General features: G+C 38.9%; 4 protein-coding genes across 24 annotated transcripts; 2 read left to right on the top strand and 2 right to left on the bottom strand.

Moving 5' to 3' along the window:
• Positions 1-7,263: 7,263 nt before the first annotated feature.
• Positions 7,264-23,855, bottom strand: LOC111253631 (aldehyde dehydrogenase 1A1-like). 7 transcript variants are annotated; one of them, XM_022813336.2, is made up of 17 exons: positions 22,176-22,357; positions 20,423-20,502; positions 20,048-20,134; positions 19,323-19,402; positions 18,939-19,017; positions 18,695-18,821; positions 18,479-18,540; positions 18,222-18,347; positions 18,004-18,096; positions 17,794-17,865; positions 17,431-17,575; positions 17,198-17,292; positions 16,870-17,023; positions 16,517-16,662; positions 16,301-16,398; positions 16,141-16,180; positions 7,264-9,632 (listed from the first exon to the last, which is right to left on the bottom strand). In XM_022813336.2, exons 2-17 carry the CDS (start codon positions 20,477-20,479, stop codon positions 9,594-9,596), a joined length of 1,500 nt encoding a protein of 499 aa, XP_022669071.1. In that variant the 5' UTR covers positions 20,480-20,502; positions 22,176-22,357; the 3' UTR covers positions 7,264-9,593. The 7 variants fall into 7 exon arrangements, with proteins under 7 accessions (XP_022669071.1, XP_086830167.1, XP_086830164.1 ...); XM_086974041.1 differs by lacking the exons at positions 7,264-9,632; positions 22,176-22,357 and adding exons at positions 13,468-14,775; positions 23,169-23,855; XM_086974038.1 differs by lacking the exon at positions 7,264-9,632 and adding an exon at positions 13,468-14,775 and having other exon boundaries at positions 22,309-22,387.
• A 1,326-nt stretch (positions 23,856-25,181) lies between these two features.
• LOC111254435 (uncharacterized) lies at positions 25,182-30,531 on the top strand. Of its 7 annotated transcripts, none has more exons than XM_086976069.1 (9): positions 25,216-25,251; positions 25,557-25,661; positions 26,408-26,675; positions 27,267-27,458; positions 27,833-28,025; positions 28,137-28,473; positions 28,679-28,852; positions 29,004-29,236; positions 29,555-30,531. In XM_086976069.1, the coding sequence occupies exons 3-9, from the start codon at positions 26,435-26,437 to the stop codon at positions 29,751-29,753; spliced, it is 1,569 nt and encodes a 522-aa protein (XP_086832195.1). In that variant the 5' UTR covers positions 25,216-25,251; positions 25,557-25,661; positions 26,408-26,434; the 3' UTR covers positions 29,754-30,531. The 7 variants fall into 7 exon arrangements, with proteins under 7 accessions (XP_086832197.1, XP_086832195.1, XP_022671020.1 ...); XM_022815285.2 differs by having other exon boundaries at positions 25,240-25,380; positions 25,561-25,661; XM_022815284.2 differs by having other exon boundaries at positions 25,240-25,380.
• A 261-nt stretch (positions 30,532-30,792) lies between these two features.
• On the bottom strand, positions 30,793-40,143 carry ast (single-strand DNA endonuclease protein asteroid). 7 transcript variants are annotated; one of them, XM_086976067.1, is made up of 15 exons: positions 40,048-40,143; positions 38,377-38,483; positions 38,030-38,119; positions 37,491-37,626; positions 37,205-37,288; positions 36,558-36,744; positions 36,024-36,139; positions 35,554-35,699; positions 35,219-35,322; positions 34,478-34,614; positions 34,075-34,195; positions 33,065-33,210; positions 32,645-32,779; positions 32,244-32,402; positions 30,793-31,598 (listed from the first exon to the last, which is right to left on the bottom strand). In XM_086976067.1, exons 2-15 carry the CDS (start codon positions 38,466-38,468, stop codon positions 31,425-31,427), a joined length of 1,827 nt encoding a protein of 608 aa, XP_086832193.1. In that variant the 5' UTR covers positions 38,469-38,483; positions 40,048-40,143; the 3' UTR covers positions 30,793-31,424. The 7 variants fall into 7 exon arrangements, with proteins under 7 accessions (XP_086832193.1, XP_086832190.1, XP_022671015.1 ...); XM_086976064.1 differs by having other exon boundaries at positions 40,012-40,057; XM_022815280.2 differs by lacking the exon at positions 40,048-40,143 and adding an exon at positions 39,618-40,041.
• Positions 40,144-42,833: 2,690 nt separating this feature from the next.
• LOC111254710 (uncharacterized) lies at positions 42,834-49,687 on the top strand. 3 transcript variants are annotated; one of them, XM_086976062.1, is made up of 4 exons: positions 42,834-43,568; positions 43,698-43,794; positions 44,332-44,488; positions 45,740-49,687. In XM_086976062.1, the coding sequence occupies exons 3-4, from the start codon at positions 44,381-44,383 to the stop codon at positions 47,606-47,608; spliced, it is 1,977 nt and encodes a 658-aa protein (XP_086832188.1). In that variant the 5' UTR covers positions 42,834-43,568; positions 43,698-43,794; positions 44,332-44,380; the 3' UTR covers positions 47,609-49,687. The 3 variants fall into 3 exon arrangements, with proteins under 3 accessions (XP_086832188.1, XP_086832187.1, XP_022671566.1); XM_086976061.1 differs by having other exon boundaries at positions 43,993-44,488; XM_022815831.2 differs by having other exon boundaries at positions 42,834-44,138.
• The last annotated feature ends 3,739 nt before the right edge of the window (positions 49,688-53,426 follow it).

Below are 53,426 nucleotides of genomic sequence, written 5' to 3'. Positions count from 1 at the left end.
CCTCTGTTTGTTTTGTTACTCCTGATATTGCTCACAATGTGAGTTAAGTCCTTATTCTGTTTAACAAGAGACGTGGCCGAACCTTTCCTGATTCTGGTTTCGACGGTAGCACAGCTTTTGTAACCTCCGTTGATATTTCATAAACTTTACGACCTCATCCCTCGTTTGCAATTGATTCACTGCTTATTGGCTCTTTTCTACTCAGTTGGTTAACATCTTATGGGCATTGTTGGGTCGAATGGACGACGGCCACTTTATGTCTATATATATATATATATATATATAGTTACAGTTGTTTAAATTAATACACTAAGGGTTTGAGCGAACTCGATTAAGTGCAGCTCATACGTAACGGAAGGAGTAACTTAAGGAAAATAATAATGATGTTATTGCTTACCTTAACTTTACCTACCCAAACTTGAATAAAATGTATAACTATTATTGCCGGAATTAATTTCATATTGCCCGCACTTTCGTGGCTTTTTTAGGTGGCTGCAGTACCTCCATATGCTTCATCAAAATCCGCGTTCTTATATCATGCAAACTCTAGTCGTCTTCAGAGGCAAAACAATGATCTTCAGAGTTTAGATTTCATTGTATAGGCTTACATCCGTCAAGTTCGACGCTGCACCAATCAGCCAAGTTAGCGACGAAGGAAATACTGGCCGGCCGGCGGGCCGGCCGGCCAGGTGTACGATGTCTTCGGCAAAATTCTATGACGCCGGACCTTTAGGGTCCATGTCGTCTTTGCTGGAGATCTGTTTCTCTGTCACAGCGTTCTCTCGGTCAACAGTAAAGAACAGGCTGGGCGATCAACCAAACGGTCACATAAATACCCTATCGACGATAGATACACGCTATATGCGAATCCTTTATTATGAATAAAAGGGGTAGTACATAATTTGCAGTTATTAATTTACATGTACCTTAATCGAACAAGTAATCAACGAGAAGGCTCATACCAGGGCCATGCATGCATTAGGAAAATTTATATATGTCTATACAAAGGCTGCAGTATGTACCTGCCTACAACATGCAAGCTCACTCATGAGTGAATCGAGTACTATTAACTTATCATATTTGACGATGTAGCGATGAGCGGTGGTCAAGTAAATACCTAACGATAACTAATACGATAAACGATAAATAATAACTAATATTTAACTCTTAGATAACTATATACCTTTACATTTTGCTGATTAGACATGATGTTTGTTATCTTTTATTTTTTGCTTGCGTTAAACCTGAGTGTTTATTAGAAGGAATAAAATGTGTACTGGTCAGCTCATAGTGAAGTTAGAAGTTAAACCAACCTACTGGTTTCCGGAATTTCAATTAATTTCAATTCAAAATCAAAAGCAATCAAACTCGCGCCAAAATACGCAACGGCATCTATAAAGTGAAACGGAAATAGATTACTTTTGTCATTACCCAAAGTAATAACTAATTCAATTTAAGTTCCAAAACACCAACAATAGATGTGCGCAGTACAATCTAATGCAGTTTCTTGAAGAAATCGAAGGAAGATGTTCTTTCAAGGCGAGATCTTTCGTGTAAGAACACAATACATACGGCCAATTGAAGTCTTAAATCTCTCAACCTATAAGCAGATAATGCATAGATAGGCCGAACATATTTAATTTATACAAACGACTATGGAAATTTCGTAAAGTGGCTGTTTTAAAACGGTTTCGACTTCAATCCACTATGAGTAACTTTTTTTCACCAAGATAACGTATGGTATCTTGTGTTTAACTACGCTGCCGCTATATTTTCAAAGGATATTTTCGACCGATTTTTAGGTTTTTTTTTTTATAGACGGACACCTGTTGTTTGCAATTACAGTATGTGTACACAGTTATATTAGACGTCTGTTATTTTGTTTATTAAATTTCTATCAAACATTAGGGCAGGAAAGTGACGATCATTTGAGCAAAGGTGGCCTGCAGTCCTCTGCATGACCCTGTAATCCTGAATAAAGTTGGCTAAAAATAATAATTCGAATAAGGTCTGGTCGACTAAAGAAAGGTTTTTTGAAAATGGGCTTCCTACTCCAGCTTCTTCAGTTTTGGTGATCTGATTCTCACAAATAATTCAGTTTTTCTCTTTTTTTTCCTCATCTTTTTCGACTTCTCGTTAAGGGTAGCCATTATCGGCTTTTTCATGGAGGCTCATTTGACCTTAACTCGAAGGGATAGATTCGTACGAATTCTCTACGATTGGAACTTGTATCGGTAGATTGAGCGAATATCCGATTTCCTAGACTTCAGCAGAATAGCTATATAATTAGCTTAAACGAGGCTACAATAACCCGATCAATTCAAGCAACACGATAGAAGCTATACGACAAAAAAAATAGGTCGCAAATATTACACGAGTGCTCGGATGACCCATATTTTAAGTTTCGAGACGTATTTCTCGAATCTTTTTTTTATTGATCAACCCAATCTCGAAACAGCTATATATTAGGTTTAATTACTAGAGATCTAATTACTTACTGTGTACATATATATACACTGTCTTTATTATTGATATTATTTTAACGCTTATGTATTTTATCACTTATGTACAAAGAGACGTCCTTTAATAAATATACCTATTTTATGGGTTATGGGTCACATAATAGACAGTTTTAGTTTGCAATTATCAACAATCAGATTCGAACTGAACGTGCGGGTCCTGCTCTAAATAACTTGATGCATGCGCCACATTTTCTGCGACGAACTACGCTCGGCACCGAAGTCATTAATTAATGTTGTGTGTCATTTACCGTTATAGATACCACCCTAGAACACAGCTATCTTCTTGTAGTTGAAGCTCGTGCTTTTTTTTGTTAGCAGTAAAAATAGTAGGCAACAAACTCGCCACTCGACGATAATTAGTTGTGCTATCAACTGAGGTAATGTCACTTCTAAATGAAGCTCCCACAATTGCGCATAGCAGAGATAAGTTTCGAGTGATTCCAATCCTTTGGCTACGTAAGTTTGTTAATTCAAAATTACGCGGCTTCAAGTGCCACCATACAGCACGGCGAAATTTGGTGGCTTACACTGAACAGTAAGTATCCAAGTTCTACACTGTCAGGAGCAGAAGTAGACACTTCTTGGAGCTGTTGCATAACCCTGAAAACGGGTCATTAACTACCAAATGCCGATAATCTGTCGGCGATTACTCCTGTCATTTGTGATTTTGGCTATGAATGTTATGAGTAAATTATTCTATTTAGATTTGTGTTTATTAATTCACTTAGGAGTAGTTAGAAGAAAAGTAGTCCGCTTGTATCACGAAATCACGCTGTAGGATTGGCAAGTTAAGGATATTCCGGCATGTACACACCTAAATTAGAGTCATGATGTCCGCCATATATGAAATGTTTGTATAGTTTAAGTGGTTTCCACGAGGCTTTTTCAAAATTGGATCATTACGTTTACCTTTTTACCATTTACATAGCTAATCGATAAAGCGAACCGGAGCTCTGTTTCTGCTCGCCTGTTACCTAACAGATTTTGTCCGACATTTTAATCTCAGCTGGCGGAAAAATTAGATATTAGTAGCTAAATTTTTAATATGTTAACTAGCTGTCCTCATTGCATGGCTATAGCAATTTAACAAGTAAAATAACAAAACAGGTACAGCTACTGTAGTTTACCTATCTTGTTGACCTAAGAACCTCCGTCTTGTCTTGCCGTCAACTTACCTCTTGTTGCTCCCACTGAATTAGCTATTAATCTATCATCGCCTTACACCTCATCATAACACCACTCGTACGAAAACCTGGGATAATTTTCTATCTTTAAAGAACGAAGTACTTCGAGGCAGAAACGTCTCGCACTAACCATTTCCTAATTTTACAAATAACACTTATTTAATAATGGCACTTCACTACACCCTTCCTAACTAAACTACAATTATGCGGGTTTATCAACATGCTAGACGCCAGCATCGTAAAATTACAGAAATTGTTATAATAATTGTTATAATAATAAGATTATTTCATTCAAAACACTTTTTAGACGTTTCTAACATCTAAAAAAATAATATGCGATAATAAGTGAATTATGCGACATTTAGGACTCAATTTTAAGAAAATGAGGGGAGGTGATATCAAACGGTCCATATGTGTGTCTATATTCATTAAACTCACTTCTTCAAGAAGATCTAACTCCAATAAATGCCTTTATCAACAGAAAACGACAATGTAGGTATGTCTGAAAAGTAAGGAATAGTGCAACATGAGTACGTGCATCTTCGGTACGGTCGAAAGCTTTTTTTCGAATTGTAAAAGCTAGTTGCTCCATTTTTCGCTAGTTTTAAACATAAATGTCAAGGAATCACAGTATAAATAGTCTTAGTAGAAACAACGAAATTTGACTCACATGTTTATGTGAGTTTTTTAATCGCTACACCCTAAAAACGGCGACCAATGTGACACACTCGGGCACAATATCGATATATAACTGTTACCATCAAAGCTCTAATAACGATAGTTTTTTTATTTCATAACAGCTGGAGCAACTGAATCCCAAGGGTAGCACTGGATCATTTCTCTCATTACAAAGACCTTTTATAAAGGTTTTATAAACAGAATCGTGTGTCTGGTGCAATTACTCGACTTCTCGGGACTTTCGACATTTATTGAAAATGTAAAAATGTCGATTTGTTTAAATATAAGATATTGTGGATATAATGCAAAATAAAAATTCAAAAAAATCGATTTGACGATTACCGGATCGCCTATCCGATCTTGAGATATGGTAAGCTATTTGTAAGGCTCAGCGTTTTACTATAATAAACATAAGAACAAAGTGTTACATGTTTTTCCCGAAATACCGACGACTCTTGTCCTATACGATCAGTGATGCCTGATTCGTCAGCTGGCGATTAAACGAGCATATTAAAAACCACCCGGGATTACCATATATTTATTCAGGGCACACATCCACGCTAATTTAAGAACTAACAGAGAAAAAAGCAATCAGTACTATGTGCATTTATTAATTGGTATTTATGGCTTCTTGATATGTTGCAGTCTTCTACTTGAAACCGACAAGGATCGCAGAAAATTTCGACTACCTTAAAGATTTGTGGGTAATGTACTTTTATTTTCATTTTACAGGTAATTAGTTCGTTATGTTCTTATTTCAATGAGCGATTCATAATTTATAGATTATATGGCTTTCTTTTATTTTTCCAACAGAATCGCTACGGCCAAAATGTTTGTCGTTTCTGTCAATTAACTTAGCAGACGATGTTTTTGCATCGTTAGAGTTTCGAAGCTATGACCTACATGTATCGAACTGTATTTGGTTGAAATGGTCGGACAAGCATTAGGCGTGGACCCATTGGGCTTAGCATTGTCGTTGCTTTGCGCATAGCGACATCCAAAAATGACTTCCTATTAATAATAAATAATAAAATAAAAAGCCGGCAAAAGCAGCGCTGCGGAAAACGGAAACGCGTTCTGTGTCTCGGTTGTAGCTGATTCGGGGAGAAGTTAATTTACTCAAAAATACAATTATTCTACATAATCTACACATACATAGTAAATTTACATAACATAGTAAATAAGATGGTCCAACAATATATGGCAAAATTGATTAAAAAATCAAATACAATACTAGGCTTTTCTAATGGTCACTTCTTGGTCTCCTAACCTGACGAATAATTAAGGCATAAATTAGATGACTAACAATAGTGATATCGCAATAGTTTTCGAGCTTAAGTGGGGTACGTACCGATGACTTGGCCTACGCAGATGACTGAGGCAAATTTCAATTAAAAATACTGTCAGCGATGTAGGTATAGGCTCGGGATATGGTAATTTCTGAAATATGGAGCGGACCCTTTTCAATTTTCCAGCTAAGGGTCTTTCCAGAGGAAAGAAACATAAGGAAACCATATAAACGAAAATCAGTCAATTCAGATTACATACAGGACCCATGATGTTGTACACTGCTAATCACGTTATTGTATATCGAATCGGTGTGTTCTAATACTCCAACATTCTTTTTTTACCGTGCATCAACTGAGTTCAATTTGGCTTTCATTTCATATAGGTGAAGCCAGTTAATTCGTATTCACGGTACCTCAACGATCCGCTCGACCGATGTTCGTTGATCCATTCGTTTTCATTTCGTGATAATTTTGAATAAAGCCACGTGTGGACGTAATATAAAATTTTTCTATTTCGTCTACGTTACCACGAACCGAAGGCCGGAAAACTTTTATATTGGCGTTTTATAGACACCATTACCACGCGGCGTCAATACCAGTCTTCGGGTATTCGTGATCGTCGGTTATTGTTGATACATCGCTGGGAGCACCGCACAAACACTTCCGAGAAGACCACCTTCATACCGCTGTGACCTCAATTTGTTATACCATAGTTCTAAATCAACTGAATTCACCTACTTACCGATATCTTTATCGAACGCCAACCCTATCTAAAGTTGTTGCTTTGGCATTTCAAAGATCCTGTTATTTCGATCAGGCAGAAGGAAACCGGTGCTTGTTAAGGAGGCCTTATAATTTCGACTAAATAGCTGGTAGCGCTGTTCGATTAATGTTACTTTCGGTAGTCGTGGCGCTATGGCCACTCCAGGATCGAGTCAGTGCACCGCTCCATCGTACACCTATAGAAATATAGTTATAAATGCGCCTACAAATGAACACTCGCCCATTTGTTCAATCTACTTGACTTCTTAGATACACACCTATATCTTCTTCTCTTTCATTCGCATTCGTTTTTCGGCTTCGTTGTACTAAACCGTACCGGTTACTATAACAAAACCATCATCTGAACAGTAGAGTATCACCATACTCGCTGACAATGCTCCAGTTAGGCCAGGGTATATCTTCTACAAATAGAACAGTCGTTACTTACAGAACCATCGATACAATGTGGTGCAGTAGAGTCGCAGGCTATCCAATCGAGGACTTACTTCTTGAACAATACACCTGGCCGGAAGAAGCACTAAGTTGACGGTAAGCACAATCGAACAGCAGCTTTTTTTCTTGCTTCGATTCGCAAATGTATGTTTGTAGGTCACGAGTACCTCTAGGTGAAAATAAAATTAAAAGTGACAACGATGCGGCGCACTAGGACTCCGCACGCTTACATTTTCTAAACGATTTACAATTATGAAAATCGCATAATTATAAATCTATGAAAAAAACTAGCTGAGTTCTAAGGGTCTGCTTAACTTTTAACAGCCGCCTTGTATTAATTGTACCAAAGTTTTCAGATCCACGACAGATAAAACGTTTTTAGATTTCGGAGAACGCCGACTAAATCTAGGATTTATTGTGTCCTTTTGACTCCGTCTGCCCTAGATCAGATTAATGCAGAAAATAATATATACATTTAATTACATTACAATTAAGAGCTGACTAACTGCCAGAATATCAGAGTTTTTAGTGCGTACCTCTTACGGTAGGTTTCAGCTTACGACATTGTTGTTTTGAGTATTTTATAATCTATACTCTCTGATGTCTTTTAAGACGTACTGCTTTTTTGTTACACGCGTCATTTCTGCACTGGCACAAAAAAATGTATCCCAAGAAATCGGAATACTAGTATATGAAGACGACTGAAAGATCCATTTGAAGCTCACAGAAAATCCTTCGACATGTTATAGGTGACTGCTTCGTTCATTCGTTAGCGTGCGATGGCTATGCAATTTTGCAGTAAAAACATGTTAAGAAGTGGAGCTTCTAATGTTGGCTAGGTACAATGATATTGAGGCGCTATCGTACACCGTATCTACAGAACAACATGTCATCAATTCTTAGCATTTAAAATATTGCATTTTAACAAACGCTTTTGTCAACTAGTTCGCGCTGCTCGCATTGTTTTATAATAAAAAATAGAGATGTATAGCTTCAATTGTACAGAGCCACTTTCCTATCCCAACGACAAATCTGCGAAGTTTACAAATATAACAAGTCATAATTTCGAATTTACAGTCAATCATCTTCGTAGCAAATTTATTCTAGCTCGCGAAACCATTGAGTCAACCGAATGTATAAACAATGGATATGTGTGGAGAATGTGTAGGTAATTATCTGCATTCTTTGCTAATTAATCTATATTACACAATACGTTTTTCATGTGCCATACATTCTCGTTGGTATTAGTAAAGGTGTAAATCAATTGAATATATAATTCATACACTTACGTGCATAGTATAACCTAAACGACTTCTATTAGAGATGAAGGAAAATTGTTAGAGAGAACAAAGGGTTGTTTTCTCAATTGAATTTTTGTTCTCTGCATAATACTATTCTAATAAAACATCTCAGACGCTCATTTACATACACTAGCTAATGCTTATCGATGACTTATAGTCCTGTATGTCTGCCCCACCAGGCTGCGCCGACTACCAGCAGCAATGGTGTCACCGTTGAAATCAGCAGCCCGCTTAAATCGCGCTCAGTCGCACTATTCGTTCCTGCATTCTAGTACGTACGTTAGTCTATGTCAGCGTCACAGAGCTTCCATGTGATTTTACTACGCCACTATAACTACTATGTTTGATACGAGAAATAAACACGAGTGTTTACGCCCATTCAGAAAAAAGCTCTTATCCATTCGTCTTTTCTTTTTGTCCATCTATCTTTCCTGTGTTCTCTTCTTTAAGTCTACCGCTATGTCACAATGGTGGCTGGCGTTATCCTACTTCACATACGAATTTCATAGCCGCTTTGTATTGTGCTACTTTGCCCCTGCGTCCCGAATCGCCCCCGAGCATAGTCTGTCCTTCGTTTACCCGCCGGAACGATGCAGATCTAACGCAATCGTTGTCCGTCGAGGCAGCGGGGGGCAGCGACCCATCCGATGAGGCTATTCATCGATATCAACTTCGGCTATGAAATCGCTTCGCGTGGAGACATACATACAATGGCTGCCCTATAGGAACACAACAGAAAGCATATCGTGTGGACTAACCCCTCGATAAGGGGCTAGCAACTAGGGCTCCAAAGGACAAGTTATCGGCCTATTTTAGTCTCTGCCCCGGCCTACTTTGATCGGGGTTTGAGTGATCTGCGTTTTTCGCCTTGATACAAGTACTACTATAACTACGACTGTTGCTGATAGTTGTAATGTCACCGTAGATGTACAGTAACGGCAAGCTTTGGACAGCCGCTTCAGCCAGCCGCGGTATATCTATCCTGGATTCCACAGCCGTCGGTACGGTACGAACCGGTAGCCCAGGTGGGCTGGCGCCAGCCTGTCTGTGTTTGGCTAGAGTTAGGGCGATAGGCGGCGGCTGGCCAGCATGGGTCGAGAACGAAAAATCACTCGATTTACTCCTTACAGTTGCATTCGTCCCCGAAGAAGTTCCTTGGTCCGTAGAGATTGCCGAGGAGAGAAAGAAAGTAGGTAATGGGGCGTCTGTTGATGCGGCGAGCGAACGAAGGGGAGTAGAAAAATCACTTAGATCCGAAACAAATCTTCGCCAAGACAGAGATCAGCACAAAAATGCCTGAGAGCGCGCGGAATGATAATCATCTGGAGCAGAGTGGAGTCGACCCGCGTTGGAAGTATCTCGAGGTGCAACCGACTGGTACGATTTCTGCCGGCGGAAACGCCATCAATGAACGGGAATGAATCGTGAACTTTGCGGTTGTCGCTGACGACAAAGAAGTAAAATCAAAGTGGCAAAAACAACGTTAGTCAGATAAGAAGGAGAACTCTACTCCTAGGCTGAGACGTGCGGAGGATAAAGTCAGTTTGATTCATTGAAGTATATGTAACTATACTAACACTTTCCAGTGTACAAGCGAAGTTGGCTGGCTGGCTGGCTGCAAATTTCCAACGCGTTTGGCTAATGTCATCGACTTGTTTCATAAGCGTATGTGACGGCTTCTTATAGATTACTCGCAGAGAAAATAATTTTTTTGCCTATTCTCTATGATTCTAGTTAAAAAGATAAAGACACTTTCATCACTACATATCGAAAGAAAAAATAATATGTCCAGTTTCTGTAGCCTACGAGACCATAACTTGAATCTCTCTATTACGCTAGTCAGAATGCAACCGAAAGCAACGCTTGATTGATACGAACGCATGCTTCTCTCACATTTATTAAGGCAACGTGTAGCCATACACATTTGCTGAATACTACAGGCTGAATACCAATGATAATGCTAATAAAGAATAAATTAAAAACGAAAAATCTAGAAAGATGTTTCATTGCGAGCTTCGTAGATGCCTTTGCCTTCCGCATGCAATTTGAAAATTAACCCGTTAGTAGGCTTTTATGCAATAATTCGTAGAAAATTGCAGAGAAAACGGCATACGACAAAATCCATGTATCATTATTATTATTAACTCAACTTACAAATTTGATAGACAAGAACGTTAATTATGTAACTTAGCACAGGTGTATAAACAACTGCAGGTGGTACAGATCGGAATTTTTCTATCGGAGACCTCTAAAGGTTTCGCTGTTAGAGAACTAACTTATAATAGTAATAATATAATACTATCAGTAATATAATATAGATAAAATAAAGAGTATAAAATAAATAAGTAATAAATAAACTAAATTTAAATGAGTTGAATAGGACAAGAAATCGGAAATTTAATAAATATTGCCACTGATCAGAGATTTTTTTCAAGCAGCCCATAGCGAACGTTTCAGTAGTCTCTGCCTTTCCCACAGGCTTTCAATGGGTCATGCTCCTAGATCTCACTTTGAAAGCAATACAGTCAGTCCGCATGTGTATCGGACGTTGACGGCAGACATTTCTACAAATAAATTACCGTACTCAATTAAAAATCACAAAATTCCTTGTCATTTCCTTGACAAGAGAACTCTTTGCTTTCGTATAAAATCGCTACGGCTTTAAATATATCAACATTTGCATACGCAACGGCTATAATAGTTTTTCAATCATTTTGATTGATCTAATGTTATCTGCTTAGTCACGGTGATTGAGAAGGTCGCGCCCGGGGCACCGGCGTCAACATTATCGCCGATGTAAGGTGATTTCGTAGATGAGCTTGTACACTGCATGACAAAGCAATTCTGGGTGTGCATGTGGGAATTATGCAAATCAGTAGTACTAGAGTCACGACAATTGCGCTCTGCCTCTGTCTATCGAGGACAAATTTGATGCTGGTATGCAATTTCGAAAGTGAAATTAGGACTGAATAGCAACATAGTACGCTACTATACTTGCGTCAGTTCAATGTGGAATTACATACGTATAAGGCTACGTAATGAGAACGTTTTTTATAACTGCATTATCAACTTCATAAAATAAATCACGAATCGATCGCTAAAATGGCGGCACCCATGCAAAATTCCGGTGCTTGAGAAAATCAAATTTAGAAATAAAGCACCTGTCCTAACGAAACGATGAATTACCGGTACTAATGATACTGGTTAAAGTTGAAAGTTTTTCTATAACTTTCTGGCAGATACAATTTCGGAGAGTACGGTAATAGCGCGAGGAATACTCATATATTGCTCAATTCATTTTTGTTATGTCCGGAGGCCTAGGGCTATGTGCGGGAAGCTCTGCTCTTTTTTGTTTGCTGTTACCGATATGCCCATCGCACTGGCAGGATGCTAAAGCGAGCTTAGTCGTAAAGAGTAATCATGTCACATTTTCGGTTTATACAGTTCTTCAGATCGCAGAAGTCATAGAGCAGTCAATTTTTTAGTCAGGTTGCCTGTGATGTCACGAAAATCGAGGCAAATAGCGACCGTTCATCATAACAAACTAACTCTCGGGTATTCACAGCTTAAGACTGCCTTAGACAAAGGGATTGCCTTTACAGATAATTCAGAAAAACCTAGATGAGGTCTTTACACGATGCTAATCATTAGTCTTTAAAAAACATTTCCTAGGCCAGACAATAAAGTGGTTTCGTAATGGGTCCATATAATCGAATCAATTGATCCGGAGCTCTTACATTCGAGTCGGCACAACAGCAACATCTCAACAAGATCTATTGAATCAGTTTGCTATAACTATGATAAGCTATAATAACTAACCTGCTTACTCCTATTGCGGGAGTACTCAATACCCTCTGTATTACGCGTGTTAACGGTCGACGTCTCAAGTAGTTTTGGAGTAGTTACCGACAATCTAGCTAGAAATTGACTATTTCTCGAAATCAGCCACCAAATATTTGATTGTGCCCAAAGAAATCACGTTACGACCCGCAGCAACTAAAACGTTATTATAGTCCCGTGAAAATATTTTTAAATACATGGCACTAACGATAAGTTTACATATATATATAAAGTTGAAAAATCAAACGAGATCAATCAAAGTTCGTTCTTTATGATTACTAATGAGTATCAGCCAACTAATTTGAATAGACGTGAAGAAAAATGTATTTTTTTCTATGTACAGATGTCCCTGCTCCTTCAGTTACAACAGGTTCTCCCTTTCACAAAGTAATATTTGCCAAATGTTTTTTCGTTTCAGGTTGAAGCGATTAATTAATATTGGTCTCGTTGGGGTACATACTTCGTTTCAAGAATTGTTTTCGAATTGTTTTCTCGGCGATTTATTCTCAAGGTTCTACTCCGTAGACTTGCATAATTCACATTTAATATAGCAGCCAGCCAACTACTACTCCCAAAGCTTTACTATATCAAAAAAACTACGTCTTATAGCTAGATTTTTGCCACAAATTGTAACTAGATGCAAGTACCTTTTAGAAATTATTCAGGTTAAAGAACTCCCATTCGACAAGCTCTATACCATCAATAAAAAGAACTTCTACTGACCCATGAGTTCCTAAGCGTCCGTTTCTACCCTAAGGTCGTTGATATCAATTAGCTTACTCTGGCGTTTACGTGCTACAAATTGCGCAATGCATACATGAGCAATACAGTAAAAGGTATGTGCAACAATCGGCCAGCTTTTTGTCTCGACTGGCCACTGTTGTTCATCGGGGTTTCACAGCTGCTGGTCCGCCAAACAGGTGCCAAACGAAAGTTTCGTCGGGACGAAGGGAGGGGATTTGGTGGCTAGCTAGACAACTATGTCAGAATCTTTCTGGACTACTTTTTACCGCAAAGCATTACACCATACTCCCAGCCTAAACCACTTCAGCATTGTCCGATCGTCCGTTATCGTTTCAGGAGCTTACTGTCGTACAATACATCTATGCGCACTTGTATACTTACCACAATGCCACGGGCCACCGACGATAGACCACGATGACAATGCAGTAAGCTACGAACTACCGGTGTCCAAAACCTGCCCAAACGTTCCCAACTCACCTGTGACAATTGGTCTCCATGTAGAGCGATTACACTAGGATATACACCAACACCTAGGCTGCTGAAGCCTAATGCGTGACTCACTGCATTATATAGTATACACAATACACACAATAACACTTCGATTTCGAAATAAATGTATACAAAATACGCGCGAAGAACAACGGTTTTCATATATATACCTATATATACACATACACAACACTGCTAGTCAATATATAGCGATATGAAATCAAGTTCTCATGAGTTTTTATTTTGTTTTTGCCGTGATTAAATACCACGGCGGATCAACGACGAGGCGGATGCGAACTGTGCAGTGTTTGTTTCTTGTCAGTTCTGGCGACGACATAGACACTGCCTATGAGTACCTTGATAGTGCCTCTTGATGGTCAACAACTATAACACCAGGAGGAGAAAACTTGTGGCAGGAACTTCTGATGTTAATATTAATCTAATGCCATTAAACGAGAATATGAAGGAGTCGCTTTACGCCCGTTAACGATCTTAAAGCTGCTGCTGCTGTTGTCGTGATTGTTGTTGTTATCGTCGTCGTTCAAGTTCCGGGTTCTCTTAGCCGTCGTAACCTTCGGTAGCACTTAAGGGAGGGCCTCAGTCTGCGGGTCAAAGCAGGCCGTTCCCTGTCGGTGATGATCCGCCTACCTACTACTAACGAGGCTGTCGCCTTTCCATTGACTCTCCCCAATCCACTCAGTGACACACCCATTCACCCGTTCACCCACACATTCACATATATGAAAAGCTACGCCAACTGCCACTGCTAATAATAGTATCTTTAAGAGGAACACACGACTACTCGACACTAACGTGTTCCCTCTACCTTCACATGCATCTGTTCCGCTACAGAAAGTGATTACAGGAACGTATCAGCTTGTCTTTCTCCTTCTCTCGGTTAGTGTCAGCGTTAGTCCTAGCCTGTGTGTCGATCTGCATCAGCCCTTGTTGGTTGTTTTGCACATAAAAATCTCAATCCACAACTTTGTCTTTAAAAGCGATAGCTGCTCAAGTAGTCCTCTAAATACACAATGCACCAGCCACCCGCAAGGATCGACGCGGCGACGAGGACGGCGGTACCGAAGGCTGCAGTGATCTCAGCGCACTCGGTGCACCCGATAAGTCTGCTGGCCCAGTAGCAGTATCAGTATTCGTGCGAGTTCTGTATTGTAGACAGTTCTCATGCGTCGTGCACTACTAGACTCGTGCCGCCGTCGCTCCAGCAGCCTTCAATAGAACTTGCTCCGTCCCCATTCTCATGTCTCGAACCCCCTGCATTCTTTCTGTGGGTCGCCGTTTGTTCGGATGCTCCTTCTGCTTCAGGCCAACACTACTATCAGCAACAGTAACGATTGAGCAACATCGATTGAGACGAGACGATCAACAACGCGACCGCCGCGGCGCAGCGCTATCGGAGCAACACTCAGTGGCGAAGTTCTGAAGTGTTGCGGTGTGTGTCAGACGCCGCTACTTCCGCGTTCCACGCCTTTATATCAGCCTTCATAGCAGCCACCTAAATACACGGCAACATATAGGTGGGTAAAGCGTTGTTTCTCTTAACATACTCTAGCTCTTCATCAATCTCCCAGTCTGTCTCAGACATCACCACTTTCTCTCTTACCTAGATGCTATCATCATGCAGGGTAGACGGCCAGTCCAGGCTTAAGACTTGCAAGGACCTCTCGCGAAGTGGTGCCATCGACTGAGGGACCCAATTTTTTTGCAACTTTTTAGCCTTCTAGCCGCTGCCGCCTCCTCCGCTTCGCACTCCCCGTCCAACCGTACGACAGTTTTTTTCACTCAACTCTTATGTTTTTCGCCACTTTTTCCTACTGTTGCAATTTCTTAAACGGAACTGCAACCTGGTTGCATCTCTCCGTTGTTTATTTCTCGCGGGCTTCTGCTGCTTAAGGTCAAACGGTGTAGGGACAATAGTAGCTGACTATGTACGGCGGTACCAATCACTACTCACGGAAGTTAGTCGACCATTATAAGAAGAGAAATCAAATCATTTTGATCCCTTTCTTCCCAGCCACCATAGCCGTTGTTATTGTTATTACTGTCGTTATCGTCATCTGATTCGGGGTGGGGAAGATGGGAATACACATACTTCTGTCACTTCTATACCAGAAGCTATTTTAGATAAACGCGTGACAAGGGAACCAAAAAATAGATGCCTCAAACTACTTACTTGAAAATGACCCATTATGTCTCATATGGTAAACATATTGATACTTCAGTAACAGAAGCTCCTAATTTATCATTATTTTGAGACCTTCATATCGCTGCATAGAAGAAAGCCAACGCTGTGTAAAGCTGCTGGCCTTCAGTACGCAATAAGACGTACCGTAGGAACGGCGTACCGACGTAGGAACGGGACCTATTCGCTGTATAAGACGCCACAAATATCACATGGGTAAATGGACCGCAAAACAAGTATGGGAATGGAATGACTATATTGACTTACAGCGTAATAAGGAGTTCGTAACGATACGCCAAGCTCGACTTGATACCTACTCAGGATTATTATCTATCTATAATGAAAACGATATAATATGTAAATTATAAAATTATTATCAAGAAATTATTGAAATTTTCAGGTACGCTATATCTTCTGATGTTGGCCGAGGCTATCAGCCTCACGGTTTTTCCCTTACATCCGAAGAACAAACCACATCCAGGATCACGTCTAGTCCGTTACTTCAATTCTTTTGTGGGATTTTAATGGTTACCTAAAGATATAGAAAAAGCTTTTACATGTCAACAAACTTTCCTCTTTTACGAGATTCTACTCGAAAAAATTATCTACATTTGCTTAAAATAGCATTCTGTGTAACAGAAACGCATTCTAAGAAATTGCACAAAAACGAATACTCACCGTCTTCATTTCTAGATACTCGTATATACCGGCGTAACCTCTGCAAAAAAAATCTTCCTGTCAGAAACTAATTGACCAAATATTTCGATTTCAGCTAATTGACGAAGCATGTACGTGTACGCATACGATAAAGGTACAAAAATTATTAAGCCATGCTTACAATTCACGTCCGTGACCGCTTTGCTTAAAACCACCGAACGGTGTTTGAACCATGGTAGCATCATAGCAGTTAACCCAAACGGAACCAGCTTCGATACCCTAAAAATGAGACAAAATTCTCTATGAAAACGATATGGTGTTTGCGATTACGTTATAATATGTTGATTAGCTGCAATGCGAATAAAGTGAAGGAACGGTCTTAATTTAGTCGATATACCTGAGCAAAGGTGAGAGCACGATCAATGCTTTTGGTGATCACACCGGAACCTAACCCATATTGTGTATCGTTGCAGCGCCTCAAAACCTCTTCCATTGTCGAGAACTTCAGGATCTGCTGAACCGGTCCAAAGATCTCTTCGCGAGCTTAAATAATAAAAGTAGTGATGCAAGCAACGGCAAAAGTGAAATTCTGCGCTTTCTTCCATGTATTGCGATAGCTGCTCTTTCTCTTGCTTCGTTAATCGGTTACAAAATTTTTCGGGTGTCTCAAAGCCTAGTTGCGCTTTAGAGTTTAAGAGAATTAGAAACAAGAAAAATCAGCACTGACCCCAAAGCTCACTAGTTACTAACCAATGCGCATATGGTCTTCAACATCTGCGAATACTGTTGGCTGAATGAAAAAGCCTTTGCCAGGGAGACGAGCTCCTCCAGCGACGCAACGCGCGCCCTCCTGTTTGCCACTCTCGATTAGAGCCATGATCCTTTTAGTCTTCCGGATATCGATCTGCAAGATAAAGTTAATGACGCAAACCTCGGCCAACCCGCAGATCAGATAATACTGATGCTTAACATTTAGATATGTAGACGCTAAAATTTGTACATAGTGCATAATAAGCTTACATAATGCATAATGCTTAATAATACTACACTGGGAACAGGATTAGATGAATGACGATACCTGTGGGCCCTGAACTACGTCTTTGTCGAACGGAGAGCCAACTTTGCGTTTCTCTGCTAGTTCCTGAGCCTTCTTGACAAACGCATCGTAGATACCTGTAATCGTACATAATATGAACTTATCAGAATTGCCTTCTACCGAAAACTTTTCCGCCCATTAGTTTGAACATTCTGCCTAGATAGAGCCTAGACAACTATCTGTCATCTATCTCGTAGCTCATGTATGTAGCTGACCTTCCTGAACGAAGGTCCTTGTGCCTGCACAACAGCATTGCCCCATATTGGCAAACACAGCGGCGTGTGCAATGTTGGCGGCGTCTTCAACATCGGCATCATCAAAAATTACCAAAGGACTTTTCCCACCCAGCTCCAACGTTACCTGATGAAACCGAATAAAAACACTAAAATTTAGCATTGGTCGCTATGGATGAGTTGGATTAAACTATATAATTACCATTAAACCATAATTCAATAGTATATATATATACATACACAATGCGTTAGTGCAAGATTATATAGTGATGTTGCATTACACGATGTTCGTTCTTTTCATCCATTGTACCGTTGTGATCGCTAGCACTCGTATATGATACTCACTCTTTTTAAATTTGATTCTCCAGACGCCTTCTGAATCAGTCGCCCAACGACAGTAGAACCCGTAAAGGCAACCTAAGAATGATGCAATAAACATAAGTCTGTTGCACCGCGTATAAGTAAAAAAGTATGAACCGTCAAGGAAAAACAACCTCGTTGAGAAAATATAAGAAATATAAGAGTGCTCTGATGGCTATTGATGTATCGTTTTACCTTAGCGATGTCATTATGATGGGAAATTGCAGCACCAGCAGTAGGACCGAATCCGGGTACTATGTTGACGACTCCGGCAGGAAAACCGGCCTCCTATAAAATTATGTTTATTGTAAAAATGCTGTAAAATCGTAGACGTTTTATCGTTCCAGGATGAAATTACCCGGAATTTGAAATCAGATGAGAAAAGTAAATCTAAAGGATATCTAGTATAGTACCTTAATGAGGGCCCCTATATAAAGGGCGGTCAAGGGTGTCTGCTCAGCCGGCTTTAGGACACAACAATTTCCACTAGCGAGCGCCGGTGCCAGTTTCCAAGAAACCATCAGGACCGGGTAGTTCCACTGCAGTTCAGGAAATAGCAACACGTTATAAGCAAGACGCAGTGTACACTTGTTACTAACAAGTACACGTATGGAATGTATGACGAGTTTGCGCGAGACATTAAGTTAAGAGATGGGATTTTCGTACTTACTGGAATAATTTGGCCACAAACACCAATGGGCTCAAGACGAGTCATGCTCATAACAAGTCCATCTGCAACATCCAGAAATTTGTGTAGAGCATTTATCTGGTCTCTAAAGATTTAACGTAATTATTTGAATTCTTATGCACAAACCTAAATTTTAATTTATCCATGCCAAGATACTACACAATCACTTTAAAATAGGTCCAAAACCCCTTTTTTTACCTGCAGGGATTGTCTTTCCGTGAATCTTGTCACTCCAACCGGCATAGTATCTAAACGTGGCAATTGCGCAGTCCATATCGAAATCTGCCTCCGCATATGGCTTACCGTTATCGAGTACCTCCAAATTCTGAAAATGTAAGACAAATGCTCGGAATGGGTACCAAAATTTATTATTTCGAGTTCTTTAATAACACATTTCGTCAGGCCTTGTATAAACAAAAGGCCTGTATAATAAAATACTTACAGTCAAATAAACCTTATCACGAGCGATTAGGTCGGCAAGCTTGTTGAGGAGAACTCCGCGTTGCGATGCATCCATTGTTCTAATTCGCATAGTAAAGGCAAGAAAGTCATTAACAAGACGAGATCGCTTCATTGTACTACGTGAAGTGCTATTCTAATATTATTTTTGTTAGAATTAAAGGGAAATCATTGAATGTTGCTCCAGTCTGTGTTTGCTAAAAACACTTGGTAGCGCGATCAAAGTTACATATAAGCTAGCATAATGTCCATGTCAATCTTCTACATATCACATTGACCTACTGCAAATATTTTAGACACGAAAATACATCCTGGTGTTCGTTCATTCATTCATTCGACAAGTTGCAATTATTGAATTCGACTATACCTCCAGGGGCTACCGCGTTTGAATGCGGCCTTCGCAGCCGCAACGGCACGATCGACATCGGCGGCATCGGCCTCACTGACCTGCAATAAGCACCAAAGACACACGCAATCACCTGCCATGCTCATGCTATACCGACAATTTGTACTCACTGACCACGAAGAAAATACCCACGCTGTGTGCAGTACTTCTACATTCCTATACGGATATATAGTTTCGTCTGCAAATATCTGTAGCGTTTAGCAAGATAAATACCGCCCAAAGTTTTCGCTTATTTTTTTTTGTTTATTTATTCGATCTATCAAGATTTCTGATGTTTGCAAAAGAATGCTTTATTGCCCCCGGCGCGAAGAAACAAGTTTCTTCGTCCGATACGACTATATTCTACTTCAACCATGACACTGCAAAGGACACCGCCTGACGTAATAATGACAGGACACACAGGCGAGCACTTCTTCCACCAATACGATCCAACATAGTATTATTCTGACAGCTAATGATGTTCCACAAGGCCAGTCTAGAATTTAGAACCGCCCATAGTTGCAAAAATGCGCGCAAAAAATTTCTATTAAGGGTTACTTTTCTCACAACGAATTTTCCCAATAATCAAATCCAGAGAGCAAATAGAAGAAGAATCTAACAAATTATCACAGATATTTTGTAACAACATATGTGTACACAGTAAGTAGTGAAAGATGTATTTGGATCAAATTTGGTATGTATCCAACCTCGGTAATGAGCTCCTCGTTGGTCGGGTTAAAAGTACTAAACCTTTTCCCCGAAACAGAGTCGACAAATTCATTGTTGATGAACAACTGTAACCATTTGCAATATAAACATACATTTAATTAGAGAAATTTAATAAATGTAGAAGTTCTCTCAATATGTGTACGTTGCATGTAATCGACGGTTATCTGTATCTGACGTGAGCGCTCTTCATTATAATCATCGTGCACGCGTGGCACAGAAATTCGATTTTGATGAAATAAGGAACAAATGTACTACATATAAGCTTATCTATCGTTTGCGCTAAATATTGTGTATATTATTAGCACACGTCGAAATAAAGCTTAAATCAATGATATGTACCTTGTTCTACTAACCTGGGTATACTTAATGGTGGGCTTTACCATTGTAGACGATTCGTCGGTCCCGGTCATTGTAGATAATTCCTTAGTTCAATCTATAATATTTTTTGTAAAGTCGCGATTTAGAAAAATATTTACAATATCAAAACACTTCTCAAAAATGCCTTTCTGTTATTAATAATAGCGAAAGCGATAATCAGAGTCGGTAACGCACAAAATCCAGTCAGTGACCTGTCATGTCAGGCCATTTAAAAAAATCCTTAAAAAAGAAAATCCATCTGATACATCCAACTAGATGTATATATTCACGTATGCAATGTCGTACCATGACGTCTATATCTAAGTGTTCTTGTACATCCCGCCTCCTGATCCCCTGGCACTCACAGAGACAGTGAAAGAGCTCTCCTCCCGCACGACATCACGGCAGCTTTGTTTTAGTCGATAGCATGAGAATATCTATGATACTGCTATTTATTTTCTATTGTTTTATCTGTTTATTGATTTTATATAGGGCGAACAATTTAGAATCTAGCAAATTAATTCTACGTTTAGCTTGACATGTGTGGCAGGTTCTTATTCGATCAAACAATGACTTGGTGACAGCTAAAAAATGATAGAAATAGTACGTTATGTCTAGAGTTAAGGCTATGATTAATGGAGACTATAGTAATAGACTACGCTGCGAAGTGTAAATTTCACGGTAACTGTTAGAAGCGCCATATAAGTTCTCATCGTAACACCTCCATATTGGTCCTTCATAGGAGAAAACTTATGCGTCAAGCCAGATCAAAGATTGGATCTAACATAACACGAATGCATCTAAATGCAAAGACTTACATCTTAGACCAGAAAGCAATTCATTCAAAAAAGGGTCAATCTATTCCACCAACAGCTGGTAAACTGCAATTATGCTCGACTAAGCGTAATCGGTGACTAAATATAAACGGTTTTCATAAGGCAGACATTGAAGGCAGAATACATATTCCCACTCTTATTTTCTCGATTAGTAACGGTAAGTGTTCATCTATCCAATTTGGCAGTGCATTATTATAGTTCATACACTGTTATGTGAGCCATAAAAAACTCATCCAAAGTCAAGCACGTCAAGCCAAAATACGTCTATCAATAATCTGTATTTGTATATAGAACTCTGCAATCCTACGCGTCTCGGTGTTACCTAAACCTGTTTTCTCCAACCAGGCCAATGACGGCGTGTGTCAATCGTGCACTTTGGTGGACATAAAAAGTCGTCTATATCGCCGGAAAGCGCCATAAAACTACCACGTTAAGGTCACGCGAATAGTATGAAATACATTGAGCGATTCACACGATTGAAACACATTCGCGATCACTCGTGACCATTTCATGGTCACGAGTGATCGCGAAAATTCCCAAGCACATGTCACTTCTGTATCTCAGGTCATCTGCATACTCATCGTAAATGAGACTATAACTTCATATATAAAACAAGTTTGGCTAAACAGAATCTGCTCTCTAATAAATAACTAATGGTATTTACCAACCTACCGATCTGAATAAATTTTGAATTAAAAATGCTCCGGAATCAACTCTACTTACATGACATACTACAGTATATCATTTCGGTAAGTTAGTCATTACAGGGAAAAGAAAACGATACATTACTTCAAAACTACAGAGCGAAGAACTATTACCCGTGCCTGCTGTCACAAACGCATACACAATCGCGTTTGTCTGCCGGAATAGATTATAGATTGAAAGGTGCCTATCATTACCGGATACCGCTTACCGTCAAATGTGAACAGGGAAACGCCACGCAATCACTAACGCTAACTGACAGTAGAATATAGGACAGAAATCAACGATTGGCATCAAAAATCATCTCTAGAAGCCACAAGTAGTTGACTAATTCGTGTACGCACCACAGGCAATCGAACAGCACCAGCTCGTCTGCTGTAGTTGCTAAGTCATGAGATTGTTTTCATTCGATAATTTATATAACCAGAGAAAGGGACATTCACCCTCACCCAGATACAACAAGAGGGTCACCTTCGCAAAGATCACTCAGTTTAGGATCATAGTGAACATAAACAGCATAAAGAAATTGTAATCGACGCAGGTACTCTTTTGACTGTTAACTCTGTCCAGCCACGTAGAATTGGCAAATAATACAGAGACTTGATATTTAGTTTCATTAGCTAAATGGAAATCTTTCATTAATGTATAGGCTAAATTTATGAGGCAACTTTTCGCTCGGAGGCCGCGATCTATTAAAAAATGACAGGATTTGCTGTACTGTAACCCTATCCCTGCTGTAAGGTTAAAAATTATATCTGGGGTAATTTTAAGCTTCCATTAAAGTTCCGACTACTAACAACCCGCTGCGAAAAACAGAACAATACTCATTGTATTTTATTTACTATTCAGCGTTAAGTGCCTCTACTCTACACTTCTTCACATAAACCCTATGTAATAATGGCAGTGATCAGTGAATTTTTTTGACGTTTAAAATAGTAGGCACTACTCGTTATATATACTTATTTATATATATATAAGTAAGTATATATATAAGTAAGCAGACTGGCTTAGCTTTATCGTTGGTTGGCGAAAACGAGCACTTCACAGCCACTTGCTCTGTATTTATACACTTGCAGATATGTACTTATATATATTATTATATATTAATATTACAATATTTGATCTATTTAAACTTAACCACGCTGACCTAGCGAATGTTCTCAGTTGCAACTGGTGTACTTTACCAAGAAGCATAGGTACCTACCTCTGACGTCCCCTGAAGTACCTTACGCGGGTCCGTGCTTTTCTGCGCTTCGGTGATCGTAATGACACTTTGGTTGGCAATTTTTTCGAGTCAAAACGGTACAGGGTGCTTTATCTGAGCAAGAAGCCGCGAAATTGAATTTTTTTTGCACTACACTGATTACTAGCACCCATTAATTAATGGCTTGCCCATTGATGTGCCTTGAGGTTGACATTATAAAATTTTCGGTGGTAGAAATAATGAGCCGACAAGTACCTCAGACTGCACTAGGGTAGTCAATTCCGATTGTGCGCACATAATACGAAGTTAACACAGTTCACTTGGAAAGTTTTACCAGTAAGTGCCATGTTCCTATAGAATATAGTCTCTCAGCGCAGGGACTAACTCAGCATAGGTTATGTTCGGTGCGGCAAAAAAGTTAGCAAAAGGTGCTTTTTCTAATGCTATATAAGAATACACCAAAATTTTACAACCTGCTCATCTAACAGAGATTGCTAGGCATTAGTAAACTCACTGAGCGTCTTATCGCGACTGAAGAACTGTTGTGGTAAGCTGGCCTCCTCCGGAAAATGCTCGCACAATTTTTTCTTGTACGTTTGCCAGGTATTGATATCCCAGTCGAACACGGGCCACTCCTCCGTTTTCCTGAGCATTTTATACTCATTCCACTGCTTAAATATCCTCTTTTCGAATCCCACAAAACGGTGACTCCCAATTAACCAGCCGTTCGAACAACTCCTCCCGACTCTGATCATTTCGCCATATTGTTCACGCCGGTTTATAGGTGTCATGATGACAACGTGCATGGCTATGTATGGAAGGTCACAGTTTCATGTGGTTGTGATCCGATAAATTAGAGGCGATCGAAGGTGGAACATTAGGCTATTTTGGCTAGAGCGTCGGTTTTACGAAGCCACCTAATCTGCTACCAGCATCTCAGTTTGATTAAAATATCTTTATTGATTAACTAACAAAATTAGAAAATCCTTATGATTTATATATCTCAGCATTGACATATAGTTGGAGCTTTAAAAAAGATTATGGTGAAATATAGACATATAACCGTTTTTCTAGCTTTCGATAAATGGCTACGGTGAAATAGCCAGCCCTAAGTTACTTATTGTTTTTTTACATATTCGTTTTTCAATTCTTTCTTTAGAGCGAATCTCTACCCTTCATTAACGAATTGCCTCCACTTAATCAAGTTGGTAGTTATTAACCCAGAGCACAATGGAACCTTCCCTTAATGGTGGGACCCAATTCTGCTTGGATCCATGGCTATCAGCGCATGTTATCATTCCTAGCTTCATTCTTTACTAAGTCGAGTCTTCACTTAATGGTATTATGGACTCTTCTTTATTATACATACAAAGACTTCACTCGTACGCGTATTTGAAGCCAATCTTATCTTACATGGCATTTATGAAACGTTTGATTCCAAAATGATACCTATTGAAGGTCGTAAAATGTCGGCCATTTTTTCCCAAACCTGTTCCATATAAAAAAAAAAACTTATGTGTTTATTAGCAAACTGCGACAAAGTCACGAAAAAGCTGCTGCACAATTAACTATCTCATTGTGCGCTACTAAATGGCGCCGTCGGCATTTGATCTGAGAACTAATTGCAACTGTTTTGCTACTAACGTACAATAGAGAGCTTCCTAGACGGCATAAAACTGAGATGAACTTAGCTGGAACAAAACGTCTTCAAAGTTTATTTAAACATTTCTAGCCTCATAGCGTTAAACTGATGACAGTTAGGCTTAGACATTAGTTATGACATTAAGGCATTGTAGTTCCGTGGCTCTGCGTTTGTCCAGATGTTGTTTATTGCCATCCAGTATAAATGAGTGCCGTTCAATGAAATTTATGAAGGCGACGAACGCATTTCTAACTCATAAATAAAAGGGTAAACTAGTTCCATTGGTTCATCAGTAGTAGTTCGCCACCTGTATGTATGCAGCCTGCTTTAAGGACAGTGTTTCCGCGCCATCCGCAGCAGACGATTTGGCCACTTCGCGTAAAGGCGGTTGTTGGTAAACAATCACGAGCTCGACCTAGTTAAATGTTTGATTCGCCCAAGGTACACGTTATTCGAATATTGACAAAACTGCACGACTGCGTTTAGTGAACTTACGTAAAATACTTGACGGTTGGGCTATTGTTATGCTTACACACGAGAACGTGTGTTATAGCTGTCTGGTTAAAGTTGGTGAGCTATGATGGTTTTTTGATAGTACCCCAGAAAGCTTATTTACTTAATACACACACAGGGTCATTCGGTGAAAATGTACATTGGTGCAGTGTAGCTTGCCTGTGAAAATTTAAATGCCACTGAATTTTTGTCATACTGGTGTTGATAGAGTGCTTTAATGACTTTCGGGTTAGATAGCGGTTACAGGTAACAGTTTGACGGAGAATAGGCCGGAGAATGAAGTGTGTTCGGTGCGTGGCAAATACTCATATATTCGGTCAGTCACACACCTCTGTCGGGTAGGTTCCTGATAATCTACCGAGTCTTTCATCATACAGAGAACGGAAATTATCCAGAATTGATACTGTGAGAAGTTAAGCATGGCATTTCTTAGTGCATAGCATGGAAAAATGCAGAAGCCAATATCTGATGTAGAAAATCAATTGAATATGGAACGTAAAGAGGGAGGGGAAGGGGGGTGGGGTGAAAACTACTCTATTTTTTATTATTAGACGATAGTTTGGTCACAGGTTTAGCGGCAATACATAATATGCCATAAATGTTTGAGAAATTAGAAAACAAGTGAATTAAGTGAACTCATCTGTTGCTTAGTAATAGAATCTGGCTACTAAGTTCGCGGTCGCTCGTTATAATAAATTTTAGTATAGCTTGTATTGTCTTATTTGAGCGTATACTTCGTAGCGTTTTCTGCTACTCAATAAGGACGACATTTTTGTTTCTTACCTTGTTCGATGTGAGTTTAGGACAGAGAGATTCATAAAGATACGTAATTTTAACCAAATCTAGATCAATAGTTTTTTTGGGCCTAGCAAAGCCAAAAAGTTTATTACGCTTTTTACCATTTATGTAATGGCCGTGAATTTAGTCTTACCGTTATTATGATCTTGCCTTACGTATTCAAAACTCCGCATATTTTTATATGACAATAGAAAAGCGGTCTCATGCACTAATAATTATGAACAGCAATAATATTTCATATATGCGTTCTATTTCAATCTTATGTTTATTTGGTTGCTCGTCCCAGAGAACGAAGTCTTCGTGCTAGACTAAAATGAGGCCCGTTTTCTTGATGTGGGATCCTGGTCGAGCTTTCCTTCTGATTATCTCTGCCGTGAACATCTGCGTCGGGCAGCTATCAATTAAAAACTCTCTCTTAGCCGAACGAAAAGACTGGATAGAGCCGAGCAGTCGATTCGAGAACACAGCGATCGATGAGATTCGTACGGAGGAAGCAAGGCAACATGAACAAGCGGATGAACTCACGCCAGATAGGCATGCGATTCTTGACTCAGGTATTTTACATAAACTTCTGAATTCGCTATTTATTCCTTTAATGAGACGACAGAATGTTTAATAAAAAAGAGTGGACATATGAATTCGATCCAACTGCATCTGCTATAATTGTTGTCTATAGACTGTTCATGTGTTCGTCAGCCACGCCGAATTGCGTACCGTATCATGCTTTAATTTTTTTGTAGCACGTTATACACGCAAAATACGGGGCTCTTATGTTCTGCTTTCGGGAACACTTCTAATAGCATGCGGATTAAAATTCACTGGTCTTGTTACATATAGATACGTATAGATACCTCAGAGGTATTTCACTTATCATTGATTCATATAACGATTATTCCTCCGATAATGTAACGTAACACGTGTCTGTTTTAAAATATGAGTTAGCTTGCATATCATCTCCGTATGTATATGTGTATGTACTTACACGACGTCCGGCCGTGAACACACTTTGTTTCTTGCTGGGTGTAGTAGTCTAAGAACTGAACGCAAGATTCGAAACGTTAGTGCTAGACATTACGTAGTGCACCCACTCCTCCTAATTAAAATGTGATCCCAAATGTTATTTATTCGCGACCACTTAACTTCAGGAAGTAAAAAGTGCAGTAAGTTGTTGGGGACGTGCGAACAGTCGTTGTCAAAATGCGAGGCACAGCTGTTACGATATCAGATGCTGGCAGATGCAACAAATAACGGAAAGCTCTCCACTGATATGGTGTACCTTCGCAAATGGGTGAAGAATATAATGACACGCCTCGAGGGTGGCTACCTTGATCAAAAAGGTTAATGTTAGCAGGATTATTTTGAAATCAGGTGTTTGATCACATTGACCTCATTAGGCCAGTGCCAATGATAAGTTCTATCTACCAACTAAATATCTGTCGTAGAATTTTCCTTTGAATTGAATTATCAGTTAACGAAACTTCTAAAAACAAACTCTAAAAGTAAGCGTGTAATTAAATGCTGTTATTAAAATCGATTCCGAAGCCATCAGTACACTACAATATTTAGCAGTAGAACAAATCTGTGAAGTAAGTAGGAAATATTCAGAAAAAACTACCTGTAATAGTAGGAGTTTAAAACGTCACCTTACAACATTTAGCACATTCTAGTTCTTTAGCAACCTACTGAATGTTTCTCTTATCTGAATATATAGATACTCCCGGACGGTTGGAGCTCGCGTTTAGCACGGAGGATATTGAAGAGCTTCGCATATTGCTCAATAAACTGGACGCTCGATCTGCAAGTCGGATCAGTATAAAAATGAATGATATCGTGACCAATGCTGAGGTCTTCTTTGACTACCGGGAAAGACCATCGAAGGTTCAGCTGTTCTGGCTAAGTGTTATGTGCGTTGAAAGCTCTGTGCATAAGCATGCTTAAATGCTTGTTATATGAATTTTAGTGAATTGTAGATATGTCACCCCGGTGCTTATTTTCTAACATTTTTTGATTTCCAGTGGTCTCTTATCGGAAGTGAATCTTCTCGTTGTAATACGCGTTACAATTCTACTGCTTGGAGTCCTCTTTATTGTGATTATATTGATCTCGCGCTCTCGAGTCGTCACCTATGGTTACAGTTTGTTCTTCCTCTTCTGGTTATCCTACTTCTGGTACTGGCAGAACCTGCTAAGGCATTCCGAGGCTGACCTCTACCTACTGAATCAAAAAAGCCCTTGTGAGGACGGTAGGGCATGGTACAATCCGTCGAGGTATGTCAGCTCGGACTCAAAAGAGTGTCAGGAGTATATGCGTAGGCAATTTACGCCCGCCCACATGGAATATTCGCCCATAGAGGTAAATACCAGACTAGCCATTTTGATAATTATTATAATTTTTGCATAAAAATGTCGGGCTCTATTAAATGTATATATATAAAGCTGCTTCATATTCCAATGATGGTTATGCACAAGCAAACATACTTAGTATGTTAAGCGGTTCCTATCTTTAAATTTGGTATTAAAACGTTTCTTTGATGTTATATGCATGTTTGTTTTCATAGGTCTTGCTTCGTATGGTCTCTGAATACTCATCAAAGGCTATCTCGTTGGGCATTGCAAATCTGTTCTCAGGGCTGGGTGTGGCAATTAGAGAATTTGCCGATCAACAATCTTGGTTTAGCGTCGTGCCAGCCTTTATATTACTGTTTGGAGTACTTGTAATTTTAGCTTTTAAGGTAAATTACGTCCTAGCCGTTAACCACAATTATTGCAAAATAAGACTAAATGCAAAAATAGCACATTCACATACTAAAGATAGTAGTCCCTACATTGTTATCCTAAAATTCTAGCTAGCTGTTAATCTTCTTACTATGGTGTTTTATGTAGGCATCAGGGATGTCACTGTCTTTTTTTGGGTTACGGATGGAAGCCTCTGGAAAGAGAGGAACGCAGCATTTTGAGCCGATAGTAATGCAGCGAGGAAATTATATCCATGAGATGTCAGAACAATTCGATCTAGATGAAAGCAGAGGAGGTTTTCCGGAGTCGAGAATGCGTTCGCAATATGTGAAAGATTTACATGCAGCGCAGCTTTCGCGAAACACGTTACAACAGTACAGGTAGTACAAGTACATCGTGAAAACTACAGGAAACTATAAGCTTTATTCAAATATTGAACATATTGAGAAAAAAAAAAACTAATAACAAATCAAAAATGCGATTTAGAACACAAACCTTTTATTTAATGACGATAAAACTGTATGACTGTTTGTTGTTCAGATTTTGCAGTGCATTATTTGACCGAATTTTTGAATCTGTGTGGATTGGATACTTCTTGTGCTGGAATGCTTCGAATAGCTCTTGCATTGTATTTAGCGAAGCATCTCACTACAGAATATATCAATATGTTCTGATTGCTCTAATTTTTAATACATTAGGTTGTCTTCAATGCCTGCCACTTTGCGGCTTATTGAGATGCCACCGCCCTCAGATACCACTGTTCTTAAAAGAGCACGGCAGGACCGTGTACGTCCCTCTCAACGACTTCCAGTGAACAGAGCTAGAAGTGATTGCAGTCCTAGCAAACACGACGATGAAGACCAATACGATACAGCGAACGATGATAACGATTCTTGAGGATACCCACTGTCGTTTGTATAATTTTCATTTTGTGCTATAGACCCTTCTGTTTATTTAAGATACATAGCTAGCTACTACTGAGGCAGAGTAATGTATTTCAATTATATATCATAGTCGCACTCTCCTTGTCATGCCGTACATAAAACTTGACTGTACATCGTAAATTGTCCATACAAATATTCAGGTTTTTTAATATTTTTTCGTTTAATTTTTTTATAATTTTTTATAATTTTATCAAGAATTTTAATAAATTCTATTAAATTTTCCATTATTAGAGGCGACTATACGTAACCCGATAGTACTAAAAAAATTCTTACGTTTGCTCGATGCAGAAGCAAAAAGGAATTTGTAAGCGTATTTGATTTTAGGCCATGCATATGCTTCATTAGCTCTTCCTTATTCCGTACGCATGAGAAATTGCTGCGCCCCTGTGGCTGAACTTGTTGTATCTTAATGGTTATGTAAAGCTCTATTACATCAATGTTTTTTTAAATCTGAAGGATACTTTTTTTAGTTTTGTTGTAGATACGACGTTTTCGCAAGGCTTGTGAATAGATTTATTAACATTTTTTTAGAGACTTCACCTAGCTTTCTTAGGAATAATAAGCCTGTTTAGCTTGTGATCTAGTTATTTTTAAACTTGACCCAACGTACTTGAAACCGCTATTTTGTATATCGGTTATATGAACGGCCTTGTATGTAAGTGCGCAACATTTACACATGTTCTATGCGTTAGGTCTTTAATGAAAATAAAGTACCAGTGTTGAATTTAATACTTTGAAGCCTGTTATGTTCGACTGATTCAGCTAATTCTCAAGCGAACACATCGTAGTACTTACTCTACTGCTATGTCTAACACGGCCGGAAGACTATTACATTTAAATCAAGTGTTCGTTTTTGATGTTTGTTTCCTTCCTTTCGGTAATGTCGTTTTTCAATGACGGGTCAAAATGTCATGCTGCTTTTCCTAGAAAACAGCACCAAAAGAAATTCGAATTTGCAACACCTACAATACGATAAATGCGTGGCCTGATGCTTGTGGGTCAAACATGAAATAGTTTTATTCAACATAGACCCTGTTTAAACATTCTTAATGGTACCACAATTTTTTCATATTACCTTTATCGCCTTTCGTTGACGTCTCTTTACTTTTAAATCATATACAGATGAACAGACAAGAACCTTCGTATGAGTCGAAGTTCATATGAATCTTCAAATCAAAAATGGACTATAGTTTTTCTCGATAATGACTACATGACAAATTATTGTTTATTCTTACGTAGTGACAACTTTAACAAATAGACTGCCATTAGAAAAAATTACGAAATGATTTTATTGAGAGAATTTGAGATGGGCTCCCTTACATTCTACCTCCGAATATGTTGTTGCAGACAACGTACCTTGCCCAGTTTGATAGATTAAATTCAACTCTAACTTATAGAATGTTCTATAATTCTTTCTTCGTGTGGGTTTCTGCACTGTTTTAGCGGTATATATGGGTAATCCTATTAGTAAACATAATTCCTGTACTTTAGAGCCACATGGATATTTAATTTAAATATATAATTTTACAAAACAGAATCTTTGTTTCTAAAAACAAACCATAATTGATAGAGAGACTTTTAGGGATCGGTTTGCGGTGAAAATCAAATCAACATTCTCATTACATTATCTCTGGTCTCTTGATTCAGAGAAAAGGCGCTGAAACACTTGTGACCATAGTTCCTCAAATTTCAGGTGCAACCGGGAATTTGGTTGTAGATGGTTAGCAAGATATCGGTGCGGCTGAGGTCTCCCCTTAAGGTCCTTGTAGAAATTGTGCAGAAACACACCATTCATTACCTGCAAGATTGTGAGCGAAATGCGTACAATAATACAACAAACGTTCTTGTCGCTCGTATGCAAGTATATTAAGATATTTTGATCTGATTTACCCTTTGAAAAAGGTTTCCACGAAAATTTTGCCACCCACTAGATGCAGGACCCATTCCGGGAGAAATTAGCGATTACAACGAAATAATCCGCAACTCAAATATGCTGTCGATGCGATGTAATGAATAAACTGCTGGTGTCGAGTTATCATTTTTGATTTAGGCTTCAGAAAATTAATGGTGTGATTTTTACATACTGCTTAACCTTTAATTTAGTTGGTGTACGAAGTCTGTTATTCCCGCCATCTGCACCCAAAAACTACTCGTATGAGAGAGTAGCATTTATGTCTATTTTGCTTTGCCCTAAAAAATGAATTTGTTCACCGCATATCGGTAAGTTTTTATGCCAGTTAGCTATAGGACGCTTTCGGCCCACAATAATACTGATTAGCCGAAACCAATTATACAACCGCAATCGAACCAATTAGCCGTAGCAATGTTGTGGCTCTTGAACAGTTGCCGTTGTATTGTCCGTTAAATTGAGCTTAGTCACGCCGAGTCAGATATCTTTATACGAGAGTGAGCACAAAGTAGTTATATACAGCGCGTTACTCACCAAATGAAATTTAAAATTAATCTTGTGGGCGCCAAGCACTTGATTTAGCGCGTGGATTGTATCCAAACATCCTGTGTACTGATTTGTCTTGTAGATAAGATCGAGATCAAGGCGTTGCCCGGATGTCGGTTTCTTATAGAAACTAGAAAAACCTTGTACCTAAATCAAAGTTAAATCATTTAGTTCAACATTATATATATATATATATATATATTATACTCAGTATATCCTAATCCGGTATATATCTAATCCGAGATTAGAGACGTGGGTAGATAAATTCTGCCATCTTAGATGACCGCTATTGGCAATGTAAATCGCTTTTCCCTCTTCTGTATGGCTATGAGTTTGTGCAAATATTTCAAATAGATTGCACACACGGACTACTTATATATCTGGCATACCTGTTTAGAGTTCACGTATATTCCTAACAAATAATTTACACGTTCGGTCATCGTTCGTGCCGCTGTCGCCTGTACCGCCACGTGCATCACAAGTAATGACAAAGCAAACTCCCATTCGATCATCGTATTAAGAACCTGCCAATGGAAAATTAGGCAAACTATGGAATAATAACTAGAGTTCACATATATTGGGGGATCATGTATCGCATAATAGGTGTCAACGATTGTACTCTAATCAAGCCACAACAAGTCTGACAATTGAGGTTACTACAAAGGTCCGTTTACGGGAAAAGTCTCTGAAGTAGCAATTGCTACGATGGGTAGATTTTCATATCGTTAGTACAATTTACCGTCATTTATGAAACGACGGATTGAAAAAGAATCCTTATCGCATGCGTATTTCATGCCCACGATACTTACCAAATATTCAAGTGCATACATCAGCAATTTCCCCGCAGGAAGTTTTACAAGGTCAGCACAATGAACTTTTGGTTGAATACAATTAATTAAAATGGTACGGCGTTGATCCGCGCTCAAGTCGGGAATTTCCGATAAGCCAACTTCTCCTAAATAGAAGCATGAGTTAACATGTCAGTGACAGCTCTACCATTACTGCCACCTTTGTTTTAAAAATGATCCGCAGAATAAATAAAGGCTGCGGCACCTGAATCCGAATAATCCAATCACTTTCAAAATTCGCTGCTTCATGCAAACGTTAAACTTTTTTCCGTGTTTTCACTACTTTTGGCAAAGTATATCTGACAAAAACGACGAACGAGTCTTGATCAGATACGTCCCCATACGACAGCCTTAAATATGGGCAGCTAAGTTGGCTAAAAATTCCTTGTTTCGCCGAAACGCCTGGCAATCTGATGATTTTGTCTTTTAAGGTTGCTTTCTACAACGGAAATATTCTGGGAGAAATAACCTAATTGGCGGTCATTCTTTCGACCAATAATTGCATCTATCGTAGGAACTTTTTTCGAAGAAAGAATAATAATAATTGAAGATGGTTGAAAGACTTAAAAACAACGACAATAAAGCTTCTTGCCTTTAACTCTTTTCAAAAGCAGCTGTCCGACTTTTTTTTACACTTTTTTTTAGAAGATTTAGTAACCCTTGTTAGCTAAATAGCTGTTAGATTTTTAATTAAGGTAGCGGTCGGATCATATTGAGCACGCAACGTTCATGCTTCGGCAAATGTAAGTGTTATGCATTTGTATCGATGGGAAAGCTACCGTTAGCTCCAACCAGTTGGTCATTGCCGACGCTGAATTTAGCGTAGGAATTTCGTATGCTTAGAAAATCTCTCGAATTTATCTGCCAGACTATGTCCACTCCATGAGATGTCTACATAGCCATAGCGATAACCTTGAATATTTAGAAATATTCGATCGATTAAAAAGGACAGTCATTAACAAATGTATTACCTGTCGTGAATTCGATATCCTGGAATTGCATATCATGTCCGCTTCGGTCCAACTCTTGAACCATACTGGCATGACCCTTAAATACTAACCTATACAACGATTTTCGGAGAAGTAATGACACCTAAAAATAACAATGTAGGCAATACGAACAGCAATAAAATCAAGTTTTGATCGACGAACTTTAACGAACTGTTACAACAGGCAGTTCGAATTTTCTCGTATGGGAATAGGAAATTATCTAAAAACTGACTGGGTACTTCTTGTTATAAAGCATGTCGCATATATTTAAAGATTACAACATATAAAAGTTTTTCAGTCAGACAATGGTTACCCACGTTCAAATAAAGACTACAATAATGGACGTCAACGGTGTGAGTGTAATTAGTTGCTCCAGGAAGCGTACCTGGTACGAGCTAATCATGCTGACCACTTCAACTTTGACAAACAGAAAATGGATGCCTGTAGTCGCCATCGTAATGACTTCTGACGGCACTTCGCCAGCTCTGAATTTCTGTACAACCCAGTCAGGCATAGGTACTCCTGCAAAAACAGAATTTAACAAACAATTGGTCATATAGACTTAAGGGTTTCAAAACAATGGACCCATTTACGGGAGTTACGAACCTAGTGATTACTAATGAAACGTGTGATGAAATAGGCTTAATCAAATTAAAATAACGCAACCCTGTCTGTGAATTATTGGCAAAGATGCCATCTACCGACTTTTTTTGCGTCGACCCTCCATAAAATCGATACGACTGTGTTGGTTTTTATGGGGAAAACTGTCTCACGCTGGAAAAAATCCTTCTGGTGCGAAAACCACATCGATTAGTTTATTTAGACTCTTAAAATCTGTATTTTTGTGCCTTAGTATTGAATTTAATTTTAGAAGTTTTCATAGTTGGCAACGGTAAACCTAACACATTTTTTCTCTAAGTAAAGATATGCTTGACACCCAAAAATGTTTTGTATTGATCATGGAGAATCAAACATTTTTAAACGAATAGTTTGAATAACGTACAAAGCATTTTGTGCTTTTCAGGCGTAGCAGATGTCTTGCACAGTGTACCTTCCAAAATTAAATGTTATATATAAATATTTTCCAAGTAAGCACTATCCATTAGTATCCATTAGTCAAACTCACCATTTTTGTAAGTGACCCGCTCATCAGAGAACTCTGACCTATACCTAGCGATCCCATCTTTCATTAGGTTGTGTAGTTTGTCGCGACGCTCTTTTGGAGTACATCTGTAACATAGTGAGTATGCAGAAAAGTATTTAAGAAACAAAGAAAGAAAAAGAAGTATTTAATTCGCCTTTCCGCTAAACCGTTTAAAAAAAATCACTTTTCTATGAAAAAAAGAGGGCGAGGTTGGGATTCAGCAAAAAATCAACTAAAACAAAAGCGACAAATAAACATTACCTATCTAAACAACGAATAAAACTAGATTGCTAACAAATATCTGTTATTCTACACACCTTAGCACAATGTCTATACACTCTTCAAGCGATTTCTGTCGCGATAGAAAGCTGAGCATGGCTACCATTGTTGCGTGTGGCGGGTTATAGTGTAGCCTACAGTCGCGCGGTGCACGTATTGTTTGGAAAAAATGAGAAAACGTATCCTATTTGTCGTATTTGTCGAAACGTATCGTAATTTGTCATCCGTATCATGTACAGTAGACATATGAAAGGTTGGAAGGAATGAACAGAAATTTCGGAAGAGTAATTAGTTGGTGAACTTTATTTTTGTTAGCAATAATAATAATTGTGGTTCTTAAGCCACTCGTTTATAGTAAACCTTAGTCGACGATACTTTAACATTATTATTATTATAAAGACCTTATATTAATTGACTAATGTATGCAGCGAAACAGTTTAGAATAAAATACTAAAGATAAGGCATTGCTTTGCGATACGATAATAATAATTTGCGATAATACAGTTACCTCTGCCACAAAATCGTTGCCAACAATGGTGCCGAAGAGTGGAAGCAGTTCCCGATTGAATTCGGGGTTGAACTTGTTGAGTAGATTTTCGACTTTGTATATTTTGCAATCAATGCCTGAATTCAAAATACAAAGCATTTAATTTAGATGGCAATCTCAGTATAGAAATACAAATCACAGCGTAGAATTGATAAAATAAGGAAAAAGGCGTACCTCAATTGCAAAGGAACTTATGATTAATGTTTACGATGCACAGTGATATATTTGAAGTCTTTGGCGAAACTTCAAGCCGCATCTTCAAAGTAATTATCGAGCTTGCATAAAAAGCTTATGTAGCTGCACTTCAAGGGCTGCCCATGTCGCGCGTACGATTTGATTAATATTCAAATGAAATATCGTTCTACTCTTTTACAGAGATTTTAGGTGAGCTAATATACGTTAGTAATATTACTCAGATACTCTTGTAAATTAACTTTTTCATTTTATTTCACTATAAATGATGCCTATGTATGGCGTCTTTTGGGCATGGTTTACCTTTAACAGTCGGCCCGTTCGGGTTCAACTGTTTCATAGTCGTTTCGCGGTTAAGCGAGCTTAATGGAATTAAGCCACCCTTCAAATCATAAACAAAAAAGTCAGAGTCATCAGAAATGACAGGACAATTTAGTTGATTTGCTCGACGAGCAATGTGTTCGTCTGCTTCAAAAACACACTGAATCATCTGAAAAGGGAACGCAGGATACACAATTCGTTATTCTCTTAATGGTTAAATTTTTATGTAAAGCTGGGTCCACTGAAACAGCTTCTCAATCACAACAGGTCTCTACATGTTCATCTCGGCTATCAGTAACGATCTTGTTTTTTTACAAACTAATTTAGAGTGTAACCTCTGTGCTACAAATGATGAAAGTTCAGTGGTAGTTCTGTAGTTTCTGTGTGCTAAGCTATAAAACCAGACGTATAAACTTCGACTTTCGTTTTTTATATATTGAATAGTTGGTTAGGCTAGAAAAACTCTAGATCCCTTTATAATCACAGCGGATCAATCAATGAAACTGATCAAGACTAACATAAGTAAAAATCTAACTTTGTTATTAGTGTCCAATATACATATGTGAGGTCTGTGAAGTTTTTTCTGAGTAATTCATTGAATGCAACTTGTATTGAATAAGTTTGTATACCTCGACGTCTAAATCGGCAAGAACTGTTCTGTACACATCCGTGGCCAATGGCGGCATAACTTTAATTTTCTCAGCATCGGCCCCCTTGTTACCGGAAACCAAGTCAGACAAAAGCAGGTATATTTACGTTTAACTTTTTCTATTAGATAAATACAACAGTGAGTGTACATGAAACGACGATGTAAAATTTTGCGGTAAACAGGCGCATGAGAATTAAACTTCATAGAAGACTGATATAAATATTTAATATACAGTCGTATTGGTTTGACGGCATGCAATTCGGTACCTTCAGACGCTTCATTTGACTAATACGATCCATATTGCGTTTTTGAATAGTTCGAAGTTTGCTATTTGATGGATCATACGCGCCGTCCAGCATTACCACGCAGTGGACATTCGCGTCCTTATATAACCGGAAGTAACTGGAACAGAATAAAGAAGACGTGTAAACACAATTATCGAGATATGAAAACCTTTTTCGTATAATCCGTGATTGAAGATTTCTAATCATTGTGCGGCTTATAATCGTATTTTGAAGGTGAAACTCGTTTAAAACTGAACTAAGCGGGAAACAAAGCTTTATGTAACAGGAGATGGTGCTTCTAAATGAGTGCGATGCAATGTATATGGTCAATTGTTTTTATTATCCTGAGACTTGTTCTTACCGGCTTTATGTCAGTCGAAATGTTTCAAGCAGATTCGTATTGAACGAATCCGCCTTTGTGCCTTTGCCGAGAGAAAAAATGATATTTTAACGAACAGTTTAGTTTTTAAGTGAAGTAAAATATGCTACGGTAAAGAATTAGCGCTAAAAAATCTACCAACCAACGGACTGCGTCGGCGTACCGAGAGTACTCGCCTCCGAGTATGCAATCGAATGAGGCTTCGAGATATAAACGAAATGCAAGATTCCAGCTGAAACATAATACAAAATCAAAAGCTTAGTAGAACGTTTCCGAATCATCTGTTCCTTTTACCGACAAGATATCTGGTATAATACCATACATAGTTATAAAATTCTTTCCCATAAAAGATAAAAAAAGAGCAAAGATGACAAGATTATCAGATTAAATTAGACAAAATAAGCTTTGAAGAACAGGTGCAAAAAAACCAACTATGTATTAACTATAAACAAACCTGTTATAATTGCTTATAGCTAGTAGCTTGCTTACCCGTCAATAACCACGGTGCCACCATGAAGGAAGTGTCGTTGTTGTAGAGAAGGATTACATTCTATCAACCCACGAAGATTTTTTACGCCCATTTTCGCAATTTGTACCTAGAAATAGTCGAAAAAAAGCTTTGTTGGTGTTATAATATAACTATCACATTCTTTTCGCTTTTTTAGGTCTCTGTGAACACACATATTAAACGTCAAGGAGCTTTAAATGGAGAGGCATTACTGTGGGAACGTTTGACTATAATTCGGACCGTTTCGAAAATGATTCTGGTACTCCCTATTGCTCTGATGTTCTAGCATACAGACGTTTCTTTTTATTCGCAAAGATTGAATTTATAAATCTTACCAACACATATTACAGATAGCATGTCATAAAACACAATAACCAACCTCTGGCGACAACAGCGAAGATATTGTTCTAGCCATAGTGCTTGATAGAATATTTGGTAATAGAGACAGTCTATAACTGAATTTAAAACCTGCGATTAAACCTGTTGAAAATAGAGGTATATTGGAACCTAATACAATGTATTCAATTTTAATACTTCCAAATTTCTCTGCCAGATATTTAGAGCATCCGTAAAAGTGCCCACACCCCAAGACATAACCCAAATAAGCCCCAGAACGATATATATTTAAAGGTCTAAAACCCTTTTGCGAACGTCCATACGACAGAAACCTTTATCTACAGATAAACCTAGACAGCTCTTAATGATTGTACAATGGCATGAGAGAAAACAAAAATAACTTGCATGTAATATTTCAAAAGGACCAGGCAGATCCATTGCTTTGATAGTTAGTACTTTCAGTAATAAGTAAAAGTATTATTAACGCATTCATATATAGGTTAGGTGCATGTCTAGTCAATAAATATGCGACGAGATGCACATAAACAGAAGTGTGCCAAAAAAAAAAATGAAAATGAAAGACTTAGCAGTATGTTGACTACTTTAATTTGAGTAATAAAGATTGCACTACGAAAAACTTATTATTCATAATGAACAAATCGAGAGCCGAATCTCCGCGTCTTGGGTTAGTGTTTTTTGTATTTCTTAATTAGAACAGAGATACTGATTAAACTTAAGAAAGAAATATTAAATTAAACATAGTTATTATAACCATACTTTGATGTTCCTGGAAGTTTGCAATCTCTGTCATACTTTCTTCTGACCTGGCCTAAATTGTGATTTCACGATTATCGAAGAGTAGCTAAAGGGGTAACCTCCGTTATACCTTGACAACGCAGGGCTAACTTCAGATCAGGGAACGCTGGTGATACAAAAAAAAGAACGAGGCTTGCAAGGATCAAAATAACAACTCACAATTTAATTAGAAGCTATCATATCCGTATCCAATCTAAAGAAGGGTCACATTAGTTCACTGCTTGAATAATGGTAGATACGCGATGATACACATGAAGCGCAATACTGTACAAAGCGTTTTGCGTTCCATTTATGGAACAGTCAACAGAGAGAATGCACCTAACACAAAGGTTTTCGTCCTCTATTTTTGACTAAAGCAAGTATCCAGTCGAGGCGGTATTATTCGGTTTGTTTACTAGAGAAATATAGGCACTCTTACAATTTATTGTACAGCATTATTTATAATAAAAAGCTGTTACGCCCACCCCTTCTATGCAATTAGTTGAAGTCATGTGCAGTACCTCGTATGTATGTATTGTGTGGTTGTATTTACAGTAGAACACGCTCCCTCCGCCTCATCCTTTCCACTCATGGATCCTCTCCCAGTTGGCGCGGAGTTTTCGTTTCGGCACTGGGCGGGGACTACGTGCAAATCGAGAGCAAATCAAAGCACGTAAAAATAAAACGAGGGCTAACGAATATTATTCTCTGGGCAGTACATATTCCGTAAACAATAATCAAATAATTTGATAAATGAAAGAGCTGGACCCTCTTTCACAACCCACAGGTCGGCTCACACTAAAGCCTACCTTTCAGTAACGCCGTTTTCTGCCATTCTGCTACTAAGTCTCTGTTTCGTTCACTAAATTTACCCGCTTTCTCGAGATACTATCTAAGAAGCACTTCAGAAGAGATCTGAAGAACGATGATTATCGTGATCCGTTCCATTAATGAGCTCAATATGTGCATCTTGTGGGTTCCTGTACAAAACGGCTACAATTAATTAAGTCAGTTTTGAGTTGCGTCAGTTCTTTTAGTTCTATTAAAGCCAACGATAAGCTGAGAGATCATCTCGGAAAAGTAAGCACTATGATTACTCCAAACGTTTTTTTAATAAAACGCAATCACAAAGGCGAATTGGGCTCACCTATGCCAATTCTTGTCGGCTAAAGGCAATTTGTTGTTGATTTTGAAATATATATTTTCTAGACATACTTTCTTGATGCGCAAAGAAACTTGAAGGTATATATTTGAATATAAAAATAGACTAAAAAAATGGATTTATGTGCAAAAAAGTAAAGCCAGTTCAGTATATGCTATTACCGCAGAACCGACAGGCCAAAGACAGGCCAAAGTCGCCCTAAGGACGCAATTTAGGTCCACTAGTAGTTCATCCAAAAAAACCTAAATAACTCAATAACTGAACCATCTACGGACCTGAAATATATTTTAGATCAAACTTGGCGAATCTCGCCCTTGTATTTGTTCATCACATGAAAAGCTATTCTCATTAGCATCAGCTTAAACTGTCCTATTAGGAATTAGAACTCCATCATCGATTCAAGTAATTTCTATCTGTTCCTTTGTGTAGTGCTCAATTTGAAATTAAATTGTAAAAACCAGTTGAAAATCTATTATGTCGGCAATAGCAAAGAAGAGGCGCACATAGCATTTCCTACCCGACTGCTAAAGTCAAGGACAGGATCAATAAATATATATATGTACGGAATTAAATAGCATACTATAGGATCATATAGATAGATGCGTATACGGCTAGATAATGTTAAGTCGGGTGGCTATAGAACGCTCGCTTTTTCGAGCTAACAGCATAGGCTGCGACAATCCGCTCTGTTTTGGGTGGAAACGGTGGAGTGGCGGGAGACGTGGGCGATGCAGTGAGAGAACGTCTTGGTAATTGGGCGTCACGACCGCCCGCTTTCGCCTGGCCATATAAAATTTGAGAACTAAGTTCAGGCATATGAGCTTCCGACTGGGGGTCAGCAGCGACTGGCCAACCGCGTTGTGTTTGGAGTCGGATGATGATGATAAAGTCATCCCTATTCTGCGTTGATTTTGAGGTTACCAAAGCGTTCGTGGTACGAATCTGAAAAACAAAATCGCCGAAGAAATTTTTCTTGCAGATGCAGAAGCCAAAAGAGTTTATGCAGAAAAAATTAACGTTAGTCGATAAGCTGAGGCTTAACCTATACAATAAAATATCCGTAGCTAGTATCCAGATAAAAACGTATACGGGGTTAAGAAATGTAGTCCGGAGGTACCTGCCAGGCAGTAGTTCCACAAAGCACATCGCTGAATCAGTAAAGGTTAGTTGCTAGAAGTGTAGAAAGAGGGGCACGTTTAGGTACGCGCTTCGCAGGTGAGATCTTGGTACAGCGAAAAAAAATAAATCAGGATGCTGTACCGAACAGCAAAACGAGCTTCAGTAATCTGCTATTCCGATACGACGTCACGCTATGTATACGTCCAGTCAAGCATGTTAGTTCACAACTCGACGCTGGTTGTTGCTAATAGCAGTACTGCAGAAAGGGTGAAAAATCAAGTGGTTCGTTCCTAAAAAAACCTTGCCATTCGGTCTGCTGTGCTTCTACAGCCTCTAGGGCCGTGGTATTATCTGCATGTCAAAGCCCATTAAAGCCCCAAGATTTTACTGAAAAAAGAGTATAAATTTAAGCCTGTGGATAGATCGACAACTGTTATATCTATTTTCACATCAATGGTAATATTGGAAATCAGCCGCTTTAGGCGTTTATAAGTCCAATAGCTAGCACTTCTCTCGATAAGGTGAAACCGATGAATTTCCGGCTTGGTCTGCGTTGGTCACCGCTAGGCCTCAGATACGTGAAGGTGTGAAATTCAGTAGGCGCCATTTAAACACGTAGGTACCGTTAAAACCTCATTAGCTGCATCAGTCCATTTTGTCCTACGACTCAATTGTATTATGGAATCAACTTCAGAAGAGCTTGGTCCTGGATAGCTCTGCATCGCATTAATTCGAAATAATTTAACAAATGACTGTAGCCGTACGAATACTTTTGTGTTCCTTTTATTACACCCCTACATATCTGATGTATATGTGTGTTTGCAGATATAAACAATGATATAGTGGTGAACGCAGTTTGATGAAAGCTTGTGCAATGGTACCATATGGTAAATCAGTTCGTTGTGACAGACTTCGTTTCGAAACAGTGTACATTTGATTACTCTCTCTTTTGTTTTCTTTTTTCCTTTCTCTCGATATTATGCTCTACGTTGATCAGCATTTCTCTTCGCTCGCGGGTTTCCATCCCTTTCCTATTTGCTCTCGGCCGTTGGTTCTCGCCCCTCATCTTAACGTCTCGGCGCCTCCGCTGCGAGAGACGCACCGCCGTTTGTATCAGAGCGGGAAAAGGGAAGCCCACCTCTGCCACTAAGGGATCATCCCTCGCTAGCCGCAATGGACAACGGCGACAGCAGCCGATTCACTCACTACTCTCGAAAGATGTACAAAGCAATCGGTCGGGCAGATGGAGGAGATTCAGATCTCAACGACAGCAGCAGCGCCACTTGTGCTGTAAAATCCACCCTGTACTAAGCCTGTATAGATACGCTGTGCGTGCGTAGGTCAGTGTCGTATGATCGGGAATCATCGAGGGTCAATGCGCATCAGCAGTAATACGCTTGTCTGACTTCGGCCAACCGACATTCGACGAAGCGGTCGTAATAATAGATGACAGCTGGAAAAATATGAGAATTGCTTTGTTAATCCGTTTTGTCAAGTAGCAGTACTACAGCTGGTACTACATAAATCCTGCCAACGGTGTGAAGTGGTCGTCTCGATGTGCTGTTCTACCTTATCTTCGCTAAATCATGGATAACCTTTAACACAAAAAAACATACTAGTCTGACGGAAGACAATCAAGTGAATTTCTAATATATTCCAAGAACTCTTAACAGAGATAACGATTAGCTTTTTCAGGGGCAGACTTTGAACACGGCTCTACTAAGGCAATGCCTAAATCAGTGCCATTTGAAGCGATGCAGGGTAAGCAGTGAAATTAGGCTGAGCTAATTTTGAGCGACTGCTGTCGAGCAACGACAGGGCTGGGTACCACTGTTGTTTACAATACAGTTTACGCTAATTTTGTAGCTGCGATCTTTCTATATTTTGTAGGCAGTGAAATCGTTACGAGGCTTACTACAAAGTCGCTGCGGTCAAAATGCAGTGTTTCCGCCGACATAGATGCGTATGACTCCTCGAACGACTACAGGTAGGCGATAAGCTGATCTGACGGTATAAAGAAGTTGATAACAGGCTGCGCAGTAAAAGAATGAACCGCAGTCGACTACAGTGGGTAGAGGTTGAGGGAGTCAAGTTCATCAGGACGATCGATTTATCAGTAAATACTAGCCAATTCAACCTATGATGGTGCTTTTCGCGTTTGATTGTCGCATTTATTTTTCTTCAGCCATACACGCCTACTACGTACTGTTTCGTACCTTTGCGTCCTCCCGAGCCGTTTGGTGATGACTATCTAGTGATGGGCTGTGTGATAGGTCTTCAATTGGAGAAAAAAATGAACAACGATAACAATAACAACCAAATCTAGCCAAGGCAAGTAGTCAGAAAGTATTCACTCATTCAGCGTATTTCATGGGATTCCGACTGTCTAATAATCGCTGAAAGAGCTAAAGAGCGCGGCGGCCTAATCGAATACGTAGGAGGGAATTCCTGTGCCATAACGAAGCGGTGTTTTTCACAGCGTGTTTTGTTCATTTATGTTATTCACTGCCGATCGCTTCTATAGTTCCTAGCAGACAGCTAACCCAACAAAAAAAAAAAACTGATCGAAGGGCATGTTCTTCCTTCGGGCCCGACCGGAGTCCGAGTGGCGTGGAGCACGCGGCGTCAGTGAAGTAACAGTCCGTGAGGAAGTCTTATGTGAAGGTGAACGCGAATTTCAGGTTGGTGTTTTTTTTATGTACAACGATGCTAGTAGAGAGCGTTATGGATCTTTTGATGTCCGCCGACTAGGACGTTATCTTGATAAATTTCATGTTTATCTTAAAATGGATTTTGTTTCAACTGTCAGGAAGACGGCGACGTTTTTTATTCTATTATATATTACAGAAAACAGTGTTCCCGAATTAAATTCTACTAAGCACACACTAATTTATGCCAAGTCGTAAATTTAGTCAAAACCACAATGACGTTTTTAGAAATTGTTGTTATTAGTTGATTTTGTTGCAATAGACGCAAATCAATCCACCCATTAAATATGTTATGTTTATATATGTTATTTTCTTGTATAAGAGTATATCTTTTCGCAAGTGCATTTGTCGCAATTATTGGCCGGTATAATTAAAATACAATCCACGATTCGTTTCAGCGGAGAACACATTTTTTTCTGGCAAATTTTTCTTGACTTTTACCATGGCAAGTTTAGCTCATAATACAGTAATAATGCCAGCCATAGTCCTTTGATACTACTTGTTACAAATGTATTCACATTGGCAGTTTCTGTTGCTTATAGAGGAAGAATAATTGTCCTGTTGGCAATTGCTTTCTAAGCAAGAAATGGACTTTAATATTAATGGACTGCACATCGGCACTCCTTACTAGCATTCGCTAAAATGAACGAAACGATGAAGATCTGCATATCCTGCTTGAACTGAGAACGTGTTTTCTTAGGCTTCCTTAACGACATATAATAAGGACGAGCGAAACTTATTTATAATTATGACTCAATTTTGTTTATTATTGCCGAGTCCATTTCCTTGATTTATATAACTACGGTTAATGTTTCATTTTTAATAAAATTAATGATTAAATCAATAGCTGTATCCTCAGCACCAATAAAGCCCGAGAAAATTGTTTGTCGTTTTGTTGTTACGTAATGAGTTGACCCTACCACTTAACAAGTAACCACGCTATTACCGATATACAAGTAAATAGTTTTAATACAATACTGATTAATTTCCATCCATTTCAGAGCTTAGCAGAACAAAATACGTTTTGCAGCAGCTATCTAGGAATATAAAACCTGAATGTTTCTACATAAGCTTTCAGAAATGTTGAATGAATACTATTCTTTGCTTTACACAGTACAGTTAGATTTGTGAGACAGCGCTATCAGAAAGAAATTTTTATGCATACATTTATATCTATATAATTTTTGGCGCAGTCACTACATAACGATGCCTTTTGTTTTCCAGGCCATCCGGAATGACTTTGTTGTCGACACCTCACCACCGCCAGCGACACTTTTCACGCCGACCAATACGCCTGAATGTCAGAATAAACTTCGGAGAAGGCTCAACTTATTTCGGAGGCGGAAAGATGCCGCTCCGGTTATCGAGGCCAAGCCAAGTGAAACGGCAGGAACAATTGAGCGACTTCGAAATATCAGCCTTCAGCCTCCTCCTACGCATTTAGAAAAACTAAATAATTTGCCTGAAGTGAAAGAATCCAACCGTGGTTTATTGTTTCGAAAAAAGGACTCAACCGAGTCTTTTACATGTACGTTCAAAATAGGTGGCATTTCGACCAAGGCTCAGTCCGACCACTTTGATCCCCTAACAACAAAGGCGCCAAATGGAACCCGAGAGTCTTCAGAAGAGGCTCAGTCCACGAAAGACAGATCTATTAGTTACGGTAATTTTGGAGCTAAAAAAGCGCGAAGGTTTTTCTCCAGAAGAAAGTTCAACAGCAAGCCCACTAAAGAAGAAAGTAAAACACCTCCCCCGTTAAAACATGGAATCAAATCGCTTATGAAAGTGGCACAAGAGAATCCAGAAGATTCGCCTCTTCATGGATCTCCCATCGGACACGAGGGTACATCAATTTCAGAAAGTTTCTCATGGCGCTACAACGTAACTCGAAGTGGCGACTCGTCATTATGGAATCATTCATGGGTTGATTCACCCTCAAACGCCAGCTCAGCGAAGTCTACGTGGGAAGTTGTTCATGCACAGGATCCGGGGCTTGCCATGACATCGCCAAGTTCTGCGCAAACGACCTCAGACAGACGTCGAGGCCTGTTCACGTTTCGGCGTTACGGCTCTAACAAGCTTCTTTCCCTGGGAAGTGCACGAAAAACAGAACAAAAGCGATTTGCCAACAAAAATAAGAAAGGGCAGATGTGTGCCGATCTTGAGGCTACCGAACAGCTAAACCAGATGATTTCGCTCGTAGCGAGCACGGACGACGACGAGGACGAAGACGACGTGAACTCGAGATTCTTATGGGTGGACTCTCAGGGTCTATGGGCGCCAATTACACTGAACCCGCTAGGGCCTGACTCGTCACAAAAACTCCACGGTTGCGACTGCTCCACCAGTGTTCCGGAGGCTGAGGCCGATTGCCCTAGGAAGAGTTTCTACCTTGATGGCGACGGTCTGCCGTCACCTGGGAGCCCATCACACGCCCAGCCGCACGGTTCACCTAGCGCTTCGTTTGGCAGCCTTCGAACGGCCAGCGCCGATAGCCAACAGCAGCTGTCAGCTGCCACAGATGATTGGGTAGCAGATTTCTCCGTTTTTGACAGTCCCCAATACAGTAATCGTAATTTAGAGCACGCAAACGAACAGCAATGCCAGCAGTGGCAGCAGCAGCAGCAGCAGCAACAGCAGGAGCAACAACAACAACAAGAGCAGCAGCAACAACAGCCACAGTCAGCCGTAGAGCTACGGGCTCACCTTGCAACAGCCGAACGCCTTCTAAACACTTCCAAAGATTCGGTGGAAAGTATTACTTCACGGGACAACATGTCACCCCTTCCGTGGACCCCACAAAATACCCAACAGTACAATAGCCGTGGCGTGCCAACGCGTAAAGTAGCAGCAGGTATTAATAAAAGAGGACACCAACATCAAAATCGAACTGGCAGTACTTGTAGTGATGTTTCTGTGGTGGCAGAATTGACAGAGCGACGCAGCCGACAAAGGCCACGCTCCTGGTTTCAGGGAACAAAAGGAGACGCCGATGTTTTTCGGGAGGCGCAGACACTCCTTGATATACTTCACGAAACTTTCCCTGAAGGCGATATCGATTCACCAGGCAGCGACTTACGAACAGTTTATTGATGCATTCTACGATGCTAGATGCAACGAGTGCCTGTTCAATCACTTTTATACGTAGCAGGTGATATTTAAATTCAGCTAGTAGACGCCCCGTGCAATATATATATATATATATATATATATATATATATATATCTTTTTATTAAGTATATTAACATCGCAACTATAATGGACTACCTATTTGGTGGCGTCTTACGTTGTTGATGACAAAAGAAAAACTAAACACTGAACGGTCGAATGGTCAGTGGAACTATTATGCAAATAAGAAGGATTACCTCTACAATGTGGGGATGCAAATTAAAATTGTATCCCCTAGCATTGTCCCATGTATCCCAGCTAGCGAATCGCGCGCGTTAAGCTTTACTGATACCTCCTGATATCTCCTTTCAAGTTCCAGGATGTTTGAAGTTGGCGTAAAGAGGATCGATCAATCGATATTTGCATATCGACGTGTGCGTGTTATCATTTTGTTTTGGCCATTCGTCACACCAAATGTACAGTCGTATATAGGTGTTGTACATAGATCAGACACGAGGACAAGTTCTAAAGCGAAGTACATAATTTATCTAACATGCTTGCTCATCTTTGTAATGAAACAAAAAAATTATCAGGTGCTTATTTATAGGTGAGAATGATCGATTGATTTTTCCATGTTCTTTCGATCTGAAACAGACAAATTACAGAGCACACATACCCTCTAAGCGACGTCCATAGTCTAACGTTCAATTTTAAATAAGAAAGCTGAAGAAAAAAATGTCCTTATGAAATCATCGATAGAACCAAAAACTGATTGGATTGCAATAGCCAATAAACTACTTCCCTGACGTGTTATTTCTAGTCCCCATTTCTTTTGGGTCTGGCTCTCTGAGGTCGCTCACTTTTAGAATTCCCCACTTCCCTGACACATCGATTCCGAGGCCAATGATATAAATATATGAATTATGTTCATAGCAAAGGCTGTGTTGGTGTTATGGTTGCAGCAGAAAATTGTCATGTGATACCGATTCGAATTAGCAAAAAGGAGTTTCGTGGCTTTTCACAAGCCTGTACGCCGTAATATACTTCGACTTGAAAGGCTCAATTCAATGTAAATGTCTACTTGTATATTCGCCTATATGCAAGCACATTTTAACCACAAATATTGCGTTCTAAAGCAAGATATAACAATGATGTTTCCCCGTTAGAAAGGGATGGTTCTTGCCTACAAAAGAAATCATAAATATAGGTTTATTTTTTCTCTTCATAATTTTGTTTCTCGAATATCCATGCTGGATTTTACTCGCCCCAAATTACTTTCATAGCAAAATTGTAAAAAAGAAAAGAAGTTTATTTGTTCCCAACAGTTGGTCTTGTAGCTGTTTTTGATTTTGAGACGCAATCTATGGACAGTTAATTGTTCCCTAAAGCTCTCCATAGCCTTGTTCAAGAAATTCGATCTTAAATCCGGATCTTTCGAACTCCAAGAATTAAAAAAGTAATTATGCTTAAAAAAAACATAAATTTTCAATCATCATAATTCTTAAGAAATATGTATCGTAAGCTCTCTTTTCAACTGCATGTGAATAACTTTGCATATTGTTTTTCTAGAAATCCTCAACTTTTACTGTTATACTACTATTATAACCATTACTAATTCATAAATTACGTGGAAGTATCTTGTTGCTGAAAGCTGCCATCTGTTACCATTACATAAACAAATTTAGATGTAGACTTCATGAGAAGAGTTTCAGAGCCGTCCATAAAGACTATCTGTGAGTATATACTGATTCAGCAATTTCAGAGAATTCAAAATCAGAGAACGATTCCGATATTGTTCTTACGTCAACCTACGATGGATGCAATGCATACTTTTCTGATCCCTTGAAGCAGCATTCATCCACAAATACTCGGAGCACTTCACTAATGACTACTGTAGTATCGTGAAAACAAATGTCTAAGGATCATAAAAAAGAAAACTATACGAAAGCGAGGTACGTGAGAAGTATATCAGTACATTATTGTTCATAATAATATGATATATTTAAATAAAATAAGGTTAATGCAGGTACGTCATGGCTCGTACCTAAAGACATAAAAAAGAAATGCCTGTTCTTCTTGATATGCTCCTGATTATGTATAGATTTATAGCGTACATTTTGTACAGAATAGTAATGCAAAGTCTAACCTTCACACAATTCTTACGAAGTGTTTTTGTCGATAGCAAAATTATAGGAGGTAAATTCCCTGCTGTCAAACTTCGTATTGGAACCGCTTATAGGACTAAATATTTATAAGGTTGCCTAAAAGCGTACGCACATATATGACAGAGGACGGAACTGGTCCGACCAACCCTATAAAAGCAAATTAAATCATCAGGCCTGTTGATTTGGCTATGATCGCGTGTTGCCGGTGGTGGTAAAGTCGTCAATGGTCAGTCACCACCGAGTCTTACATTTTTACAGCTTTCATTTACGGTGCAAGCTTACCAACTCGATGAATATTATAACAGCCCAATAATCGATATTTTAACCAATACTTGAAATAAGCTTTTCAGAGTTAACTAGTATAAGGCCGACGACGACAGTACAGAGCAACTCCGCACTAGATCCGCTCAGCTAGTTTAGACCCGCCACTCGAAGATATTCGAGGCCATAAAAGTAAATATGACTTTTGGAAAGGTTTTTTATATCAGCTCCACGCAAGAGACTTTTCGGAGAAAAGGATTTGATCGTTTGTCAACTGTGAACGACCTTTATGACAATCATCTACAGCATTTGCGGAAACTGACATTGAGAAATTATATTACCCATAGTCTTGGAGGTAGAAGGTAAAACACAGTCATGAGGTTTTTGCGATCTTTGAAAGAAATATAATCTACCGGTTCCTTGGGTAATCAATACATTAAGTATGATCAACAAACAGGAATTATAAATTGTGGAACTCGATGCATTTCATATAGACGGACAGAGTACAATAAAGCAATATGTCATTGGTGTTCCTTAGAATGCCGTTCAATGTACGAATAAACAAATGGAAAGTCCGGCACACAGAAAAAAAATAAGAGGAACCACTTATCGCTATTAACACATTCGCTCATTCAGAGCAGTTGGTTGAGTTCATTTGGCCCAAGTTCTCAGTCTATATATATATATATACCACCACCAGTGCCACGCTGTCCGATCACTGATTTAATAGGTACTTAACGGTAGCGCAGATGTGGATATGGAGGTGGAATGAATAAATCAACCCAAACAATATATCATAAATGCCGTGAGTAGTAAATGGTACTACTTTTTAGACTGATGCACGACAAAACAACTCACGTAGTGAAGGGGTAGATTAGTTGATAAAATATGCGCTTTCTATATTCCTTTCAAAACAGCTCGTATGTTGCAATAGACCTATAGATCCGACTCTTTAAGTGAGCATTCATTTTCAATAATTTCATTATGGGAAAAAACCACTTACGACATCTAGCGGTTTACATAAAAATATCCACTTCAATAAATCACGCATGCGATTTTGCAGCTGTTGGAAAATGTACTTCAACATAGATTGCAATTTAGGTAGTTCAATGAGTGTTATATTAAACTAACGCATGCATAGGATAACTTTAATCTTTGAACACCCTGTATGTCTATCTCTTTTCATTAATTAGCTTTAATAGGACCGTTTTACCAATGGACTATTTTCATGAGTGGCTTAATCACGTATCAGCCATTGTATGTCTATAGGGGGAACCGCTCTAACACAGGCTGAGCTTACCAATAGCTCGATAACGAAACAGTGATGTATGGTTACAGGCAAATTTCTGCTACTTACTGAACTGTCGGTTGCGTCTGGCAAAAAGGCTAGGCTGACCTATGAGTCCATCCACATACATTAATAGCGTAGCGTAATTATTTGGAATAATAGGCGTTATTTGAACAAAAATTGGGCCGTAAATGGTCGAAACTACTTTCTGTTAGCAAGTGAACAAATTAAACTCCTTTTCCACTTACGTTTACGCCTTGCGGGAATTTCGAGGTATTAATACCTCGAAATTCAGAATTTGTCATATAATTGGGGCATGGGCAATTACATATGTAGATCTCTAACAAGAGTAATCATATAATCAAGAGTCATCCTAAAAAGACAGCTCTGTGTGGCATAACAATGTTATACGTTAAAAATTGCTCTGAGAGGAATATGTGAGCAAGTCTTCAGACAAAACTTGAAACGACTTTGTGTGTGCTTCAGAACAGCTATCTCACAAGCTAAATATAAATAAACTTTTCTTCATTATAGTTATCCTGAATATGTAATACGTCAAGCTGTTCTTTTAAGAGCCAAAAATAAACTAAAGTAGCCGATTCCCGGAAAAGCTTTTTAAGTAAAAATTTTCACCTTATCCGATCACCCATTGTGTAGTGTTTATAACTAAACCAAGTTTGCTCCTTTTAGATCGAGGACACTCTAGCAGTTGAACACACGGAACGGCGATTTCCTGAGTTGTATTTTTTCCCGATACACATGGCGATAAATTATAAAACAGCAGTGCGTTTTGCAGTTCATGCGTTGAAATTACTCATAAGAATAGCCTATGTGCAGGACTATGATCGATCTTATAACACAATAGAAACTACAAAAAAACTCGCTGAATGGTATCATGGTCGTTGAGCGGCTTGCCATTCCTTTCTGTTGGCCCTCGCTTCAAATCCGTTTCGTACTAATTACGAACAATGAATCCCATAGGTAATGAAGACATTTTGTTGCACATTCAGTCTGCCGTCGACATCGCGTCGGTACGAACTGAGCGGCATTTTTATATAAGATAAAAAGTTCGACCAGTTGAATGAAATGAAGATTCCGAATATTCCAATGATATGATCTATTTCCTTGAATTGTTTCACATATTTTAGAAAGGCTACTTTGACATGGATATTATGTTCCTCAACGGAATTCAAAATGACTGGTCTCGCTTGGTCGTTTCTATGTCTACGGCCTTTAGCCGTTGTCTACCAAAACGTCCGGATCCCTTTTGCAACGAAATAGCGGGCTAAACGGGCAGTACAGTAGGTAAACCTCAAACAGTACGTAATTTTTGACGGCCGCTAAAAGCAATTCTCTAACAAAATACAGCCGAAACGTCCAACAACGTAGGACGAGGGTCTATAACATAACAGTGATGTCATGGCAGACAAACTCGGTCGTAAATGAATTGACACGGGTGAGCACGTCTAGAGTAATGTGATTTATGATATATTACATTACCACCGGGGGGCGCCGGACAGGTCATCAGTAGCAGAGAATTGAGAAGTAAATATTTCTAGCGTTATTGCTAGAAGAATATAGTCACGATTGAACAATCTCATCGTACATACTATTTATGTTTAACATAAGTTGATGATATAATTCTTCGAAAGATGAAAATAATAAGCATTAGGTAATTAGTAAGTGGTACACGGAAACCTACATAATCTAGCGTGGGGTTTCTTGTCAGATTAAGATGTCCTTACTCGCTAAAAAGTATAAATGTATATAAATAGATCTGTTCACGTATTAGGCGTAGAACAAATATTCACGGATTGTTTCTGACTTGCGTTTAAGGTTTCAAAAATTTTTGACAAAATGCTTACAATATATGTGCGTACTGAACTTCGCCTTATAGCTGAAGGCACAAATGCCTCTAGGCAGCACTTTCCTTCAATTCAATACGCGTATATGTGACAGTGCATATACAATTTGCTCTTGTTATCTTCATTTAAAAGTTTAAAACAATCATGTTATGTTTGAAATAATTAAACCTTTTTAAAACTTAGTTCTATTCGAACTATATTTAGCTGTTTATTTGCAAATTATA

The sequence above is a fragment of the Varroa destructor genome, unplaced genomic scaffold (genome assembly GCF_002443255.2).
Source record: "Varroa destructor unplaced genomic scaffold, Vdes_3.0 BEIS01000007.1, whole genome shotgun sequence".
Taxonomy (NCBI): Eukaryota; Metazoa; Arthropoda; class Arachnida; order Mesostigmata; family Varroidae; genus Varroa; species Varroa destructor.
This window is presented reverse-complemented; position numbering and strand designations above follow the sequence as displayed.

Excerpts from the sequence above, each read along its gene's own strand:
- LOC111254710 (XM_086976062.1), top strand. The coding sequence starts at position 44,381 with ATGTTCTTCCTTCGGGCCCGACCGGAGTCCGAGTGGCGTGGAGCACGC. Across the intron at positions 44,489-45,739 it reads AAGGTGAACGCGAATTTCAG|GCCATCCGGAATGACTTTGT; the intron begins GTTGGTGTTTTT and ends TTTGTTTTCCAG.
- LOC111253631 (XM_086974041.1), bottom strand. The coding sequence starts at position 20,479 with ATGACCGGGACCGACGAATCGTCTACAATGGTAAAGCCCACCATTAAG. Across the intron at positions 20,135-20,422 it reads CCACCATTAAGTATACCCAG|TTGTTCATCAACAATGAATT; the intron begins GTTAGTAGAACA and ends AAATGGTTACAG. Across the intron at positions 19,403-20,047 it reads ACGAGGAGCTCATTACCGAG|GTCAGTGAGGCCGATGCCGC; the intron begins GTTGGATACATA and ends TGCTTATTGCAG.
- ast (XM_086976063.1), bottom strand. The coding sequence starts at position 38,810 with ATGGCTAGAACAATATCTTCGCTGTTGTCGCCAGAG. Across the intron at positions 37,627-38,029 it reads TACGCCGACGCAGTCCGTTG|TTACTTCCGGTTATATAAGG; the intron begins GTTGGTAGATTT and ends ATTCTGTTCCAG. Across the intron at positions 31,599-32,243 it reads TTAATTTTAAATTTCATTTG|GTAATGAATGGTGTGTTTCT; the intron begins GTGAGTAACGCG and ends ACAATCTTGCAG.
- LOC111254435 (XM_086976071.1), top strand. The coding sequence starts at position 26,435 with ATGAGGCCCGTTTTCTTGATGTGGGATCCTGGTCGAGCTTTCCTTCTG. Across the intron at positions 27,459-27,832 it reads TGGCTACCTTGATCAAAAAG|ATACTCCCGGACGGTTGGAG; the intron begins GTTAATGTTAGC and ends CTGAATATATAG. Across the intron at positions 29,237-29,554 it reads AACACGTTACAACAGTACAG|GTTGTCTTCAATGCCTGCCA; the intron begins GTAGTACAAGTA and ends TTAATACATTAG.